Source organism: Parasteatoda tepidariorum, chromosome 5 (genome assembly GCF_982258835.1).
Source record: "Parasteatoda tepidariorum strain Cologne lab strain chromosome 5, Ptep-v5.0, whole genome shotgun sequence".
NCBI classification, from domain to species: Eukaryota; Metazoa; Arthropoda; class Arachnida; order Araneae; family Theridiidae; genus Parasteatoda; species Parasteatoda tepidariorum.
Genome location: NC_141759.1, coordinates 17,480,556 through 17,552,644, shown reverse-complemented (window position 1 = coordinate 17,552,644; position 72,089 = coordinate 17,480,556). Strand labels below are relative to the sequence as shown.

Genomic DNA, 72,089 nt, shown 5'->3' with positions numbered 1-72,089 from the left:
CAAATTTTCAAAAATATTTACGATTATCTTTGTTTCGCTCATCTGAACAATTTTAAACGAATCGAAACTAATTTCCTTTTTTCATTACTTTCAACTCACCAATAAAACGACATTGGTGAACTTCATATGACAATTACAATAAATGTCAATTGATCAAAATCATATGTAAAAGATCATAATAAATTTTAAATAATCAATAACACTAGCCAAATGTAATGATAAATGTCAAATGATCAATAACTTTTGTCAAATGACATGATGAATGTCAAATGATTTAAAACATTAGTCAAATAGCATGATAAATGTCAAATGATCAATAACACCAATCAACTGTCAAGATGAATATCGGAGGATCAATAACATTAGTCAAGAGATTATCAAAATCTATTGTCAAATGGCAGGATAAGTGTCAAACGATAGACATCATTTGTCAACTAATAAGAAACAGATTATATGATCATTGCTTTAGTTGGTCATCATTAATGTCAAATAATAAACATCAATAATGAAATCAAATGACATACGCCAACTCATCAATAACATTGGTGAGTAACAGTAACATTCATCAATACCTTTAATTAAAAGTCAGGAAAAAAGTTAAATGATTGATATCAGATCATGACAAATGTAAACTTTTACCTATCCTCCGTTAAAAATCTGACAAAAACTAATTCCTTTTTAGTAGGGGAGAGTGGTGTCAATTGTAACATTTTTTACTTAACTATTTTTAACTAACAAAAAATCCAATATATTATTAGTATTAATTGACAGACGAGTAAAGTAGACTATCCTCTACTAGAAAAAAAATTAAATACCTGATTTTAAATATTATTATATTAGTTATTAACAATTTTTGGCAGTCATGCACTTGTTACAATTGTCCCCACTTACGGGGTCAATTGTAACAGTTCATAAATTCAACTAAAACATAGTTATTTATACATATTATCATAGTTGTGATATATTTTTTTATTGATCAAAATAGTAGTGATATTTTAGGAGTAAAAATAATAATGAGCAGAGACCTAAAGGGTTAAACTTTTAACTTTAAGGGGTTAAAAATTTTAATTTATGCTGTGAAAGGTGACAAATAAAATAATGCACATGCAACATAATATAAATGCTATAGGAAACTATTGGTGGTTCTTAAAGAGTTAAGTAATGGTTTGTAAACATAAGATTATTTATTTTCAGCTGTTACAATCGTCCCTTTACTTATTGTTACAATTGTCCCCAAGACGCCATTTCAGCTTCATTTGTTAAAAACAATGCTAGTTAATTAGCAAAACAAATCTTTTTTTTATTGAAATGTTAATTAAAGTGTCCACTTACATATTCGGTTACTAATTTTAATTTGTTTAAACAAAATTACTTTGTTACAATAAAATATTCTAATACCAAAAAAAGTACTTGTGTGACGTGAAAATATCTTTTGTGATGCAACTCTTTCAAAAGTACATAAAAATGGTTGCCATCAGGGGTGTACATGTAGATTTGTTAAATACACCTTGTGCACCACCTAGGAATCAAATCTAGAACCCGACACCCGAAATTTTTGCTCTGTTACAATCGTACCCTGTTACAATTGACCCCACTCTCCCCTATAGTTTATCAAATATATGTCATGTTAAATGTCAAAGGCATGTCAATATCAGTCATATCATGTATTATAGTCAATATCATATATAATAGTCAGTTATGTTAAAGTTATTTTGATATTTCTTTCTCCCTTTTCTACAAGACACTCGACCTCAGTCAAGCGACTGAAACTTCATTTCAGAAGATGTAGATCTCAAAAAATCGTGGAAGCACTCGAAAACATTCAATGTCTCTTTGAAAACCTTGCTTGCTATGGGAGGCTCGAATCTTTCGAAGTGGAGAATTTTTCCTTCCATCGTCACAGAGAGTCCTCCAATCGAATGATGGCCGCCTTCAAGTCATTCCTCGCCTCTCAACGGCAATTCTCCAATGTCAGATTCTTCAAGACATGCTTCGATGAGCAGAGAGGGCTGGACATCTTGGAGAGGATAGTCTATCAGAACAAGGACATTCGATTTCTCGGACTGTGGTACTTTTTCGAACAAGGTGTCGATGTCTACAGGTAACTTTCATGGGGAAACATCTTTACAACATCTTTGAATCTTTACAAAGTACGCCAATTGATGTCTTATCCTTGAGAGGCATGCAATTGGCATGACAATCTACCGTTGGGCTTAAACTTATGCTTTTAAACTTACTTTTAAACTAATATGTTTCTTAAACTGGTTTTAGCGTATTCCCTGGTTCTTCGTATAAAGCGTATATCTTCGTATAAAGCGTATATCTTCGTATAAAGAGAAAAAAAAAGAAATGAACCACCCTGAATAACTTTTGATCTAATCATCCGATTTTCACGTACTAAAACTCAAACTCAATGGTTAGAGGGGTGACCTTAAATATGCTAATTAATTAGTGCACACAATGTTTTAAGCTGCCAAATCAAACACAAAAACATACTTTCTCTGAATTAACATACCTTATTTTTTTTAACAGATTTTTATTCTTTACTCCCAAAATATGGGGGGAAAGCCGCAATATGGGAATTATGGTCTCAATAGTTTGGTCGGGAAAGCAATAGTAAGCCGAAAGTCAGTCCCTTAATTTTTATTTTGTTTTTTTTCCTTTTCGACCATATCTCTAGAACATTTTAAAAGATTTGAAAAATTCTTCCACCCCCTCCAAAAATTTAAATTGAGCCCCAGTATGTGAATATCTGAATTAGATAAAAAGTTATTCAAGTTTTTTTTTTCCCCTGTATGTAAGCAACGCTTGTTTCCTTTATGTTAGTGACCAAATGTTCCTGTATGATTGCTTAATAACATGTTCCTGACCTACTTGAAGATTTTGGAATAATAATTTTGAATTACCCTGCATAATACAATTTCCGTTCTCCTGTCCCCCATTTCAAAATCTCAAGCAAGAGCTATAACAAATCTCACTTGAGCAAAATATTGCTTAAAAAATGTCCACTGAACAAAAAACATAGTGTGGTCGGAAAATTGAGTCAACAAAATTTTATACCAACAAAATTTCATGTGAACAATATTTTTGGGTTGGACAAACTTAGTAGGAAAAAATTATTGCTGCATAAACTAATTGCTATTCCCTCAACTCTTGTAGACTTATTTTTTCTTAATCAATTTTCCCTTAAAACTATGATATTGCGCCAAATGTCTCTTAACTTAGACCATAAATGATAATAATGATTTCAATTTGATAATTCGAAAGTATTTACACGTGCTGCTTTTCCTATACACTGAGCAGTCAATGTATTACGACCAACGACTCAAAATCTTGTTTTTTTATTCTTTTTCATTTAATTCAACATTTAATTTCCGTGTTAAGGACGCTAACAAGTTGTTTCAGGCACATTTATAGTGTGAGAATGGATGATTGCGGATGTAAATGAGGAATAGCTTCTTCAACTACTTCCTTAAGAGCGCAATAGGATTGTGGAGGCAGGCGCAATATAGTAAAGTCACCATTATGTACCATCGTGTCATGCTGTAATACCAAAAGCGTGGGGGGATTCATCATCCTGCTGATTTAATCTTCTCCATTGGGGTAAAATGATCAGCACACCACAATTGGTCATCACTAGCCTTGCAATGGATGTGACACCCTGTGAAATTCACTCCCCGGGCATCCCACGGTTTCCCCTGTGTTTCACATCCATTAGCTTCCTTTGATCAAAGATGTCACTGTGTTGTCATCCATCGTTTCTAAGCCTTCCCTTCCATTTTTATCTTGTATTGAGTATTGTGTGACATTTAACCTTTTTACGCCAAATGTCGGAAATACGTGCCTGCATGAAACCGTATCAATCAGGGTAAAAAGATAAAACTGGTAACCAAAGTAGAGTTCATTAGCAGTTTATTTGTGGGCGGGGTTATAATTGCTTAATTTATTTAATTAACAATTACTTAGTTCAAAATAAAATTATTTAGTTATACTTTGAATTAACATTGATTATGTAACTAAAAATAATTAAAGTAAAGGCAAAGTAAGTCGGTCAAATTAGCTACCACTACATTTAAGTTACCGTTTTTTATTTATTTACATCCTGATTCTGATTTTATACGAATGTTTTTCTGAATCACCCGTCCCCAAGGGGTTAAGAGAACTCCAGACATCAGTTTCGCGTTGTCACTGGTACTATGGTAAAGAGATTATGTCACATTGGATAGGGATAAATAGACTGAAGAGTTTTGTCTTGATCTAGGCACATCAACCTGAGTAAACCAATCGACACCTTCATTCCTCAATTTCACCCCCATAATAAATGTGCTTGTTGATCACCATAGCAGCAAACAGCCCCAGACTTTTAATCTGGAGGAGTTCTCAAACAACATAATACTCATGTTAGATAGCTCATATCCTTTTGTTTATCTTTTCAGTTTTATTAATGACTTTTTACCACTCGTATTTTTGGTATAAAAATTACCCTTGCTTTTTTACATGATACTTGCTTACATACATGATACATGAAAATTTTAGATATTTTTAAAACTACCAGTTTATAAGAAAAATAATTTTGTAATAGATTTTACAAAATGATTAACTTCAGGATTACATATTGAACAATAACAAACATATTAACAGTCATTTATGATCATCTACCTCTCTTGATGTTATGAAAATTAATGGCTAAGTTTTGAAGATTAGAAAACGAGGGTCTACTACTTGTCAGAGCAAGTAGCATCGCAATTACAAATTTTAGATTAGCAAGTTAAACGGAAAGTAACGCCTACTTTTCCGTCACTCCCAAAACTCAAATCTTATGGTCTCATCTTTCATCGACTGTGTTTTGGAGATATTAATAAAAATAATTAAAGCTTGAAAACATACATTTCTTCAAAATATGGTAGTAAATTATCTACATATGTCCCAACGTAAAAACTTTCCTCGATTTAACTAATCGACTGTAGAACTTCCCTGAGTAAAACAATCGACACCTTCATTCATCCATTGCACCCCCATTATAATGTGCTCTCGTTTATTACCATAGCAGCAAACAGCCCCAGACTTATAGTCTGGAGGATTTCTTAAAAACGCACAGTACACATGTTATATATTCCTCATATCCTTCCGTTTACCTTTTCAGTTTTGTTAATAGCTTCTTACTCACGCGCTCATTCAGCATGAGAAATTCGCAACTTTTTAGCACGCATCTCAAAGTATATCCCGACTAAAAAAATCACAGAGAAAAAAAATGCACCCACCTTACATTGAAATTTTAGACTCCTGACTGGCTCCTCATCTCCTCTATCATCATTACCCTTTTCCACCTTCTTGGGTAGGCCCAATCCTTCGCGGAATTACTGCGGCTCATTCTGATTCAATTTACGAATACAACTACTAACAATGCTAATCACTCACTGCTTATTTGTCAATAATTATAAATTAATTATGAATAATAATTAATTTAGAGAACCTATGACTTTATCTGTTTGTTTACGTTTTTACCTGTCTGTGTTATCCCTGTTCTATCCTTTTTTACCGCAATATTACTTAGCACCTTAACATTAAGTTTACTAACCCAAATAATTTTAATATCAATGGCCTTTGATGCAGTTTGTAATCATATAATTTACGGAGGTGACCTTTCTGGCCAGGTACTCCGGTGCACCAAGTATTAGTTTCCGCACTTGATACCAAGGTATCCTTCTACCATTGCTAAATTAAATTTAATATTAATTGGTAAGTGTGCAGCTAACAAACTGAAATGAAAAAGACATTTTCAATAATTTATATTTACAGAATACTTACTCACATAGGGCAGGGGTGTGGCTTGAAGAAAAGGGCGCAATTCGAAGCAAGAATCTGTGCATTGCGGTCAATTGTCTAGTTTTCGTTCCTCCAATTTACCCCCATCAGAAATATACTCTCAGTTGTGATCATTGTAGTAGGCAGCCCCAGTGTCTGGAGAAGTTCTACTCAAAGATAAAAGAGTAGGCACTGATGCGTACTTAGCAATTTCTGTATTCCCCGGATGCCCTCGTCGGGGTGGGACAGGGTTCAGTTACCTAAAAGTGTCGAGAAGTTGAGAAAAAAACAGGCTTATTCCATCACCTTCTAGCTTATTCCCGGGAATATAAATATTGAGTTTTCTGTGGAAAAAATTTGGAAATTGCTGTTTTTCTTATAATTAAAAAATTTTAAATCATCATTCATATTGTTTAGTTCGCATTTCTTCAGCTGAATTACGCACATTCTTTTTTTGCAAGAAACATTGAGGTTAATAAGTTGATAAAACTTTTGTGGACTTTTAAACTGTTTGCTTAATCTTTAAAAGTAGAAAAAAAATTTGCAAAGTTTTAAAGAATGTAAGAATACAAAGAGTAGAGTTTTGAAGAACAAAATTCTGCATTAATTAATTTTTTTTCAATATCTTGCTTTAATATTATGTAAAAAAATAAGAAAAATTCTCGTTTTTATAAAATATGCTTTTGGCTGATGCCTTTCAAAAAAAATTTTCCTAATTTAAAAGTTAATATGATCAGTAGTGTTTTAATAAATTAATAAAGTTAAAAATACTAAATTTAAAGTTCCTTTTACTTAAATATTGCATGTTTATTTAAGTGTTTAAGTGAAAAATAAAGAAAAAAAATCCTTAAAAACTATTGTAATAAAATTGTAGTATGTCAAGATGCTAGAAGCAAATGCCACTTTATTTAATATATCAACTGTTATCAGCTTACACCTTTCAAATTATATTAGAAACAAGACCAGTTTTGTTCAGCTTCAAAGCTCCCACTATTTTCAAAAGCTTCAGGTTTAATTCCCAAAACTCCTGGTTTCTCTTCAAAGCTAACACTATTCTCAAAAGTTTCAAGTTTAATTCTCAAAACTCCCGGTTTATCTTCAAAGCTCCCACTATTCTCAAAAATTTCAGGCTTAATTCCCAAAACTCCTAGTTTTTCTTCAAAGCTCCCACTATTCTTAAAAGTTTCAAGTTTAATTCCCAAAACTCCCGGTTTATCTTCAAAGCTCCCACCATTCTAAAAAGTTTCAGGTTTAATTCCCAAAACTCCTGGTTTCTCTTAAAAGCTAACACTATTCTCAAAAGTTTCAAGTTTAATTCTCAAAACTCCCGGTTTCTCTTCAAAGCTCCCACTATTCTTAAAAGTTTCAAGTTTAATTCCCAAAACTCCCGATTTATCTTCATTACTCCCACTATACTCAAAAGTTTCGAGTTCAAAATCAGTAGCTTCTTTTCTTTCTTTCTTTTTTTTTGCATCATAAAGCCAAAGAATATATAAAGCCAAAGAATATATAAAGGAAAAGAAGGCTAGCTTCCGTACGCATTATGTGAATCAGTGAGATCCTACGTGAGGTCCCTGCATACAAAGAAAAAAGCAACATTTAGGGGCACAGAAGCAGAAATTCTTGAAACGGGTTTTCACCCTCCCCTCCTCTAAACCACTACTAGGGTTGGAGTGAAGAAGGTTTCTCTTTATGTATTATTGGTTTGTTCCACGCTTTTATACTATTGATAAACGGTGCTGTACAGAATAAAGATATTCCTTTGAGAACACATTTAGATCTTCCATGTTGATTAAGGGGGGACCCCACCCTGAGATGGTAAAATACTAACGTTTTTCTTGAATTTTTTTTAAGTAATAGAGACGATGTAGAGACTCCTTGTTTTTTTATGTTATTTAGCTACAATTTAAGTCTATTTTAAAAAATTTTCTTTTACAAAATAATAAAAAATAAGATGGTGGCAGCTCCGTGTGTGGCTGGTCATCAAAAAGTAGCACCTCACTGGCCTCATGCATTTAGAAGTCCTGAAACATAGGAAAACGATTTTGTTTAGATTTTCTGAAACATAAAGACATTATCTAAAAAGTAGCATAGCGGTTTTTTGATATTCGCAAAATTACCAAAATGGCGGAAACTTAAAAAAAAAGTTAAGTTTTTCATTAAAAAAATATTCATTAAAATACCAATATAAAATCGAAATATTAAGATATCAAAAAAATCCTAGGCTACTTTCTAAAGAATATATTTTTACATAATTTAAAATAAAGAACAGCTTATTTCGTTGTATAGATCATGAGAAAAACGTTAGGCCAGGTCAAAAAACAGCGTTTTAAGAAAAACGCGTTTAAAGTTTTGACTTATGTTCAATCTAGTAAATTATTAAATTAGTAATGACTAACCTTTATTCTGCAATTCCAGGTCAATATATCTTCTCCGACAACAGAATGGATGAGACACAAAAGGAATGTCGCCCCTCCTAATCCGGCCGAACTGGCCTTTCTACCTGCTTAGCGACGATTTTATCTATTTTCCGGTATAACTTCTCGGAACCAAACGAAGTTAGGTTCCGAGAAGTCGTTTTAGGCAGACATTAGAAAGGGTACAAAGATTCGAAAAATGCAATAATTTTTTTTCTTCGAATTTTTGAAATATTCAGGGTGGAATCCCGCTTTAAATCTGATAACACATTTTGTTTGACATAGAAGGAAATAATAAAATGCGAATGACAGAGTACCTAATCATACACGTAGATTTGACCAAAAACCAGTTCACAGATGACGTACCTCCTTACTGTTACTTTACTTCTTCTGCGCTTGCGCTGGATCTCAGTACAAACGATGCTCTGATAAATCTGAGTATGTTGCTCACCCTGTAGGTTTTTTTTTGGTACAGCAAACCACACCTACAGTTCCCCTCGATAGTAACGTATTCTAAGAGCTGGTCTTCTCCTTTTTGTATTCTTTGATAAAGCTAAATCCTATTTAAACTACCATGCTCGCGAAATGAAGCATATTCTGTGATGTATTTGACCTAATGCGACAATACTGAGATGCTGCAATTTTCATAAAACTGCTAAAATATTTGCACAGTGTGCATTTTTGCTGTCTTGCGCATTACTTTGTGCTCTTACTTTTATTACGTTTTCAGGCATGTGGAATATGAGCGATTACTGGGATTGGCCAATCTCGAAGTGGTAGAGCTGGATTACTGCTGTACATCGGAAACCGTACTAGATATTCTGGGAGCGAAGAAGAGGTTGAGAGTCTTGAGCATTCTTTGTGATCAGAATGAGGGATTTCATCACACCATACCGGAAAAAAGCTGGAGAGAATTCAAACGCCCCCACATCGACATCAAGTATGAAATAGGTATGCTCTTCAGTGCGACCTCCTTTACTATACGATTTTTCCATTACAACGACAGGTGCATGAAGTCCCATTTGATATTCTAGGGACGCAACGTTATTTTAAGGTTCATCAGAAATTTTAATGATAATGATACAAACCACAATTTTGATGTTGCCACCGATCAATAAATGTGAAACATCTTGAATTCTCTATGAATGAAGAAAGGGTGATAGGTCGATCTATTTTCATCCCAGGTAGTTCTTTCTATTTTTATCTAGCTGGTCAGGAGGGCCTCCCTGACCGAGCAGGCCTCCAGGGAAACAGCGAACCTCGCTGCTCCTGTAAACCAGTAAAGCCGGCCAGGTGGCAGAGCGGTTAGCGTGCCTGACTACTAAGCCAATGGTTGCGAGCTCGAATCCCGCTAAGGGCATGCGTATTTTTTCTGGGTTATCATCTGTTGTGTGATGTGTTAATATGGCCCACCCTATGAACAAGCATCTGTGCCAGTGCTGCCGTGGTTAATGTTAATCGCTTCCGAGGCTAAGTCTGACTGGTGCCCACCGGGTAGCGTTAGAAAGCGACAATCTGCTAAATTTAAGAGAGGGCAATTTGGCCTTTAATGTTACAAAATTATGAAGTTTATGTTATTCACTCATTATTACGTAAGGTGAGCAGGACAGAAAATTCACTAATGACATAAAAATCAAGCATAATATCTTTGAAAGCAGTTTATTTAAAATTTTGTTTCGTAAGAACTATTCGACCGATTTTGTCCAAGTTTTGTACTTTGCCATACAAAATGGCATTCTTTAAAATGGTGTAAATATTTGTGTATCATAACGATTCAAAATTTTCGGTCTGTTATTAAAAATTTAATAAAAATTAATAAATAATTACTAAAAATATTTTTCGTATGGAATTATTGTTAATAAAATATATAATTTTGTGTAAAAAAAATAGATTAGCTTAACAAGTTCTCGAGATATGTTAAAATAGGCAAAATGGGATATTTAGGGATTCAAATTTTCGATTGCCTTTCTGACCAAACTATTAGGACCCTATTTCCCGGATTGTGGTTATGCCTCATGTTTTGAGGGTCAAGAATGCGAATCAGTCGAGGAAAAAATAACTTTTTGATTCATGGAAATCATGGTTTATGAATCGGATTTCGTATTTTAAAATATTTTCTGTACTAATTAATTTCCTTATTTAAGATGAGGCTCTCGAAACATTTAAATTGAATACGTGAAAATCCTATCGTTAGATCAAAAGTTGCTTAGTTTTTTTTAAAATTTATTTTGAACATTGCTAAAGGATGGTGTGGTTTAAATTCTTGCAGTGGAGGTAGTGACGTTGCAACAGTTCATGGATGTTATGCCACAATCCACGTGTGCAAGTGAATTCACATACAAATGCGGACTCAGCTTAAGAAGTGACAACAATCTTCGAACACACGGAATATCCATTCTGCAGTACATCACCCATGCTTTTCAAGACTACTTTCGTGAGTCTTACCTTTTTGCATCCATTATCTGTAATATGTTCCACTATGAATATTTAGTTCACAATAAAATTGCTTATTAAGAGGAAACAAGCAGTTAATATGAATTTAGTAGTAATTAGAAAAAGAATTTATTCGAAAAAAATATCATTTCAAACTCATATGTCATTTTCAAAATTTTATTTCGGGGTGGGACATTTAAAAAAAAACGTATTCATACTGTGATTACTTTAAAAAAACAAACCAAAAAATTACTTTAATTTCTTTAAAGAAATTAGATTCTTCACATATTTTTATGAAATACAGTCGACCCTCTATTTAACGAAGTCTCTAAATCCCGATAAAAAGTTCGTTATATGAAAAATTCGTTAAATAGAAAATCACTTTTTGAAATACTTAAACAACACAAAACAGGTTTTAAATTTTTAAATTCTACACATAATTAAAATAGCAATTGATGTACCTTCATCTTGTTAACTAGTATCTACTATTTTATTTTTAGTTCTAACCATAAAAGAAATCTGCATGTAAAACAAGAATAAAGCAAAGCATTGTGTTGCACTATCGTGCAACATACATTTTCCGCTATAAAAAGCTAATATTCTGTATAAATTATAGCTGCATTTATTATGAAACTAATTAAAAACATACATTACCACATGTGTTCTTAATGTTAATTAATACTGATAAAATCCGTTAATTTTTTCTGAGTTTTTTGTTTGAAATGCAAGCGAAAAGGGATTTTACTGCTTTCCTTAAAATTTTGGCTTCGAAAATCGATTCAAAGTCATTTCCCCCATAAAATGCGTTAACAAGTCTGAAATGTTCTGAAATATGGGAAATAGGGAATGTTGATCTCAAAGAAAAGTTCGTTAAATAGAAAATTCACTTCGCTATTTGGAACTTATTTCACGATGAAATTTTCAAAATGCTCTTGGTTCCTAGGAAAAAAAATCGCAAAATGGAGAAATACGCAAAATAGAAGTTCGTTAAATAGAAGTCCGATTGTACATTCCTAGGGGGGAAAGCTATTGGAACTACATAAAAGATACATAATATGTTGAAAAACAAGAGGATTCCTCTCTTTGCTTGACCCCGAGAAAAACTTGAGCAGTTCATTTCAGATCGCATCGCGACAGCTTCTTTTATAACAGAGAAGGCCTCCGCACTGATCAATTTAGTAGCTCGAACATAAACTGCGCAGTGGCAGTCAATACGAAGGACATCTCAACGTCCGTACTACTAAATTGAGCAGTTAGGGAAGCAAATAAGACAGAGATATCTCAACGTTCGGACTACTAGTCGATCGGATTTCTCGTTTTATGGTAAGCCCATATAAAGGCTTTCTCTCCTCTATGAAAGTGCTGATCGGGATCACCTCGTTCACTTGTTCTTGCCTTAATTACGTTTGACAATCCGTATTTTATTCTTTATCCTTTTTCGAGTTATCCCAATTAAAAGAAGCTACACTCCTACTCCCCAAACCTTAATCTTTCTTGCTGCAGTACTATTCTTCACAAATTACTCTTTTACAATCTACGCTTTTCTTCATTTTTTTACATATTTAATTTCTTTTTTATTAAAAATAGACTAAATATATAAATGTGTGTACAGTGGGCAAAATATAATACGGACCACCCTGAATATTTTTCAACTAATGATCAGATCTTCAGGTTCTGGGAATCAATTTTAATGCTTAGAGGGAGTGATTTTAATTAATCTAATTAATTCATACAGACGATATTTTAAGTTACAAAAAAGTTAAGTTAAAAGTACGACTTTTTTTAAAATTTGATTTCTAAGGTTGACCAATTTTACTCGTAAATTTCTTGCTGTGCAAAATTATATTTTTTTTGAATTCTGTAAAAAATTATATATCTTACAGTTAAAAAAATTTTCGAAAATTAAATCAAATAATAAAAAAATAATAAATATTTACTAGACGTCATTTTCGTATGGAAGTAATTATCTTTGGATTTAATGAATTTTATAATTGTGTGTAAAAAAGAAATTCGATTCACTCAAAACTTTCTTGAGATATGGCGAAATACACAAAAAGTAAAATTAACATTAAGGGGCCCAAACTTTGGATCACTCTCCGGTGCAAAGTATTGGGATCATATTTCTGAGATTGCGGCAATATTTTAGGGGTCAGAAATCTAAATACGTTTTAAAAAAGGGCATGTTTATACAGATAAAGTGCGTTTTTGTGTCTAATTTCGTATCTTAAAATATTGTTTGCATTAATTAATTAGCATAGTTGTGGTAATCCCTTGGAACTATTAAGATTGAGTCTGAGATTATGAAACTCCGATCATTCGATCAAAAATTATTCTTTTTCTGCACACTGTACAAGTAACATCAAATCGAATACAAAGAAGAAAAGGAGAAATAATAATCTATTATGTTTATCATTACAATTAATATCTAATAATAATGCCCCGTTTTACATCCTCCCGGACAATTATGAACAACTACATTATACACTCTATAACAAAAAAATCGACGCACCAAGAAGCAATCATCCGCTTGCTTTGAAATTTCGTATGAATGAATGTTTTGAACAGATATGGCTGGAATGATGCCGACTGGGAACGAATAGTCTTTAGCGACGAACCCCGCCTCCAACTGTGTCCTGACGATCATCGAAGACGTGTTTGGAGACGCACAGGGCAGAGAGGGGGGATCCTGCCTTCACTATTGCAATCCACACCGGCCCTCAACAAGGCATTATGGTCTGGGGTGTCATTTTCTTTGACCTTTGATCGTCATTAGAGGTACACTTACTGCACAGCGGTACGTCGACAACATCCTAAGACCTGTTTTGCTACCGTTCCTTTTGCAGCGCCCTAGGCTGGTTTCTCAGCAAAACAATGCCAGACTACATACGGCACGTGTTGCTATGAACTGTCTGCAAGCTAGTCAAACTCTTCCTTGGCTTCCAGATCACCAGATCTCTCTCCCATCGAGCATGCCTGGGATATGATGGGAAGGAGATTGCATCTGGCACGGAATGTTGATGACCTCGTTCGACCATTGGATCGAATTTGGCAGGAAATACCGCAAGAGACCATCCGGGAGCTTTATCGGTCTATGCCACGCTGTGATGCAGCTTGTATCCAGGCTAGAGGTGGGTCAACACCTTATTGAACTTGTTACTGTAACTCTGCAATAAATTATTCAATTGTTCTGAACTTTTAATCATTTACTATTCTGTGCATTGTCTTCCTATCCACCAATTTTCGTTTCAATCGGACAATTCCTTCTTGGTGCGTCGATTTTTTTGCTATAGAGTGTATATTCGGTGAGAAGATGATATGTCGATACATGATACCAAATATTATCATCTTTTTTTCCTTCTTCTTTTTTTTTTATTTTTTTTTTTTTCGAATGTCAACAACAGAAGAATACTAACTATCTACGTACTTGCAACAAAAAATTCTACTAAGTTTAGATAAAAATATTTCAAAGAATTCGACGAAAAGTATTATCAAACTTCTTTCCGTTGCTAGGCAACTGAGAATTGTTTAATAAATTTCCTTAATTCTCCTTATCTATAGTAGATCCCCCCCCCTCGGGGCTGTTAAACCATAGAGAAAACTACCGTAGAATTTTCCAATGTAAGCTACTCAATCTTACTTTTCCTTTTGTTAAGATTGAAATTTCATGCCAATTGTGTTGTTTCAAATTAATATAACAATTATTACACAAATAGGTGAAATAAGTTTAGATTTCGGATTCGTCAACATCTCTCTGCTGGAGGATTCTATTCTGAATCTGATTATGACGTGTGCGCACCTCGAAGTGATTAATCTGTGTGGTGTCCTCTCCCCTACTCTCGCAAGAAGAATATGTGAAGGTTCACTTTCCAATACTCCTAAAAGTAAGAATCCATTCTTTTTAATTTTTAAAAGAAATGACTTCCTCATATTTGAGTTATCAAGGAGAGGCATCTTCTTCTCGAGTTGCAAGTACCCAATTCGAGGCAAAAAATAGTTTTAAATTGGCTTTCAAAATTGTTAACATACTCGACATCCCAACCTTAATGCATGGAATGAATTTTGGTATCAGAATCGATTTTGCCTCACAAGGTTTCTGATCTGATGCGTATTTCTGCCTCAAGATAATAGACGACTAGTTTTCTCCGTAAATATTTACCTCAACTTTTGTTGTTATTCAAAGCCAGGATTGAGGTTCAATGGGTTATTTATGTAACAAGCTCTGCTTGGAGCACGTTTCAAAACCAGTATTTGCTTAGATTTTGAACAGTAAATTGAGGCAAATATTTACTTTTTGGATGCAAGTTCATTAAACAGTTAACTTCGTTACGTCACAAAATAAATGGTTGACTTGTTGGCTATTTTTGGTCGACCATTTAGAACCTCTCACGATTCACGCACGTTCAGTCGCCATCGAGTGAATGATTGATGAGTTTTTAGCCTGAGAATATATCTCCCCAATCAGATTGTTCATCAAGGACAACCGGGTGTGCATGAATCGTATGCAGTGAGAATGGACTTTTGATATAATTTGTTGTATGAAAGAAATGCATTAGTTGAACGAATATTTATCATTTTAGGTCTGAAGCAAGTGGACTTGATGTTTTATTTCTGCAACTTTGAAACAGTTGATGAGATGAATCGAATGCAAGAATATAAACAAAGATTGAAGGCGATGGGTGTTGCATTCCACTTTAATTTACTCACATTTCAATCAGTAGATTGAGGACAGAATAATGCACAATAAATTGTAATGCATTTGGTTGAATACTGTTTATATTTTTTATCACAAGCAGGAAACATGGATTATGCATATTTTTTTAAAATTCTGCAGCAATAAGCCATGCATATTTTTAAATTAAAGTTTTTTTAGCCTTCGTTAAAAATTTGAGACCATTTCAAAACCAAAACTTTAAAGGGTTACATACATGTAAATAGAGTGTAAAAAATAGCATGAACTGAGTGTACGATTTTAAAACCGCAAGGAAGTTGTAGAAATTTTCGATGTATCCCTTTGCTTAAGAAGTGATATTTGAACAGGCTTAATATTCTAGGCATTTTTATTACTTAGAGTTCAATTTTTCCACTCATAAGATTTTTTTTATATCTTATAAATTCTAAAAGTTTGAGAGCCAGAATTCAATTTAGCGAAATTAATGTAATAGCATAAATTTATTGTAAAGGTTGCCATGTTTTGAATGTTATTTTCAGTTTTTTTGTGTCTTCAACTAAAGTTAAATTAATTCACCATTAAGATGATTTTTTAAAGTTTTTCCGCCGAGCAAAGTAAAAGAAAACGCTGTTTATATACTTGAAACAAAGCTATAATTTTAAATTATAATATGCTATCTTACAGTAATGAAATATCTGGGCTTTAAAACATACAAATAATTTAAATATTTTTAAAGCTATTAAACGTTTTTAAAAATGACTGATTTTGTGACATTTTTCATTTTAGATTAAAATTATCAAAAACTATGCTTTACTCTTATTTTTTTTAAAAAATTTCATAAACCCAATTAATGTAGCATTAGGATAAATTTTTAAATATTAAAAAATTGAATCACAAACTCTTTTCATTTTTTCAAAACCGTGGCTTTTATAAACATTGACATTTTGTGCCATTTTCAGGAAGACCGTTGAGGGCACTTACTAAACATCGGCATAACTTGATCTAAAAGTCATTAATAACTGTTGCAAACTCACAGTTACGAAAATCGCTTATTATTCATACAAAAAAACGACATATCGTGCGACAACAGAATCTTCAAAAAACAACTTTAAATAATAAATAGTGCAAGTCATTTTTACAAATAGTACAAGCTCAATTGGCGATCGCAACGCTCGAATATGACATCTGGTTTCATGGCTTTGGCCCTTCTCCCTTCCTTCTCCTCCTCTTTTCAGTTTTATAGGAATGTACTACGATATTTTCCCTTTTCTTCATATTTTTCCTTTTTATTTAATAAAAATATATATATTTTTTAAATTTCCATGATGCTTTTCTTTAAGACTATGTTTAATGTAGTTTTCAGTTCCATATAGTTTTTCAACTTAACAGATTTTAATCTATATGAAAATCAAGAGAGAAACTAACGTACTTCCTTCCTCTATGACTCTCCACAGGCTAATGGGGAAAGCATGAGAAGTGTTGCCATAGATAGAGAGTTCTGCTCTACGCCACCTGCAGCCCATTTCGATAGCCAATAACAATAGAGGATAGCGTGTTTTGTAGACTTAAGGAGTGAAATAATACAATAAATTAGCATCACAAATGTGATTTGATGTCAATAAATTAACGCCATCAAAACATCACAAAAGTGTCCACTATAACGATATCCACATTGCATGCTCTTTACTCCAGGCTAATCGCTGACAAAAGTGAGCTGCCGTGAACGGAACGCATCTGACTTGCCCCTACGAGGATATAGATCAATATTTCTCAAACGTCTGTACAGATTTAGTCTTGAAACTGAGGTACCCGTGACTGATAGATGAACTGGGTTTTTTTCCAGCCGGTATTTACTACCTAGAATCCTCATTGTTGGGTGAAATGATGATAGCTGAGGTTTAAATACGATATCGCGCTGATTATTCTTTTAATTTTTTTTGTCTATCACATAAGAGAAGATAACCAAATTCCCAAAAGATATACGCTCCCGATGAATTTTCAAGACGATAATTGAAAGAGAAATAACATAAAGATACTTTTAGAATTAACTAAGAAATTACAGCCAGTGAAATATAAATTATACTTTCAAGTCTCATTATATGATAATTATTACTATTTCTATGTTACGGTATATATACTCTGGTCATTTGATCAATACCTCTTTTTGAAATACCAATCATTCTTTTTTTTTAATAAAGAAAATCTCTATTGATGAACTTTTAATTCATCAGTATTTTCACTTTATTCCGAAAAAAAGCTTCTTTATACGATGCACAAATGGCAGCATGTTTAAAAGAATTTGTTACAGGAATGTATGAAAAAGAAAACAAACTATTTACAATAAAAGATGCAAATAAGAATAACGGTAAAAGTAATTAGAATAAAAAGGTTTCGAGAAATATTTTTGAAATAAATATTTATTTCTTCTTTTATTAATTTTAAAAAAGTTTATTCTCATTCTTTGATTAAAATATGTAATAAAAAAGCTGTGAAAGTAGTTCCTTGAACTACACTTTTTTAAACATTTTATACGTAAAATGATTTTACAAATAATGCAAATTCATGCGAACATATTCAGTTAACTATCAGTAGAAACAGTAAATTTAATTTTTTTCATTTTATATTATAACCGTTGTTAACAGCCTACTCAAATTTTCGAGTTCACGACTACTAGCCTTGTAATTTTGGACCCATTACAGATGACAAGGGAACTTCTGCATCAAGTATTGGGAGAAATTTTTAAATGAGGACTTTTTGATGGAACTAACCCGAATTTGCGTTACATGGGAGAGAAAAACAACACGAATCTCCCACGGTTAGCCTGCCGCAATAATGATGACCGAAATGAAATGCAGATAAATATATAAAAGGCACACATAAAAACTGAACTCACCAAAAACTATTTTAAAAAAATCTTTGGTTAAAACGTGAGATGTTAGCATTTAAGATTTTTATTAAAGTAAATTACATGACTAACCCTTTCTATGGCAATGGTAAGTATATTTACCTCCCATTTTGAAAGTCAATGATAATCTATTTTACCACTTTTAATTTGGGCTTTCATTTCATAATAACTCTGTTGAAGCACGTTTGAATAAAATTGATGACCATAAATTCCAAAAAAAAAAACAACAAAAAAAACGTATCAAATTTTATAATATGTATGATTTCTTTTGCAGTTTATAGCATTAATAAAAATTTTTTAATTAATTAAAAGATAAAATTAAGTAAGTTACTTACTTTTTATAACACCTAATGAGCGGCAGTCAACGTAATGTCCATCAGAAAAGGGAGTCGAAATTTAAATGAATTTTACCTAATAAGCTAAATGAGTTTTATTTATTCACATCAAGTTCAATTCAGAAAATATTTTAATTTACCTTTACTAGAAATAAATGGCCCATTGAAATGTTTGAATATTAATGAAATAAATTCCAATTGTATTTCGCACATTAGCATACGAATATCAATACTAATGATGTTTCCATTATAAAAGTGCTAGATAATACTGCATGTGTTTACTTTACATTTAAACTGAGGGAACATTAACTTCATTTTAAACTAACAAAGAGGAATGTGCTTGTGATTCCTTGTGTATATAAAAGTTTTTACGGTGAATACAAAAGATTTGATTGTCCAAGATAAATTTGAATGATGAAATCATGTTAAGGCCATGAATTTCCTTTTCAATAAAAACATTGTCTGTCCTGAAAGGATGACTGGGTAACAACGAGTCAGTAAAAATCTGAAAATAAAACGTTCTCTCATCAACATACACCTTTCAAAGCCTTTATATTTTTTATTGCAATGATATAAAAAATGACACATGAAAGGAATGATTGTAAATTAATGTGTATGTTTATTGATTCTCTCTTACCGTAGATTTAAATTCAAAACTTTATTCCCTAACACCATGAAAGAACAGTTAAATAAATCCTGTCCCATTTCCAAATGTTTAACACTGTTTATAACGTATGCGACTTCTAAGTACCCTTTAACAAAACGTTTCATAACTTTTAATGTTGGTTATGGATTTTTCTTGTAAAAAGTAGACCATTTTCAAAAAGTTTCATTCCAGAGAGCTTTTTTTTTTTACTCGGCTTAAAGCTCAGAGTCAACAGTATAAGAATATAATATTGATAAATCCCACTGAGAACCAGATAAGATATGGTTTATTAAAACATTTCTGAATAAATATAAATACGAATAAATATAAATGTGATTTCCTGAAAAAATAAAGCAAGCAACTTCTCAGCTTGAAAGAAACTTACTTGCTAAGAATTCTCTCAATATCATGGGATTAAAACGAATACATGATCTCTGTACCTGACACAATGGGCCGATTCATCTGTGTTAGTAAAGACGATGTTAACATGAAGTAAGAGAATCGATGTCAATTTGTCAATGGTAAAATAGAAGGGGGTAAGGTAGAAAATTGTTGTCAGTCTATAACAGTTCATGAGGAGAGACTGGAACATCTATTGATCTCTGGCGATTACAGGAGTTTTTAAAGTTCTATATTAAGATCTTAACAAGCCGTTGTTTTGGTGTTTCTGTGGCTGGCATTTGTTTCGTTGGTGTTGGTTGTTTTCTCCTAGGTCGGGTTTAGCACTGCGAGAAGTTGGCTGTATGCAACCTCTGCAAATGCAACACTTTGGCTTGATATGATCTCTAGAACATTTGTAGAAGCGATGATTGTCAATACCCATCACACACCTCGGTGAGTTTCTGCTGGTATATTGTACAAGACCAAACCCTTGTTATCGAAAACACTGTGTTTGAAATCTTCTTCCTCTGAATCTTTCAACTCTAATTGGATGGTCATTGAGGTGAAATGACGCAGTTCGAATACTGATTGGCTCGCAGCAGTGTTAAAAGGAAGAAGCTCATTTGCCCCGCCTTCTCAACGGTTGAAGTGGGCACTTTTTGCTGCTTCGGTTCTGAGCTTTACAAACTCCATCGCAATTACTTCCATCTTAATATCAACTGGTACAGCATTCCGGTAGCGCAGTCGTTAAAGGCGTCACTTATGCCAATGGTATAGAGCCGAGGGTAATGAGCTCGATGCTGGAAGCAGACTAAATAGCAGGCATGAATACGCAGAAAGGTGTGCTTGAATCCACTGCTGAAAATCTTCTCGTTAGTTGTGATTAGAAGTGTAGAGAGAAGGTTACCATCTCAGGCATTTCCCATGTCGTCAGTGTTAAACCAGGGTGGTGGTTCTGACGTAGCATTCCTACCATAGCTACTAAAATGTAGAGCCCTGAAAACGGAGCAAGGTGCTTGCTCATAGTTGAGTGGTGTGTATGTGTGTCAACTAAAGGTGTCTACACACCGAACGCAACAGCGATGCGAAACACGATTTTTCCCCTCTGTTGCAGTGTGTCTGTTGCAAGTGATTGCATGTACCTTCACACCGCATGCGACAACAAACCTGTTTCCTGGCTAGCGTATGCGCACTTTTCTTTTGTATATAGTTTTTGTTCCACAGCTCATTTTATCGTTATTTTTTGTATTTAAAAAATTATTTTACACATATGAATTATTTTTTATATTTATATTATTTCTTATATTTATATTACTTTATGATTTCATTACAAGATGCTTCATAAATTGTCGAAATAAACTTTGCGTCACATTTTTACAAATATTGTATCAATAATTTATACGAAATTATTTATTTTTTATAATTTTTGTCTTATAATTTTGTCTACTAATTTTTAATACGTTACTAATCTTTTTATGGGAAAAAAATTCATTTTTTCTGAATAAATTTTTCCGACTATAACACGTATTTTTATTTTGTTAAATAAACTAAATTGCTGGAATATTAAACAATTCAAATTAAAAAAGTTAGGGAAAATGAAAAACAGAAATTATTTTATTATCAAAAGGTGATGTTAGGAAAAAAAAAATTTTTTCCCAACATTGTTGTGAACAATATTTTGAATATTACAAATATATCAAGTTTGCAACTTAACATTTTATATAGACGTGATAAAAATGAATTTATTTTCATATGCAAATGCTTCAATATAGTTTTTTCTTACATTCGCAAGTTGATAGGAATTTATGACATTAAAATTTCCCTTTACGGAAGTTCCTTATGGAGCCATTTAAGCAACATTTTAAAATGGACACCTTTTATTATTTAGTGACCCTTTATAATATGATCATGAGATATTACTTTATGAGAAGTACAAGAATGTGCGGGTGTTTTTCTTTTTTCATTTATGTTTTACTTTTGCATAAAATTACATTTTCCAAAAATTGTATATAAAAAAAAAAGGATTACATTGCGTTTTGAATATGCTACATTTCTTTTTCCTGCTGAATGGTACTGTCGCATTAAGCCAGGCATAGTCAGTCTGAACAGGACAACTGGTAGCTATATTTTATAACACTCCAAATAAAAATTCCTGGAAGATTGGTTATGGTACCTCAGCTATCAACAATAGACCCATGAAGCCTATGGCGTAACAAAAAATTTATTAGTAATTTCTGTTCTTGAATCTGGTCCATTCACTTAATTGGCGATAAATTCCAAATATGTTCCTTAGCTTCCTTGATTTTCTAAACTCCCAAAAATTTCTCATAGCAGTAAAATCAAATTATTATTTTTGTTTCTATGAAAATATTAAAGTAGGAAAAAAGGCGTTTTTTCCCATCATTTCTAATATACCCAATTTTATCCGATAGTGATGAACAATACCTTCCATAGAATAACCAATTTACACTAAAAAAAAATACAGCGTTTTTTGTTCCATAAAAATGGTTTATTTTTTAAGCTAAAGATCGATCTGATTTCATGCAAATAAAAATTTAAGCGATTCTGTTTATGAAGTTGATTATAAAAAGAAAATTTAAGGACCCGGTTTTGAGCACCATTGCCGTATTTAAAAAATTTTATATTATCAGAATTTCGTACGAAATTTTTCAAAACTTTTCATTCAAAATTTTAGTTTTTGTAATAATTGCCCATTGATGGGTCCCTTCATCATTCGAGAGTAGAATTGAAATGAAAATAATTTTTGTAACAATTAATGACGGTTTCAACTAATTAAAAAAGTTTGCCTTTTTCTCTTTAGCGATTGCTTTGCATTTCTTTATGAACTTTGCTTCATAACTTTTCGAAAATCTTTTCTAATAAAACGAACGTTCTAATTTTTAATAATAACTACTTTTTAATAGCAAATAAAAAAAAATTGTTCTTCAAAAAAAAATATGCAGTTAAAAATTATTAAATAAAAAATAATTAATTAAAAAATACTGCTTTCTAATCTTTTAGCAACGCTAAAATGCCGCCACCTTTTCCTTATTTCGCTGAACATTTTATTTTTATTTTTTAATGATTCAAGAGTAACGCTTTAATTTTTTATTCATGGTTTAATAAAATCACTTTGAAGCTATCTTAACTAGTATAAAAAGAATTAATTTAAAAGGCTTGATATTTATTTGAATGTCAAGTTATGTTCTGGCAAAATTCATAAGTGATTCTCTGTCTAATTGACTATTAATAGTTATTTTACTGCCACTCGAGAATATCTGCAATAAAGAGCAAAAAAAAAGAAGCGCAAACAAATATGTATTTAAATATATATTCTGTTCACTTGTGCATGAACAATTAAAAATGTGAGAAATAAACTAATAGTAAAAAAGATTTATACTATTAATTTTTCGCAATTAATTCAAAATACTTTTAGAGAATTAATTAAAGAAAAGTATCTATTCAATGCATTTTTCATAATTAACAAAACGCACTAAAATAGCTTAAACCCAAGTGAGATTAGCAGATTGATCCCACTTTAGAATTTTAAAAATTTATCTCAGGAATTTATGAAATTATAAACACTGTTTCTAAATCAAGACCTTTCAATATATATTTTTAATCAATGTTCTTAAAAATTTATATTATTTTATATATATTTAATAAAAATTTCAACGAAGATTTATATAAATAAGAACATTTAAAATACATTTTTGTAATACGAGTAAAAATGTCTTTTAATGTAAAAATCTTTCAAATATATTCAAATATTTTATATAAACATAAGTCACTATGTTCTGAATGACGTTAACATTAAAATCATACGTGATTTCATCGTATTTTCCCTTTGAGATTAGAAATATATAGGAATCGGATTGACTCTCTGAGTCTGCAACAGCGACGAAAATTAAACTCCATCCAATTCTTGAAACCAGTGCGACGGCGATCGCTGGTTGTTGCAACAGAGGGAGGATGAAAGAAGTGCGCATGCGCGAAGTCATTGCAACATGCGATATGTTGCTGTTGCAGTCGGTATGGAGACTCCTTAAGAGACTTCCTATTAGGATTTTAAAAGTCTGTATGGAAGTAATACTGGGCTGCGTCTCGTCCTCTATCAGAGAAGTCTCAACGATTGGTGGTGGTGATGTCTCTGGGGTTACTGAGCTGCAGTCTGTAAGCGATCGCTGGGTCTGAATCGGACCATGAAATCTGTATGTCTGTTTCTATATTGGACTACTTCAGTTTCCTTTTCTTGTTCTTCCTTTCCTTGGATGTAGAGGAAGGTGTTGACAAATCCTCGGTCTGAGTAATCTTATTGACTCGTTCTAGAGTGACTGTTGTAGCTTCTGTAGTCCTGATGACACGTGTTGAGTTTTCAACAGTCTTCTTAATTCTAAAACTTTCAGAGAGTTCGAAGATGGAGACGAAGCAGTAATTGAGTTCTAGGCAGGCTCAGAAGTTTTGTCTGTCTTTGAAGTTTCAGCAGGCGTTGTTGTTTCTGACAGCATCAGTATTCATCTCTTCTCATCTTCATTGTTTCATTCAGATACACATACTTCATTTTGAACTGATTAGCATGGTTGAAATGTTAATATCGAGTAGACCTATTTGCAACTATCTTTCAGGATTCAGTTGTACTTCCTTCCTCGGTGATTATCTGGTCGAATTCTAGGTGATTGCCGGCTAATTTGTCTCATTGATTATAGCATTATTTCTTTGAAACCATCTGGCATTGGTGGTTTCTCCCCAGTATAATATTTTGTGGTGTAGCAATTATTGTGTAGTATTTTGAGTTTGTTATCTACGGCATTACACCAGGCAGCCAATGCTTACTTCATTATAGGTATATATAATCACTGGCTACAGTCAATGAAGGGATTGGTGAGCACTTTGTTTTGAATGAAAATTATTAATGATTTTTTTGTTTGAATATAAATGAGGCGATAAAATTTAGATGATCAGATAGTTTTAGCAATTTTTTGCTTTTCACTTGTATTTTCTGCAAACTAATCTTCATGAAAAAATCTTGATTGTCATGAATAAAGAATTAATTTGATTTTTAGAAGAAAGCATGTGTTTTTACAAAATTTTTATATTTTGCTGCATATAAAAACGGATGAGAGATTTTCGAGGAAACTCGACGACATTTGAAGCAATATGTCAGATTTAAGATAATTTTATGCTCTCAAAGAAATTGAGATTTTTTGAGGATAGCTATTGACGTTTGAGGATTCTGTTCCAGTTGGAGGACGTCTGCTCATTTTACCTATATACGCTATTTCCACAAGCAAGTTTAAACTTTTTTGGTAAACCTAAGATTTCTTAAACCGGTTTTTCAAGCGTTTAAGCTTTCTTAACTTGTTAGTAGAAACAGGACATCAGAGGACATGCATTATTAATAACAATATCCACGTGATGTACAAAATTAATCATCATACGCTTGAATTCCAGCCTGAGCCGGAGTTATATTTTCGCGACAATGCGTGACAGGAGAATCGAAGATGTAAAATAAAGCATTAGATCTCTTTTTACTCATCATGCGCCTGGTGTCAGGTCTTGGGTAAATAGGGCGTCACATTCTATTGAGCATGCTAGCCTGTATGTGTATGTTAATAAGTAAATATAATACATACTGCTAAATTTTTGAAAGATAAAGACTTTTTATTTTATAAAGAAAAATCGAACAAGCTGAATCGAAACTCTGCTGCACGCGCTTGCGCGTGTTATACCTGCGTAAAACACTCAAATAACGACTCACGTATCGCACTTGCTGCATAACCAGAACAGTACAATCCATACACAACTAGTCATTCACACAAGATCAACACAAAGATTGAAGCCACAACTCCTGTTCTTAATTAAAAGCTTAGTGTGTTTGATATAGAGGAACATTGCATTCTACTAATCTGACGCACATACCGCATCAGCCACTCAAAATCTCTATCATCAACTTTGAAATAAATCATGACAGTCGTCAGTGTGATCAAAATCTAAGTCATATTTGAAAGGTCAACAACACCACACGATTGTTAACCTTAACTGTGGATTTCAGGACCATCCAGAGATCTTGACTTGTTGTGTGAGTTTAAGATAGAAAGAAAAAAATGCAAGATTTTAATACCATATGGTTGTTAATCATATGAATCAATTTCCTGATAACGTTTTGTTTTATTGGAATACTAACACGAAGTTATAGATTTTTCTTTAGTTCTAAGTATTTGTTGTTTTTTACCATTGTTGGAGTATTATCTACCCAAGCAAGAAAATAAAGTCCAATCTCTCAGTATCTATCTTAAATTTTCTAATGGTAAATTTATTTACTCATATTATCCATAAAAGTTATAAATTTTGAAGTTTCTTCGAAAGTTTTTGTCTCATTATATCTATTCTCTGCTATAAATTACTGATTTCTTAATGTTGCTACCACTTTCAGAGGAAAATGTTTGGTTTGTTTATCTTAAAATTTTGACAAAATAGTTCACACAGCTATTTCAAAGTTCATGTTTATTGTAGTACTACAATCAAGTTATATTCTTCACGTTTTGACCTTAGTATTTGTAATTTGTGTTTACAAATTGATGTAGCTATTTGTGAACAAGTTTCTAAAAAGTTAAATATGTGTTCTGTAGTAAATTTTCTGAATGATTTCTTAAACATTCCACAAATTATTTACACTTTTTAATGTGAGTGATTAGTGTGCACATTTTTCATATTATATAGAACGTATAATATTGCATAAATAATATCATAATTGCAAATGAAATTGCTGACTAAGTTATGCAACATTTTAAAATTGAGTTATAATAGATCGCAAGAAATATTATGTAATTTAAACTTTTCCAAAATAGTATATTTTGAAGTTATTTTAATTAAAAAAATTACAATAAGCTTTTTTTAATTTTGTAGTACTAAAATATTATAATATTTATTGGATACTGATTTTTGGAATCTTAATTTTTTGTTAATAGCTTTTTCCTATTTGGTGGATGAAAATTAATATAGCATCCAATTTTAAAAAGACTATTTTCGAATCATAGTGAAAGTTCACATGAAAGTGCATTGAAGTTACCGTAAAATACCGATAAAGCGCCCCCCTTAATTTTGACGAAAATCGGCGTGATATAGAGGGGGGCCGATAAACGGTACTCAAGAAAATTCTAAGCACCGTCTTTCTTTTCTGCTCAATCTTTTACATTCAACTCTCCCACCACACCCTAAATTTTTCTCACATTCTTATCAGTGAGTGTACATTCCAATCAAGGTGACCTTGACTTCTAATCTTTTTCGTTTTTTCTTTTAAGAAATTTATATTGTTAAGACAAAAAAAATCAGCTATATTCTTTTTATTTTGAATTTTATTCTGTTGAAGTAACTTACTTTATTTTATCTTTTAAAAATAAAAACGAAGCCTGAAGAAAAAAATAATAATAAATCTGTATCAAAGGAAACATCTGTTTCTAAAGCAGTTTAAAATAAAGTGAGAAGTAAAAACACCCGCATTTCCAATGAACAAAATAAAGAAATGGAAGTTGGAAAAAACTGATCAATCAATCTTGACAGCTGTGCTTTACTGCCCCCGAATTTCCCTCCTCTGTTTGACCATAAATTGGCCACACCCAGTTGACATTGAAACTACCACATGGACAATAAAATGAATTTATCCCTTTTGCGATTTTTTATTCGATTCATTAATTTTTTTTATTTTGCCGCTTTTTATTTTTTCTTGTTAATTGTTGCTTGCTTGCTTTTTTTCTTTTTTTATCGTTATTAATTTTTAGCTTGTTTTTTGTTGCTATTCATTGTTAGTTTGTTAGCATTTAGTTTAAAAAGCTTTTTTTTTTTCTTGCGAGGTAAGCGTCTTTTGTTAAAACAAAATGTTATCTAAAAGAAAAAACGAGAACTATGATCTCGCTCCAAAGAAGAAACGATTATTTCTTCTTCATAGGATTCTGATTATTTCTTCTTCTCTTATGATGGGCCAGTTTTAAATTCACCCCATCATAATCTATGATCGAAACTTGACTAAATTTATTGGTTTTTCTGAAATTAACAGTGGAATTGAATTATAGTAATATTTGGGGGCCATATTGGAATTTCCGAAAGAGATCCGAAGTGCGGCATTTCGTCAGTCCCGTGAGTGTCGGATTTAGGGTCCTATTCTTCCTTTTCTGTTCACTTAAATTACAATTGCTAAGGCGCTAAATAGATTTCTAGCTTGCGATTTTTCTTCAAGCTGGGGGTGGATACAAGATGCATACCTTTTAAATTTTCTCCTTATGCGATGTTTTTTTAAAATTATTATTTCGTTTATTTATTTTCTTACAGGCTGCTGCCGAAAGTTAGCTAAGAATTGGCGATGTTCTGCAGCAGATCGCGATACGGGCGAATATTTCGTCGACTTCGTTATTAATTTTTTTTAATAGTCAGAAAATTATTTCTTAAATAACTTTCCTTGACAAATTTTTTTGCTACAAAAAAATATTTCGTCGGAAGCGCCGCTGCATGTAGGAGGGGGGGGCGTTTTTTGGGTACTGATTGGCAATCTGCATAGATGTGAAACTACAGGGGGGCGCTTTATCGAGTTGGGGCGCTTTATCGGTATTTTACGGTAGTGATTTTTTAATGTGTTATAGTTAACTGAAATACATATTTCTAGTGTTTAAGGCGAAACTAAATATACTAACTTCTTGCAGTTATTTTCTTTTAAAGAAATGTATTGTGTATATGACAAAATATTTAAAAGAATAAAATGTTATCGGTATTAATGGCATGATTATAAATCTCGATTGTAGTTGTAGTTTTAAAACTGTTTTTTGTCTTTTAATAAGACCATGTGTGTAAAGATGTAGATGTGACATAATTAAACGGGTGTAGTCAGGACCTGATGTAGAAATCTGGTTTATAAGCACATAATTGGTTGTAATTTTAAGCAAAATTTGCACCATTGCTAACAAGATGTTTTTCAGTTAATTGTACCATGTAAATTATGAGACTAGTATATTTGAGCTAATTTTTCTATTTATTATAACCTTTGACTCTATTAGATAATTCTTTAGGGAAAAAAGAATAATAAATAAATGTTTGTTACATGTAAAGGCCCTCAAATATGTAGAGGCCCTAGTGCTTGATTTTAAGGCTTTTTAGGTCTTGAAAAACTCTGCGTTTCGATTCGTGTTCTGTTCTAAGTGGACAGAAAATAATCATGCTAAGCTATTCACATACCCTTGCATGACTAATCATAGAACAATTTTTTACATTCGTATTGGTGCAACAATAGGTAAAAAAATTTGTGTTAACTTCATATATATTGTGTAGGATTGGTGAAAGTAATTTTTTTATAAGCCTAACCCACATGTGTGTTTTCAGAGAAATTCTGATTTCTTAACATGTTTCTTAGCTAAATTGGTGTTTAAAATATATTTTATTTTTCTTAGACATGTATAGAGATTTAAGGTTTTAATAATTTTTTATAATATTAATAGTTTCCTACTATTAGAATATCATTTATGGGGTTCACGCCAGTATGGCGACAATTGTCACCAAATGTTCTACGAATTTCACCAAAATCATGTGCATAGCTACTAGTTTGCTGTCTTGAAATATGTATGGGTTTTACAAAAGCTTTTTTTTTTTCTTCTTAACTTAAATCCTCAATCATTATGAGGCATTATGTTGAAACCTAAATTGTTTTTGTGTATAATGGTAATTAATAATTTTTGATCTTTACTGTAATTTGAATTATGTATTATAAAGTTGGATTTTTTTCTTCTCAAGTTTGTCTTATCATATAGAATTTTGGAAAGCTAAATAAATACCTAGGAAGTCCTATTGGACCACTACTCATACAAGTAGTAACACTTATGAGATGTTTAAGAAAGATGTGATATTCTATTTTCCTTATGTTTTTGAAAATAATATAATCTAGTAAAATGCTCTAGCAAAAAAGCGAAGTCGTCTATTTTTCGTTTTAGTATTTTTAGATTATTGTGTAGCATTTTGGCTACATTATTAATTGTGGTTAAAAATTATTACGGTACATTGTTACTGTTAATAAATAACCTGCCAATAAAAATAAATACAAGGAGTTTATAACCACCAAGAGAAAATTAAGACAAAGAAAGGATTAATGCTGTCAGACATTTTAACAAAACATTTATTCAAATCTCTGCTAGAGATACATATTAAGAATTAGTTATATGTTGCATCTTAGAGCACTCTTCAACCCACTCTAAGCTTCACATGACAGATCGGAAGAAGATAGAAGGCAAGTTCTTGTAAATATGCTATGTTTGTGCTTAGACAGTTCTCATGGCCTTGTGACCTTTGTTTAGGCTATACCATCATGAACATTTTGCTTAAAAACATTCACAGAAACCGTGCACATAATATACTGCATATTTATAAATGTTTTCTAAGTTAAAAAATGTGTGTCATATAATTCCTTCTCTTACATAAGCTAACATGTGGTGTTTGTTGCTTTCTAATTGTTTACTTTTTTTCTCTTTAAACGAAAAGATTTAGAGGAAATTTTTTTATATAATTTGTTCATTGCCTAACATTATAAAATTTTCCATTTTAGTTCTTCATAGAAAATATTCTAGAAATTGCAGATTCTAAAACTAAAAAGTCCAAGAAGTCTAAAAAAATGGAGAAGATTGAGAAGGTAAATATTTTTACTTTTATGCATTGAAAATATTTATCATAATGTGTAAGTGTAATATTTATTATTATTGTTGTTATCCTATTGGTTTTGGTATTCATCTGATTTTAGAATGTATCTTGATAATTATATAATGTACTCTTAAGACAAGGTTATTTATATCCGGGGTTGTAGAATACTCAAATATGTTTCGCATAAACTCTACCCATTGCTTATTTCAGGATTTTGTTTTTTTAAGTGATTAATTATTCTGTCTCTCAACTCCCAGAGTAAATCTTGCTAAATTAACTTGCTACAGTTTCTAAACAAAGTAATTTGTTAGAATTTATTAAATGCATAATAAAACAGAAGGGGCCTGCCTTTCCTTTTAATAGGTACTACAGATCTTTGAACTTTTGATTGATGTAATTCATTGGGTTACAGTTTTGCTGTATGATCTCTCTTAGAAATCTTTTTGTTTATACTAGAAAAATACTTATGCAAAGGTGTGCTTTTCACATCTTTCTATTTAACATTTTCGCAATTTATTCAACCTAAATCCATTTTGATGTACCATCTGTCCATAGCGCATGAAAGCGCCAATCATTTTACATGTTTAATGAAGTACTAGCGAGTCCGCATGTACGTCTACTGAACTGGGTTCGGTGAGATTATTGCACTCTCACTTACGAAATGCAACTCTGTTGCATTTTGTAAGTGAGAGTGCAATGATCTCAATTTAGAAATCAATAATCTCAAAGATATTCTCAATTTCAGGCTTCATTTTCCACCCTCTAATATCACACCAAAAAATCTCTTGATCATTTTATAATGGCTAATATAATCACAAAAAGAGTTTTTTGTCAGAAACTAGTTATTTTATCATGATCATGCAAAATCTTTTAAAATTATTTTGGCTTTTTGTTAATGTATATAGCGCTTAAAAATATTTTTTGAATGCTTGAAAAGTAAGTACTTTAAAGGTGCTTATTTTTTGTCAAAAGACTTGGCTACGCAACCTGAAATAAATACCTTTTCTGCTTGCATTGTAAAAAAAAAAATTATAAATAATGTAAAAAAACAATATGTGTTGATAAATTTGCTACAATTATGGTGATTTCAGCTCAGACTGCTGTCGCAAAAAAAAGTCTTTCAAAAAAGAATATAAATTACTGAATGTTTTTAAAAAAATAAGTACACTCTTTAGTTAAAAAAGAACTCAAAAGTTTGAATATCCTGGGTCTTTTAGACCTGCAGCTTTCAAAGTCTAGCACAATCACTGTCAGAGTAATGAATTGTTTTTAGAAAAAAAGTTTTTTCACAAAAATTTAAATTTATTTAAATTATTCACAGAAATACATAATGGAAAATTTTCAACAAAATAATTAATCAAGTTAGAAATTTCAATTTGATCATAGATTTTTAAAAGCTTAGAATGGAGAATAAATAAAAAATAGCTTCTTGGTAAAAATGGTGTTTATTGGGGAAAAATAAATCAAAATAACAAGTAGTGTTGGTAAAACTTCTAATAAAAATTTTTAATTTGTTTTTTGATACAGTGTCCATTATGTTGTGAAGAGTTGGACCCTGACGACTTGAATTTCTTGCCATGTCCTTGTGGTTATAAGGTAATACCAACGTTTATTCTCAATGCTTCTTTGTTTACTTCCTGTTCCTGTATTTTGTTTTCTTCTTGGTATTTCACATTATGTTTACTATATTTTGAAATTTTTTTTTTTTTTTTAGTTATGTTTAATACAAAGGAAAACTAGTTTAACAGATGTTTGTAATTTTAGATTGGATTAAGTTTTTTGCTAATTTGTAATGTACTTTTTTTATTTGTTGTGTCTTTACCTTTAATTTTATTTTTAGTAAGTATGGAATCAGAGTTTTGGCAAGTATTTATGGCCCAATACTGCTCTAAACTGTATAAATTACTTAACCATGCAAAACCTATTATAATTCTGAAAATAACTAAATTAATCTTGCTCCAACTTTAACCACTATTTAGGTTTTAATTAGATAAGATTTTTTTTTAAACATATACTATGTTCAAAGCAGGGTTGGCAAGGTTTAATACAGAATGGATTAATCCATGGTTTAAACCGTCCTGTCCAAAACTGCCTTAAACTGTCCAAAACCCTTTTACTCAAATTATGTCACAATTTCATCTGAACAATATTTAAAAGGTAAAATAAACATAGAACTAATAACATATTGATAATTAAATCTACTGGAGAATATTTGTTTTTAAAAGTATAATGTTTTATTAATATTGTTTCACTCTTCAATTTAAACATTAAACAAAGGAAGATTAATCAGTAATCAAGTTCAATTGGTCCTCTCATTCAATAGTACATAACTGAAGTTTGACCTTGCCATACAGGTTAAGCTATTAGGGACTAAGTGCTTGGTTAGTCATAAACAGGTTTATTTATCTATAGTACTATTCAAGAATACTTTCATGTTTGATTCTTTTAGCATAGTGGTGATATATCACCAGTGTCAGTAACTGAAACTGATGTTATGCCCTTCAAAACTGTTAATTCATTTTTCAGTCATTTTGTATTTCCAATTAACTAATCCAATAAACTAATATATTTAGATTTAAAAACATTTTTTTTTAATAGATGTCTTTTTTATCATCCTGTGATGCAGAAATTATAAAAAAATTTTAAAAAAATATTGTGAAAAATAAAAGGTTAATTTTTAAACAAATTTAGTATTTTTTTAAAAATTATTATTCAATATTACATTATTTATCCTTATGCAAAAACATTATTAGTATGAAAAACATATTTATTTAGATATTCACTTTTGTTGTTCAATGAATTGTGGAGCTTCAAAAAATATAAACCTTTTCCTATTATATTATATTATTTTCCTTTAATAAGTTAAAGTAAATTTCATAAAAAATATCAAATATTTATTGATACATGTAATTATTATGTGTACAATGGTTACACCTATAGAATTTTTACCTTTTACTAAAGTTCAAGGTTTTGGACACTTTAAGACAGTTTTATCCAGTTTAAGACAGTAAAACCCACATGTTCTGTCCAAAACCAGTTAGGACGTCCAAAACGCCAACCCTGGTTCAAAGTAACTGTATACATATTGATTTTAAGGAAATCTGAGTTTTGGACTGTAGATTTATGGTTCAAAACTGTAGATCAATTATCAAAACATCTAAAAAATTATTCTAATAGTAATTAACTTTTCTAGCTCCAAATGTAACCACTATTTGGTTATTACTTATGAAGAAAGCAATATCTATCTATGTTTTTTATCTTTATTTAGTTTTAAATATAATTTTTTGTTTTGCTTTAAACTTGAAATCCTAAAGCTGATTAAATTTTTTAGTGTTAAATATGAGTGGTTTACGTGATTAAAATTCAAAGCAAATAAAGTTAGTTGCAGGGTATCTGCGCACTTGGAAAGTCTTAAAAAATCATGGAAAGTCATGAATTTCGGTATTGAACAAAATTTGTTGTGAAATGTCATAATTTTTACTATTTTTTTAAAAAAATCATGGATTTAGGTCTCCGAAAAATCTAATTTTTAAAATGGAATCTCCCTCCCCCCCAATTTCATCCTGTTCCAAATATCTGAATTTCTAACAAAATCACCACTCAGTATATCATTTCTAGAGCGAATTATCCTTTAAACTCTCTTCTGTGATTTAAGAATTTTTATTATTTTTAATTTTTTTTAAATTTTATCAATTTAAAATTCTAGTTGAAGCAAATCAGTGATTGGCGAATATTTTTTATTTCGAAATGAACAGAAAAATCAGGAGTATTTCTTTCCTTTCTGATGAACAAGAAAAGTATCTTTAGAATATAATTCTGCATGAAAAAAAAAATTTTACTTTTGTATTTTTTTCAGCTATTTTATTGTTTCAACTCTTTCCTTACTCTGTTTTTTAAGTTTAAAATCTATAAATATGAAGATGAAGAGTATAATAGTTTTGGTTATGCATGCCTATTTTGAATAATGTTATTATAATGCTTTTTTAAATTTATTGTTGCGTTTTTGTTGGAGAAAACAGCAACTTTGTTAAGTCATGAAAAATTCTTAGAATTAGTCATGAATTTGAAAATCTAAAATGTAGCAGATACCCTGTAGTTGGTATGTCTCATGTATTCAGAAATTGTAATTTTGATGATGCAATTTTCAATATTTTTTAAAAATGTAGGTTTGTCTTTTCTGTTGGAATACTATAAGAACTAATGAAAATGATCCGAAATGTCCCCTGTGTAGAAGAGTAAGTTAACTCGTTTTTCATTATCTTTATAGTTCTCCTCTTGGTACTATATCAAATGAATCTATCTTTTCAGATATTTTTATTCAATAATATAACTATAGAAAATGCGTGCTTTGTTGACATTATTTTAATTTAATATTTAATTTTTGAGGGTTATTTGCATATTGAAATTTATCAGATGAGCAAAAAAAAGATGAAAAAATGGTTTTTGAAGCTTATTTGGAAGATAAAGTGTTAAAAATTATTATTTTTTTGAGGGAATCTGTATAAAAAATCTGTTTTTAAATATTTAATAGTATTGATTTTAAATTTAAACCAAGTCTTCTAAAATTAGTTTAGTATCAGTTTCCTATATATTATTGATAATGTTAATTTATACAGTACACTCTCGATTATCCGTGCTCATTCCGGAGTCACACAAAAAATATAAAGAGAAACATTTTCAAGATTAAAAAAAATTGATTCATGAAGTTATAACACTACCAAATTTTTGGAAGCAATATTCATTATTGGATTGCAGTATATGGAACATCAGCAGAATGGTCAAAGGTAAAATCCTCTACGTTATCACAATCTTGGAGAAAGATGATACCGCTTGATGAACAATCCTCTTCAGATGTTCAAGAGAAATATGATAACAGTATTCTCGAACAAGCAAAAGAAATCGAAGGTTTTGACATTCTTGATGAAGAAAATTTAGAAGATTGGTTTCAAAGTGATGCATGTGAGCCTGGCTTCCAGTATTTGACTGATGAAGACATCGTTATGTTGTTAAATCAAATAGTGGTGATAGTAACTGATGCAGAAGTTGTAGTAACTGAATGAAATATAATTTCTCATTCTGCTGCTCTGTTGAATCTTTATTAGATTTGATTACGGTGACATTACTGCGGTTCGTAAAATATGTGGATCGCTATATGGCGAAGATGCATTACGCATTTTTTAATAAGGAAAATTCCTAGTTTGATGTTATGCATGCAAATGTCAGTAATTTTTATATTTTTTGTACTGATATTGAATTTTTCTTTAATAAAAGGAGTTTTCGGATTATCCGTGTTTTTCGATTGTCCGTGCGACCTGTCCCGGTGATTAACCCCGATAATCAGGAGTGCACTGTATTTACATTAAGGGGAAAATTATATCTAAAATTAATTTTGGGCAGATATTTTAATAAAAGCAAGTCAGGTTTATTATAAACACTATGTCATTCATGTTGATGGGAAAACTTTGCTTAATGAGTTTTTTTTTTAATTGGAGTAATTTTATGCAGATTTAAAAAAATTTTGTTATCAGTTCCACTAAATGAAATATTTGTGTTTCCCCATATTTAATTTTCACCTTATTGCAGGAAACTGAATGTAAGAAATAATATTTTTATTTTCTTACAGACCTATTCAGAAAATCCTGCAAAATTTGAGCCACTTTCTGCTGAACAGTATGTATTTCATTAGTTTTAATTGCAGTTTATTTTATTGCTTACTGAGTTCCCAATAGTAAATTTATTATGTATAAGGAAATGTGCGTCTTTCAGGCCTACTAAACTAAATAGTGAAATTTCTCTGATTTTGACGTATGAGAATATCTTCCTATCACAGAATAACAGGTATTTAAGAATCTTCATAAGCAAAATATCTAGGTTTCATACATGTGCAAGGATCTGTTCAGGGAAAATTTACTACCGTTTAGCGTAACCTTCACAAATTCCACTTAGGAAAACACAAGATACTTTTAAAAAAAAAGCATGTTTTAAGATTCTCCGCCTCTTAAATTTTTTTTTGTATCCCTATAAAAATATATATATATAAATACCAATGTTTTTTTTAAATGAAACAATGAGGTTCTCTCTCTATAAACTATACAGGAAATCAAAATTTGAACATGATTCTAAACATTCAAACATTATCTTTAGCATTATTGTAAATTTTAACAGACCTTTATTTTTTTATGAAAAATTTTTTCCCCTATGAAACTTTTTTCTCTGTGACCTTATCGAAAATGTTCAAATAATGAAAATAACTTTGATATCTAGTACTGTTAATAGCAAGTTGAAATTTAACTATGGACAATAGATTTTTAAATTTGGATACAATTTTAAGCTCGAAATTTTACAATAGCAAAATTATTTTTCAATATATGGGGAAAAATATATAGAAATTTACCAGTCATAAATGATTTTTATTTGTAGGGGCAATTTTTGAAAATTTCTTATTTTACCATATTTTGGATTTCATTTTTTAATGTTACTTTTAATTTTCACAAATTATGTCTAAATTGTCACAAAGGTACCTCTAAAAAAAAAAACCTGGACAGACCTTAATGTGACCTAGATGTGATTCTTCTGCCAATTTACATAATTTTCCTATTTGTTTTTTAAAAAAAATTCTGCCATCCACTTTTCATCTAGGTTTTGTCAAAGTTCATTGCTGACATGGCAATATTTTCTTTAATTGTTCCTACACTTTCGTAGCACTTATATATTGATAGCATATCTATAGCTGCAAACTCTTCGTCATTTTCAGAAACTTTTTGCATTTGCACCCCATTTTCTGCCTTTCTGCAGTGAACCTCAAACCTGTACTGAAAATACTTTCAAATTTTGTAATTACTTAGATCTACTACTGTATACATGTGTGAAGATGGGTTCTAATTGTCTTGCTCAGACAATAACATCTTGAATTTTCACTCTTCTTCAGCCTGATCGATGTTATATATCATTATTAAATGATTAGATGCTATGCATGTGATTGTACAAATAAAAAGGATCATATTTTAACTCTATTTTAGACCAATTTGTGATGAAACACTATATTACACTTAAGGATCCATTATATTCTAATGATTATACTGTTGATTTTTTTAATGAGTTATAAAAATTGAAAAAAGGGTAAAATCTTGTGCATTTTAAGTAATATCTTCGCCATTTTTATAGTGAATATTTCACATCTGAAAAAAATGTCAGTTGCATGTATGTTATGCTCTTTAGGCAGTGTGAACACTTAGATTTTCTTGTTTGGATTCTTTTCTGTGATAAACTGCGTTCATTGTACACACTTTGCTTCAATCTTAGTGTCAGGCATCAGCCAATTCTATTCAGTATTACCTTGTCGTCACCCAATAAGAGACGCCATGCGTTTTATAACCACTGGTTACTTTCACATTTGATGCATGTGCTAGATCTGTTTTGATTTCATCAAAGAAAGGATGTTCTGAGGAAAAGATAATGCGTTTGTTACTTATTTAGAGTTGATTCTAGCATAACTTTACATTTAACAAATTAGCAACATAAAGAATACATATAAGTATTTCTGTATGAAAATTTTGTACAGTATTTAAATATTTTGTAAATACTAAAAGCATTTCAAACAGTGCATAATACAAATGATCTTATAAAGCAATAAAAACTAATATATCAAAATTATGTTGATATTGAAATATTTAAAAAAAATAACCATTAAAATTTTTCTGATTGTTTTAAAAAAAGATAAAATTCGAAATTTATATTCAAAATACTAGTTAATGTGTTAATTAATAAATGTTTTAAAATCTGCTCTGTCTTACGTCTTTTATTTTTAAGTCAACTTACTCTTTCAAAGTATTTGAGGAACTTTATTTCTTCAAATTATAAGTTTTCAGTCAATTTATTGTTAGAGTAATCACATATTTTAACAATGTGGTGCTTGTTTAATTTGCTTCGTAATTAACATACTTGAAAAATATTTATAAAAAAATTTCAATGTATAGATATGTTTTTATTTATTGTATTTCATTTATGCAGGATCATTAAGGTAAAGAATTATTTTTCAATTCATTATTATAGAAATATATGCATTCATATTACTCCTTTATCCTGCTCTACAGCAATAAAAGTACAATGCTGTGCAGCAGCAGCTGTACTGAGTACTTTTGATGCAAATTCATGACTGCCAACTCTACTGATTTATATAAAATTCTCCTGGTTTTTGTACAATTTTAAAAAATTCCTTAAAATTGAATAAGTTTCCTTAAAAAATTTCTATTGAAATAGCATTTTTGCACTGATTATTGCTTGCTTGGATATTTATATATGTATTACAACTGCATAATGAAGCTAGTCTCACTTATAGAAATCAGCTTAAATCATTTTTTGTTCTAAAATGTTCATTTTTTTTTTCATTCAGAGCTCCCTTTATAAATTAATTAATCTCTGATGAATTAAATGTTTGTTAACTATTCAGTATTATGAGTAAACAATACATATTATTTCAAGTTCATTTATCATCAATCATTACTGTAAAATATTGCAGTTTTTTTATTTTGATGACCTTAAAAACCACTAAAATTTCCTCTGTGTAAAATATATAGTACATTATGCAGCAATTATCATGAAATTTATATTTCGCAAAATCTACTGGATTTTTTCCTACCCATGTTGGCAGCTATGCAATTTGTTTTGCAATAATAACTTAATTTATTATTCCTTTTAATCTCAGTTCTTTAAAGTTTTATGAAGTAGAAGTATTTTACCAGTACTTTACAATTGTCAAATTGTTAATTATTTTTTTTTCATTTGTAGATTACAAAAATTAAAAAATAAAAAAAAGCTAGAAGATGTAAAAAAGAAACAAAAATTAGCTGAAGACAGAAAGCTGCTTGCTGATGTCAGGTAAGTTCTTTAACAAATAATTTATGTGCTTATCTTATTCTAAAAGGATACTATTTTTTCTCCTGGGAATGTATTTTATTTGAGATTTTCCTTTCAATTTGTTTTATCCATGGGAACAGCTAGAATAAAATAATTTGTTTATTCTTCATAATATCATCAATAAATGCACAGATTAAGCATATTCTTAATACAAAAAAAAAAAATATGTCTTCTGTCTGTCGTGTTTCTGCATGTATTATAACATTTCTATTAATTAAGGAACATATTCACAAACAGTTCTTAAGTTTAAGCTCTTGCATATATTTAGATTAGTATGAATGCTTGCTAAATTATTGCCATACATATTCAGGTGTAATACTTTGCTAATTCAAGTAAAAGGTGTTTGGATGAATATCGTCTGCATTCATATATTAAATACAATCATTCTAAAAACTGTATGAAATTATTACTTATTTTTATGCAAAGGATAAATGAAGCAATAAAATTATCGTTTTTGCAGTATCATAAGATAGTTTTTTTTTTAGTCAAAAATCATTACAGACAGAAAAAAGTGTATTATAATTAATAGTAATTTTTTTTAGCTATTTTCTAAAAAAAAAAAGATAAAATAAACATACAGCCAAAAACAATTTGAAAGGAACATTTAAAGTATAAGTCCATAATATTACAACAAATTTATATTGACTAATACAAGCCATTTTTTTGAAATTTAAAAAATAGGTTCGAAAGTTTATATTAATAAATAGATTTTTTGTAAGGTTACAAAATATAAATTAATTTAAAATTTCCTTAACCAACAGAAACATTGGATTCATTCAAATATAAAATAAGTTTTTATGCAGGAAAGGGGTTTGTTAAATGCTTATATTTCAGAAAAGAGAGAGGATTATGAGCTATGTTTGCATGAGAGGCATAAAAATACCCTTATTTTCGGAATATTTTTAAAATTTACTTTAAAAAATTGGAATGAAATTACGCTAGGAAAATTTAAAATAAAATTATTGCAAAGTTGGGGCAAGAAAAGTAGAGAAAAATTTTTTTTAAAGAATTCCGGAAATCCAGTAAAACATGCTTACGAAATATTTGAATGACCCTTTTATAGAATACAAATTTTTTTAATGAAGCACATTCAAAATGTTGCAGGTAAAGCAGGCATTTTCATTTAACTCAAATGATACAAAGGCAGTGGTCAGGGTGTAGGTAGGTTAAAGCTTATGATTAGTATCATACAAAATTTGCCCTATATTTTTTTGTATTTAAATAAAATACCACAGTTCAATGCACATAGTTAAATTTTTAAAAGACAATAGCTAATTCTATTTCCTTACTATAAACAAGAGCTGTTTGCTTCAGCTTTTATTCAGGATGAATTATCTAAATTTCATAGCTTGATTCTAAAGCATTAAATGCATTTTAAACACCATATGCTTAGTAACAAAATAAGTAATAAAATAGGCTGTTTTTATTTATTTATTTATATTGTGATTTATATTATAGACATAATAAACAAAATGTTCCAAATTTATGCCATTTTAGAAATACTTTTGTTTGTTTTAATTTATTAACGCAGCCTCTTGCAAACATTTCTTATAAGTTGATTAAGAAGTAAAACACTTATTGTTAGTTAATAGTGTGTAAAAAATTAATTCTTCAAAAAAATATTCTTTGAAATATAAATGTTCAAAATTTTAAAATAAAATATTAAAAATAAATTCTAAATAAAATATTTTCTAAGAATACAAAATATAGATTTTTTGAAAAATAGCTTTGGATAATCACAGAGTATGGATCTAATATCTTTACGCTTATTTTTTTATATTAAACAAAGTCAGCAACAAATTATGTAGGATGGACTTAAGGTTGTGTTCAGGTTTACTTTTGGAGGTCCAACCTCCCTCGAGATCAAAGAATTTTAATTCTTCATTCTAATTTATATAATTTCTGTTAAAATGAATTTTTACTGACAAAAAGTAGGATATACTAGAGGGCTCAACCCCCTGCTTGCTATCACTAGCCAACCCCAACTCCTAAGCAGTGCTCATTTTACTGACATTTATGATGCAATAAATATTACTTTTTTACTACCTGACTTCACCCTCCGCGTACGGCTCCCACGATTTGAACGGGGTATCTGCTTCGTTCCCCACTGCAGGTCACATGAAAACTGCGGTCGAAGAAATTTTTTCCCCGATTTCAATACGGATCCCGCCATTTCCCCGTCTACAACCATCATCTGATGCTTATTTTCGCTACTAGGTGGCACTAGAGGGTTCGGGAATTTCGTAAATTATATAGGAAAATTCATTGAAGGAAGATAGTAACACCTACATTTTAATATAGTAACCAGTAGATTGATGCTTTAACGTTGCATTTCATGTCATACTTATAATTTTTGATATTTAGTGGTGAAAAAATTACTTAAAATGAAAAATACTAAACTAAAAGTAACTTAAAAATCGCCCCGTATTTCAGGACCAGAAAGTATAAAAACTGAACCAAACGGAGAGTTAATAGAATTTCTCACTGACTTTTGAACGTGATAAATCTGCCACACTAACTCTATTTGCATTTCCCTCACATTGACCCATCAGGGAGTGCAATCAAATGCCTGGTATAGTATTGGCCGTCACTTCAAGATGATTAAAACAAAAATCAATATCTTAAGCTAAATAAAATTCTTTTGACAATTAGTGTTAGCCTCACAAAGCAAAAGCACTGGACAGAAGAAGCAGAGTAGCAGATCTCTGTAATTGTTTATGCTTCATAAATTAATCATTTTTCCCCCTAATAACTGAACCCCCCCCCCCCCCGAATTTGAGTGAGAACCTTGTTTAAATGCATTAAACTCATTGATGGTTCTGCTGGTAAAAAGTTTTATTTTAAACTGCAGTGTTCTCCGCTTAGCAAAACCGGTTTTGGGAAATAAAAAGTCAAGGATAAACATTCTCCTAATTTCGCCCGTTTGTTAAACCGCTAGTAGGTTAAATAGAGCAAATTATTAAATACTTCTTTCTAGTTTGCCTTTTTTAAAAGTTGTCTAATCTATGCAGACTGTTTCAAAAATGCCCTGATAATTTTGAAAAATGTTTTGATTTTTCTTTGACATAGTCTGAAGCCAGAATTGAAGTCAAATCTTAATATTTTATTTATACTTTACTGCACGTTGCAATTTTACGAATTTTTAACATATACTCACTTATGATTTCGATGATAAACAAGAATTATTTTTTTCTCTTCTTACAATTTATGTCTAATTTTAGTCTTTTATTGCTCTCCTCCAATTGAACAGTTTTTCAAGCTTATACTTTTCTCTTTCATTTTAGAGTTGTAAGAAAGAACCTTATATTTGTAAATGAATTACCTCTGAATTTTAGTAAAGATCCCAAATCATACCAAAGGTTTTTAAGTATATTCAAGCAAGCTGGTCATGTAAAGAAAGTATCTGTATTAAACTCATCAAAAAACTATGCAGGTCAAAAAGTAAGTGATCTTTCTTCTGTTGTTTAATGTGTACTATTAAGAGTATTTAAAATTATTCTGTATTGATAAAGTTTGGAAAATAAAAAAGTCCAGATTCTTTTAAGTTTTTTTCCCTACTTCTAAGGATGAGAAAATTGTTCTGCAACTGTTTTTCAATTATACTTATTAGCCAGATTTATAATTGTTTAAGTCCCGCAGTGGACTGATCGCTAAGACACGGTTCCCAGCAGATCACCGAAGTCAAGCATCACTGGCTGCGGTCAGTGTGCAGGTGGGTGACCACTTGGATCAGTCTGCGTAGGGACCGAGGGTGTGCGGTATTGGTCCTCGTTAAACTGTGCTACCGTAAAGTGCTCGGCTTCGCGCGCAGGTTGTCGGGCTACCGAAGCGGGGGTGCCATCCACTCTGCAGAGGATCAAAATTGTGATGGCATGTCTTCGGATCATCCTCAGGGATGTTTCCCAGACCGTCACCAATAGCCCATTGTGCAGCTCTAGTGCGACGTAAATTAACAACAACAACATTATAATTGTTTAAATATGAATTTTTATTGCTGAAGATATCTAAGTTTCAGATTTTTATGATTTTTCCCCACTTATCGTCTTATGAATTAAAACTGTAACATAATAGCTTTTAAGAAGTGTAATAAGTTTTACATTTTTATTATAATTCCATTTGTCTCATTTTTAAGTAAAATGTATCACTTATAAAATAGTAAATGGAAGGAATCTTATAAGAACCTTAATAAATTTGTTTTCACTGGTAACTTTTAAAATGCTCTACTTTCTCTTTACTACTTAATTGTTAGTGTCTTTGTTATTTGATAATGAAACATGTTTTATGATATTGTTACAAGAGAGTTGAATTCTAATTCTTTTCAGCAGAAATAAATTATTTTGAGTTGTTCCAAAAATTTTATATATATATTATGTAAAGCTATATGTATTAGTTAACTTTCATGTTTTTTAAAGTGTACAGATGCAGGATCATTAATGAGCTGTATATTTGTTAATGATACTGTAATGTTTATTTTTAAGCATCATTATGCAATATTGTCTTGTGCCACAATGCATGTTAAAGAACAAACTCTATGTGCAGTGCATCCATATTCTCTGGAAAGAAGAAAACCATGCAATTCTCTAGGAATTTGAAAATACCACTGGGAGACCTAGAATTTTATATTCTATAGTTTGTCTAAAGTAGGAACTCCCCGTGCCATTCGTCCGGACTCATGGTGGTGACAATGGTAATGAGGTATAACTATTCTAAGTAGGGGCATGGGGTCACAGGCTCGGATAGGCGAGAGAAAGGGAATCTTTTTCTTTTGTCTATTGTGTTAGCCCTGAGTGAAGAGAAACTACTCTCCCTGAAATCTGCTATTCTTGTTTCCATAGTACCAGGCGGCCTCAGAATTTGTGGCGGGGGAGTTCTTGCAGTAGACAAACTATAGAAATTCTTGGAGTGAAAAAAAAATTATTTTAATTTTTTTTAAATGCATTGAATTTTTGAGAAAAATAAGATTTTTATTTTAAAAGCTATTAATAGTTATACTTAATTACAGTCATTAGTTGACTGTTGTCATGATTTTAATATATTTTTGTAGATTAATTCCTTTAAGATATTTCGGTCTATTGTATTGCTATTATGAAGTTAAAATTCATTTGTTGTTATGAATAAATAGTTTTACTCCATTCTCTGATTTTAGTTTATCAATTTATTGTAATTTAGCTTTATTTCAGCTTTTAACCTTTTCACTACTGGCATTTCAGGAGTACTGACCCAAAAGAGTGACCCTATTCAATTTGTAAAATGAAGTGAGAATTAATTTGGCTTCTCAACTCAGGAGTAATGTGACCCACCTTGACCTTATGAGAATTATTTTTAATTCGCAACTCAGAAGTTATGTGACGAACCTCGTACTAAATGAGAATTATTTTTGGTTCCCAATGTAGAAGCCAAAAGATCCACCTCATTCCACCCACTTGGTAATATTCTGAAAGGAACCTGACCATAACAAGCTAAAGGAAGAATTTTGATAATATGCAAAATAAAAATCCTATGATATACTATTTTGTAGTTATTAGAATTAAAGAATATTTTTAGAGACATGGATTTTGCCAAGGTGTCAGGGAGCATTATTTTTCCACTCTGAAAATTTTTGTTAGGACCATATTGTAAAACTTTTACAATATGTTGGGGGGGGGGAATGTTTCTTTCTTCTTTAGTGTGTTTATGGTTGTGGTTTCCTTCCAGTGATAATTCAAAATTGGTTTGATTTCTTTTATTTTATTTTTTAAAATTGTTCATTTTTCAAAAATGTATACCAGCATCTGGGAATTGTAAATGTCAAAGTGTTATATTGTAAATAAAATTTGCAAATGTATAATCAAGAGTTTTTATTGTTGCAGTTAATTATTGATTTGTAGACTTGAAAAGACTAAATAGTTAAAGTATCCTTATTCCCCCCCCTAAAAATTTGTTTCTTTAAGTGAATGATCAAAAGTTTTTAACAGTATATAACCTCATTAAGTTTTTTTTATTTGAAAATTATTAATTAATGTTATTCATATAATTTTGTTTCTTCTTAGTTAAGTTTTTAGCAAACTAATTCTAAGTTTTTAAGGAAATAGAAAACAGCATACTGTTTTAAATTGTTTCTGCTATCTTAATTAATACTTAATTATAGGGATGGTAGTCGTCCTCATATTCCTGATCCTATATTTTTCTTTCTTTCGATACTTGATAAAAGGTTTTGCACTGCATAAAAATTGGCACATTTTCATCATTCTACAAGTTGAATATTTAGTTACTAAGTAGGATTGATTTATTTCAGTTATTTAGTATTATGGAAAATTAGTTTATTATTAAAATTAATAGCAATATTATTGAAGTAATTTGTTTCGGAATTAATCTTTATAATTAAGTTTCATTTGAGCTGAAACATGTCTGTTTCATTAAAAAAAAATGACCTCTTTAATTTGAGTTATCAAGTACCACATTCAATTTAGATCCAGGAAATATTCCCATGTTGCAACACTGCTCCAAGTAATTAGTATTAAATAGTTTTTATTTATTTATTTGGAAAAAAATCTGGATTTTAATTTTATTTTGCTTTCTTACTAATTGGCTTGTCACAAAATTACTGAACTTTTTTATATTTAATTAAAAAGAAATAAAATCTGAATTAATTTAACGTTATAAAATGTTTATAATATTTTTTTTAAGAGAAAATCATTCTTAGAACTAAAAATAAAAAAGAAATCAAGGAATGTAAAATTTAATTTTCATTAATCACTTTTAGCAACCTTTTATTTATTCTCATCATTTTTTTATTTTATTTTTGATTGTGTTCTGGGGTCTGTCTAGGTTTTTCTGAAAGGTACCTATATTGTGAAAATTTAGGCATAATTTGTGAAAAATTAAAAATTATATTAAAAAATCACCACAAAAACATGGTAAAAATATAGACTTATCATTTCTTAAGGGATACAAAAATAAAATTTTAAGCAAAAGTATTTTGTGAAACTACCGTTTTTGCTAAAGTTGAATTTGTGAAATTACCGTTTACGCTAAAGTTGAATTTGTGAAAATACCATTTTACCTAAAATTGAATTTGTGAAGGTACCGCTAAACGGTAGTAAATTCGGCCTGGACAGATCCCTGGTGTTTATTTTGTGTGTACTTCAAGGGGAAAGTTGTTCCTAATAAGTAAAAAAAGGTCTTTGTATAATGTTTACCGAATCCTCGTACGTATGAACTTTAATGAAGAGTTTTAGGACATATGTTTATTTACGTTCAACGTTAAGTGAACATCATTGTAAAATAATTTTGTTCCAGAAGTTGTCTTCATTGTTTCAACAGTTATTCCTCTCAATTGCACAAGGAAGACCAAGAAGTTCTTCCTTTTGATGATGGATAATGTTTAATTATAAAAGAGAATAGATCTTGGTAAGTAGGTCAATATCTAAACAACTTCAGAATTTGAATCAGAAACCAAAATAAATTTATTTATGGTGGATTGCTGGTCACAAAAAAAGCTGCCGTAAATAATTTTTTCAAAAAATTATGAATGTGTTTCTGAACAATTATTTCAAAAGAACAAAAAAGAATTCATGAAGACGAAAAATTTGAATAATTCAGTTGTTGAATTTTTCTTAGATTTGCATTATATTTCATTTCAATTTCATAAGTTTAATAAGTACATACAACAATAATTATTTGTTAAATACATTTCAAGATACTGGAGATCAATTTTTTGTTGAAATTTGCCAAAAGAAAAGACAATGCTGCTGGATTATCATGATGCATTTTATGTGTGAATAGCAACAATGAAATAAAACTGTAATGTATATACAAGTTGTTTGAAGCATTAGAACCTATAAAATGGTATTGATTATTCATTTATGAAAAAAAATAGCATTTAAGTTGAAGATGTTGCAGGAAGAATTATGAAATCAAAATAAACTTTGAAATATATCATGCCATTTTGAATTTTCTATTCATATGAAGTAGAAGAGTGGTGCTTAGAAAATCCTGAACCATAGTTTTCTACTGTTATGGGAAAAAAAGAAATTTTAGTGTAAATGACTGTGTTTGCCACAATTGTTTTTAACCCTAGATAGCTAAACATTTATCAAATAAATGCATACTTTTTGATAATTTTGTTGGAATGTTACTATTGCACTAGAACATCTTAGAAGTTTACAAAAATTAAATTTAAAATGTTTTTGAGTCTTTCAAGCTTGGCTAACATTCTTAAATTTTTAAATTATAAAACTTCTTTCATTTGTATTTATAGTCATTTATGCAAATTGTTTATTCATAATCTTCCAGTCAAATAATTTAATTACAGAGTAACACTGATTTGGCTTTAGTTATCTAGGGTTAATTATATGAAGGACAATGTAACTTGTACTCTTAATTTTGTTAAAGTTTTGGTAAGTCATGAATTAGTCAGTGATACTAATTTTTAGTATAAGTAATTAGATTTTCTCATGGTTGATTAATTGAAATTGTTGTAATTGTCATAAGTAGAGACTTAAAGATTGAGAGTGTTAATAGTTATAATTTTTGTCATAGCTTTTCTGTTTATAAATTACCAGTTGTGAGCAAGTTAACGAGTGAATACTATAACTCATAATTTTAAAATGTGGGGTGGGGATTTACTGGTATTAGGTCTAGGTAATGCATTGGAAAATATCGTTTTGCAATCATCCCCAATCCGATGTTTGAAATGACATATTTTTCGAAGCATCATAAATTATGATGTACCTGTTATGTGTAGTGTGTTTCCTGATGCATTGTAGGCATCGATGTCTGCATGTATGATGAAGAGTATTGTTCCACTGGTTTTAGACACATGTGAAAAGCGAGTCTTTCTTTTTATAGATGTTGTCTCAATGTGCATTTTAATTTTGATATAATTACTTAATTAGAGACATAGTCTGTGGAAGGCTAATTTCTGCCGCATGTCATTTACCTGCTCTAGTTGTTCTGCCTTATTTTATTTTTAAAATGTTATGTCACTGATGTGATTTATTAATTTTTTTAAGGAATGAAAACAAATTGTTGATAACTAGACAAATTTATAGCATTTTGTTAGGTAATTGAAAATTAAGTTTATTACAAAAATCAGACAAAAAGTGCATTAATTTTAAATTTATTCAATTCCCAAATTTATATCATTGATATAACAAAATATCACAATGCCAAATTAATTAAAAAAGCCTATTTTTAACATCTCCCAGTTCTAGTGGGCTACTAGGTATATTTTCAAAATTCTATCTTGTAAACCAAAATATTTCTTGATCAACTAATAAATAACAATTTAAGTTGTTATTAAAGTTTATTCTGTTTTTGACAGTTTAAATTATTATTATGTGAGAAAAATATCTTGCAAAATTGCAATGTTCTGAAATTAATTATTTTGCTTTCCCTTTTTATTGCTCTGTTAGAAAGTTGTATAAATAACCTTCTAGATCATCATACAGTATACTATTTATGATTAATTCAATATTTCCTTTTAATAACTTTGTAAAAATTTTAAGTAAATACTAAGTTTTATTAATTATATTTCATTGGATTTTTATATTGAAGGATTTATATGTGTTTCATTATTTAAAGTACATTTGCAAGGTCATTTGTTGTTTTTTAAAATAATTTTTTTTTTGAAAGTTTATTTCATTTGTAAGTAGTAAGATGATGAAAAATTATCCTTTGATTAGTGTTGAGAATTTATTATCATTTAAATTAAAACTCAGCAAATTTTTGGTTGAAAACTCTTCATGACGTTTGGTACCATTTGAATAAGTTGATTTATATTGAAATAAAAGTTGCAATTCGTTGATATTGACTTCATTTAATTATTGTTTTAAAGGAAATCCTGTCATCAAAAATATTATTGTCCCATACAATGATAACAAGATTAATCCATTTTATGGAGGATATTATAAAAAGCATAAACTCCCTTTTGGTATGAACAGATGAGATAAAACGAACAGTAATTTTACAGTATATTTTTACAGTAATTTTTTTTTTTTTGCCTGTTTGTTCATTTTCTATTTTTTACTTTCTATTCTTGCTAAGTGAGAAAACTTGTTTTCCATTGCATCTATCATGAAAAGGAATAACCTGTTTCCATAGCAATCAATATTAACTTGTATGGTGGCAGGATTTTTCTTCTTGATACAAAATGTTAACAGATTTTTTCCCCTTTTAAATATATATGTTTTTCTATTTTTTAGGCACCCTTTGCAAGGGCATATATTACTTATCAAAAAAATGAAGAAGCTCTGAGAGCTTTAAAATTATTTGAAGGTGTAGAATTTGAAGGGAGAGAGCTCAAATTATCCCTTGGTACTACTAAATATTGTAGCAGTTATATCAAAAATGTAACCTGTGTAATGAAAGTAAGTGTTCCTTTCTATCTATCTATATTATTTCTCTCTCTTTATATATATATATATATATATATATATATATATATATATATATATATATATATATATATATATATATATATATATATATATATATATATATATATATATATATATATATATATATATATATATCTCTACACACACATTGAAGAAAACAAATCCAACACCTAGGAAAAATTATTGTAAAATAATGAAATTTCGGCAATGGGTTTGTCTAAATAACATATTTATTTGATTAAATTTACACAAGTTAATGTAATTAAGAGAAAAACCATTTCACATGTGAAATAACATTAATAACCGGCGTAAGCACCAGAATTTTGGTTGCAAGTATGTAAACGGGCATGCAATGTGTCATTTTGTGGGATGAAGTTCCTTGCCTATTACACTTGGTGAATCAATATGTGGATAGTTAAGTCCTGTATGTCTAGGCCGGAGATGGTCGATAGCAGGCACTCACCTGGCCTCCTGACCAATATATGGCTGCAGCTGGCATTAAGACAAAACCGACTTTCATCCGAAAGTACAATGGATTTCCACTCTGTCAGCCAGTGAGCTCTAACTAGACACCACTCATGTCGTAAACGGCAACTGTCTGGAATGAGTGGAATGCAAGGTACTGGGCGTCTAACTCGCAGCTGTACTTAGCCGATTTGTAACAGTTCATTTTGTCACTGTAGTGCCAACTACAACTTGAATTTCTGATGCAGGCCTGGTATAGTGCACCACTGCCATATGTCTTAGGTGGCAGTCTTCCCTCTGAGTAGTGCCGCAGGACTGCCCAGTACCTGGTTTTCTTGAAGCAATACCTTCCCTTGCTGTCAACAATCATGTGGACACATTTCTCCCCAGTCTTTCTGAAATATCGAGGAAAGAAAATCCACCTTATAAATCCCCATCCTAGCTTCTTTTTTTTTTGCTACAAAATATTTTTTTAATCAAATAAGTATCAAAAATGTGGGTGGTAACACCAGATTATGTTAAACATTATCACACCACTACCATGTTAGATTTGTGATGCATTAGGTAGATTTCAGTTGGATTAAACAGTTTCTATAAGCATCTGTAATTCTCTTGAATCTAATTCAAGTTTTAACTTAATAACAAAGCTTTAACTTTCTTCTGTAGTTTGATTCGGCACTTAATAAGTGTTGTAGATGTAAATTTAATTAATTTTCCTTCGAGTTAAATTTTCAGCAAACTAATTCTAGGTTTTTAAGGAATCTGAAAACTGCGTACTGCTTTAAATTGAAGCTAAAAAGGGGTATGTAACACTTTTACTAAAATAAGTTTTTTAAATAAGTTTTACTAAAATAAGTTACATTGACCTCTTCAATTGTTTTTTTTTTTTTTTTTTTTCAATTGATGCTCAATTGCAGGGATAATACTTATCCTCATATTCCTGATTTTTCTGATAATTTTTTTTTTAAAATCCTGATAAGAGAAGCATCTATTTTTGATGCAGCATCATATAGTATTTTATGTATGTATACACACACTCATAATTGTGAGAATTGCAACACCATGAAGGAATTGTGTAAAGTGAAATAAGACCTGCGAATGACGAGAATTACAAAGCAATTGCACATGGGTGGAATGAGAACAGTCTCTTTATCATCCGCTTGTTCTATGTATATGAACTGTAAGGATTAGTTGAAATCAGTTTATCATCTTCTATCTGCGGTAAACATGTAATTAGTGGTTGATATGCCTCATCAAAAGCGTAGCTTATTTTTATTTATTTTTGGCAAAATAGGAACTGCAGTTTCTTTTTACAGCTCTGTTACTTATTTTTTGTAATATTCTTTTACATATATTTTAAAAATTATTTTAGGAATGTGTATATCTACATGAACAAGCTGATGCCGAGGCATCATTTACCAAAGAACAAATACAAGCAGGGTAAGTTTTTCATTTTGATTATGCGAATTAAAAATTATTTGGTCAAAAAAAATTTTTTTTTCTTCATCTGATTTTATTATATAATGAAGAATGCCATTTGAAATGCATCTAGTTAACCATTTCTGGCTGTTAACTGATCATTTGTTGATTCATTTCCTTCATTATAATAATAATTTATTGTTATATAATTAAATTACTCTTTAGTTTTTTTAAATTTAATCTTTGAGCTTTTTTTCCAAAAAAAAGCTGTTAAATGTTTGAAAAGATACTTTAAAATACTGAACAATTGTCAATAAACGCTTAGTTGTCGATGTTAATAATCGCCTCCTTTAATTTCACTAAAAAATAAACGTTTAAATACAAAAGAACCCTGCCAGCTTCCGCTTATCGCTGAAGCAAAACTGCTTGAGTTGAAATACATAGTTGAGTCTATAAAGGTTTGTAAAGATCGTGAAATTTTCTTCTCAAGTAAGATTAGGGTAGCATGGTTGAAAATAAGATTTAAAAAAATGAAAAAGGAAGAAATTTTATTATTTTTTACGAATAACGTTTCTGTGAATTAAATACCATTGATATGTTATAGAAAAATAAAATAGGAACAATAAACATTAAATTGATTTGGATTAAATGCAGATAATTTTTCTGTTTCTTGCTATTTCTTCCAAGGTGCAATATAATTTTTATAGGCTTTTGTTTATATAATGGTGTGGTGTATTTTAAGAGCATTTGTATTAGAATTTTTTTTTTTTTTTAAATCATTGCCACTACTTTTGAAAATGCAGCAATTTAAAAAAAACTAATTTTCGATGTTAACAGACTTTTTTTATAAATTATTTTATTATCACGTTTACTATTATGTGATATTTTTTCAAAATGTTTCTGCTGGGCTTATTTTCTTTTTATTTCTCTTATCATCACATAAAAATAGGGTCATATAATTTCAACATCTTAAATGCAAACCTGACTACTGAATTTGTCTGTACTGTTCTGTTTAAGAAAAAAAACAATTTTTTTAAAAAAATAAATCTAAAAGCAGTTTCTTTTTTCCTTTTTTTTCTTACCTATTTTGGTTTTTATTAAAAGTGTTTGTTTTTATCAATAATTTTATTATGATGCTGCATTTTTTAAGAGCATTTCTGATATTTATTTTTATTTTAGCTTCACTTTTTATTTTTTAAATTAGTGTTTATATTCTATTTTTTAAGAATATTTGATATATGTTTCTTTTTTTGCCGTTATTAGAAATATTCTTCCTGCATATCTTTAAAAAAAAAAAAAATGAGGGTTTATTATGTTTAGCCGCATGTTTTAAATGTGTTTTTTTAAAATTTTTTTTCATCACTTTGTCCTTAACATATGATAATATGGTGATATTAATGATCTATTTTTTTTCCCATTTCTCTTTTTTTTTATGTTCCTCCCTCATATTTTTTTCCAAATATTAATTTTTATGAACTATTATAGTTTTTTTTTCTCTTTTATTGCTGTTAATTTTTTTATTAAGGCATAGCATTTTGCCTATTCCCATGCGCACGTTCCAAATACTCAAGATTTCACTTTATTTTATTTATTAAAGTTACTTCCTATTTATATATTTGATATATACACAAATTTTAGTTTTATTTATTTTTTATTTACATTATGTATTTTTATCTTTTTTTTAGGAAGCACATAGAATATGGACAAAGGTTATATGAACAATATGTTCAATATGTAAATAATATGCACTCAAAGTAAGTTGCATGTAAAATATATAATTTTTTTTTGTAACTTTGATTTTTTTTTTTTGCCTCTAACTTGACATTTTCTTTTTTCCTTAAACTTTTTCTCAATTTTGTGAAAAATATTATAAAATTTATATACTTTTTATTTTTAAATGACATAAATCAACATTTTGTTTTCTCCTATACCTATTACATTATACCTTTATGTATACATTCCTTTATATAGAGCTTCATATACCTTTTATTTAAATTTAAAACTGAGTATAACAAGTGAATTCGAAATATGCAAAGATTTTAAGCTTGAAGCAAAAATGCAGTTCTCTAATGCAGTGTTTCCAAAACTTAACACTTTTGGGTACCCTTTCTAAATTTTTCGTAACGCTGTGAACCACTAATAAAAAAAATGGTTGCCTTTTTTACTATAAAAATAAATTGCACAAAAGTTAAAAATCAGAACTGGCTGTTGATATTACAAATTATTAACTGTTAACTCTGCAAAAAATAGCCAATAGAAAAATACGTAATCGTGAATTTTCATGGCTAGATTTATTTTTGAATAAAAATTATTGAAATTTCCGTTTGTTGCAAGATTTCACATATGAGCGCGTACCCCCCGCTAAACTGTTCCCGTACCTCAAGGGTATGTGCACCACACTTTGGGAAACACTGCTCTAATGAAATACTCTTATTGCAAAAACGTTTCTCACAATTTTTAAAATTTTCTCCTTTTTTAAATTTGTCAAATAAAAGAAGGGGATTTAAAAGTGTTAATTGTATGAAAGAATTATCAGATTGCATTCCTGATTTAAATATCATTTCATAGATGTCTTGTTAAAAAGTTGTCATTATGAAGTTATTGTAATTGTGGCTAATTTCTATCCATAGATCAATATCAAACTCAGTAATTGAAGAAAGGAAATCTGATCCCCAACAGCAACATACTGAAGAGCTAGAAAAAGAAAATAGCCCTGAAAATTCTATTTCTGCACCAACAACACAACAAAGTAGTCAATTAACACACAATGATAGGTATTGTTACTTTTTTATTCGTTTGTTTTATCCTCGTAATTTGTACTTGCATCTTTAGTTTTCCTAATTATTCAGCCTGTGAAAAGTGTTTTTTGTTTAAAACTAAAAACCTGTTTTTACTTGATGACTTAATAATTACTTAAATAATATTTATGAACTAAAGTAATCAAAAATTTATTTATTATTCCTTTTTCAAAGTAATGGAATTTTTTCAGTCCGAAAATAAAAATTACTTTATATTCTTTCTTCCATTCCGATCCTTGACTCTTCTTATTTGGCCGATTTTCCGTTTTAAAAAGCTTTCTATTGGAGGCTTGTGTCAATACCCTCATGTTAATCAGTTGAGTTTGATCTGGTTCTCAGGCGGTCTTAGAAGGTCCATGCTGCATTTTACACATACTTTCATTCTTAAAAATCTGCGAATGTTCTAGATTGGTTTCAATTTCATCAAAGAATTGGTGAGACATCTTTTATTTCAAAGACTTGCTGCTGTTTGGAAACCTGCGTGAAAATTTTAAACCATGCTTTTTCCCTGAATAACCTGGTTTGAAAATTTTCCGGCAATTTATTATTAGGGTAATCACTTCTATGCTATGGTGAGTGTATGTTAAGAGTTATTGGATGCTTATACTTTATATTAAGCATTTCTCTTATTGAAATTGATTTAAAAAAGTTTCAAAATAACTAATGTTATAGTTTTATTCAAGCCTGTTCACCATTGGACAAAATTAGAAAATTTTGCTATTGGCCAATAGCCAGTTGAATTTTTTACAGTTGCCATTTTTTTGAAATTTGAAAAAAAAGAAGAAAAAAGAAACTTAATGTTATTTATGTTAGACATTTTTCAAATTATGGCATATAATACATGTTATAAGAAAAAATTTCTGAAGGAAGTGTGATATTAAGTAATTTTCAAAGTTTTATAAATTAATCATTAATTTCATAATAATTTTTTAAAAAAATACATATTAGGGTGCTTTTTTGAATGTAGCGACTAACAGACAGCTTTCTAATGGCTAATAAATAGCTTTATTATATATATTTAGAGCTCTTTTGGACAATGGTGGCTGTTAATTTAGCCCTATACTATACACATTTCAGTGTCAACTGAAATAATTATTGATTGTAAATAATTATTAATTGTTACACCTTTATCAATAGTTTTCACACTATGAAGGTGTACCTATGTGACTGCAAAACATGCATAAATGTTTATAAAAATTTCATTAGTAGAGAGAGATACTTATTTTTAATCAATTTCAATTTTATCACAGAGGATTACTCATTTTATAATTTCTCTTATATTGTTTCCTTGTGTGTGCTTTTCTTCCATGATTTTTGTTTTAACTTTTCGTTTATCATTGTTTTGTTACAGAAGTTTATCCCCCTCTGAAAATGATAGTAATACTACAGTTTTTAAACAACTGCAAGACATCATGATGGTAGCTAATATTTCAGACTCTACTCTAAGTACCAATTCCTCCTCACACAACAATCATTGTGATTCTGTGCTAAAGAACTTATCTCGTGAACAGTGTGTACCACAAACATTAATACCCATGAACTCTCCTGTAAATAATTCAAGTAGCAGTTCCATGGACTTGGGAGGTGTAAATAAGAGTGCCGAAGTGGAATTTGGAGAAAATGTATTTGAAGAAAAGTTTGTCGTCAAGAGAGAGACGCCGCCTGTAATACCCAATGGCAATCTCTTTCACGAAGAAAGATATTCCGCTAAAGAATCTTTACTTACTCGCTTAATGAACTCACATAAAGATAACAATATTAGATGTTCAGAAACATTTAGTCCTTTCAATCAAGATCTAGATGTCCTCACGCTCAGGAATCACTTAATTAATAATGGTGAGTTCAAGTAATCTTTATTTTTCTTAGCTGAATGCATGTTGTATGTGGAGAGGGTAAAGTTAAGTATTATATAAAAGAGATAAATACAGGGTATCCGCGCACCCGGAAAGTCATGAAATGTCATGATATTAATTATTTTTTAAGAAAAAAAATCATGGAAAGTCATGGATTTAGGTCGCCAAATTGGTCTAATTTCTAAAATAGAATCCCCACACGCCCAATGTCATAGTGTTCCAAATATCTGAAATTCTAACTAAGTCCCCACTCACAGTCATATTTTATTAATATATAAAATTTTTTTATCATGTTTTTTTAGAAAAATGAAAGAAGAAACATCATTTCTAGAATGAATTATCTTTTAAACTTCTGTGATTTCAGTATTTTTGTTAATTTTTTTTTTTTAATCATTTTAACTGAAGCAAACCAGTCATTGGCGAGTTTTTTTATTCCGAATTGAGAATAGAAAAATCTGGAGTATTTCTTTCCTTTCCGATGAACGAGGAAAGTATCTTTGGAATATAATTCTGCAGGAAAATAAATATTTGCTTTTTTTTTTTCGAGCTATTTTACTGCTTCAGCTATTTTACTGGTTATACCTATCATTTCAATGAATGTTATTATAATGCTTTTCAAATTTATTGTTCTGTTTTTGTCGGGAGAAAATAGTAATATTAAGTCATGAAAAGTCATGAATTTGAAAATCTAGAATGTAGCAGATACTCTGTAAATAAAAAAATGTACATGTGAAATATTAGTTCTTAACAATTTCATAATTTTTGTATTACTGAAAGTGTTGATGTATGTTGGTTAAAAAGATTCTCTGAAGTAAAAGATAAATAAAAACTAAAATAAAAGATCAAGTAAATATCATTATTGATTTTATGTTGAGGTTTTCAGATCTTTTTTTTTTTTGTTTTCAGCTCAATAAGGATGCTAGAAACAATAAAAAACGATTTTAGAGCATTATCTTTTTACCAAACATACAAGGAGTGATCAAATGAAAAGGTACGAAGCAACGTAAAAACGTAACAGTTAAATATTTGCTTATTCCGCCATGGAAGAACGTAGCGAGTCATCTTGGGATGCGATTGGAGTCTCTGACTGGGATCGGAGCATGCGCGGGCACCCGCATACGCAGGAGAGCGCAGAGGCTCTTATCAAAAGCGGCGTCCAAATGATGCGGCGGTCCGTATGAGGACAGGATGGCGTTCGCGATGCAAAATTCGACGATTGAGGAGCAGCGAGGTGTTATCCGATTTCTGACAGCGGACGGTGAGAAACTGGCAGCTATTCATCGCCGGATGGTGACAGACCGGGGCTGCTCACAAAGGATGTGGTTCTGCTCCATGATAATGCGCATCCACACGTTTCCAGAGTCACACACATGGAACTGGCCAAGTTCAAGTGGGATATGTTAAACCATCCGCCCTACAGTTCGGACATGTCGCCCTGCGATTTCCATGCGTTTGGTCCACTGGAGACATACCTGAAAGGGAAGCGCTTCAACTCGGACGACATACTCAAGGACGCTGTGAAGGACTGGGTCTCGTCACGGCCACAGGAATTCTGGGAAAAAGGAATCCTGCGGCTTGCTCATCAGTGGGATCGTTGTGCTCGGGCCTATGGTGTATATTTTGAATAAAGTGTACATTTGTACCCACCGTGTCATTTCGTACCTTTTCATTTGATCACTCCTTGTAGAAATGTTCTTATAAAGTTTTTTTTTTGGAATTTTTCTATTATTGTTATTATTCAGTCTCTTCCGTGAGACCTTAATGCTTTACCGTATATTTTAGAGGAATTACTGCTCTAGATAATCGATGATTTTTTTTTCACGAGAAAGCAAATTTATTTATATATGAACCCTGAGCATGCATTTTTTGTATAATTATTATTAAAAATCCTAATCTTAAAATAAGCAATTCAGTGGTCTCTGTCTGCCTGTCAGCTCCATTTACAAAAATGCATTGAATGTTATTTAATTATATTTTACAATAAATATGGAATCATTATGGATATTTTATAATCTTCTAAAAATTTATTTATTTTGTGCTTGTTTCTGAATTTTTTTATTTTAGAAATAAACTATGTAATGTTTACTATATTTTGAGAAGTGCTCACTGTGTTATTATTTTTTAATCATTGTAGTTTTCAAATTTTTTAAAAGTTGCCTCTGGTAAAAGTACTGCAAGTGCGCCTTGTCCTAGAGCAAAATTTCCTAATTTTGCCGTATAAGCTCTATAAGATGCCATGTATATATAAATTTTTTTTTATTCTTTTTGTATTTGTGATTTCATATTGCATCTGGTTTTTTAAAGTACCCTGTACGTATAAAAGAAAATTTCTTCGATAAAGCGTGTGACTTAAACTCTTAAATTTTTGATCAATTTAAAGATCAAGATATCACAAAGTATATACAAAATAATGCGACTGTAATGCTATATATGAAAATAGTTAAGATAATTTGTTGATGCAATGTATTTCAGATGGGGATCGGTCAGCTTATTCATTTGAGCCAAAAGATGACTGTGGTTTAGGTAAGATATTTTATTATTAGAAATGCTTATAAACTGTTATGTTCTGGTTATCACTGGTTTTTATTTATGTTATCATAAATAAAATCCAGTGTTTCCTGCTGCTCATTATGTGGTCCTGTGGTTATTACTAGGTAGTAGTTTTAGATTTTAAAACATCTCTTCAGGAATTAGAGGTAAGTTTTTCCACTTTTTGGCAGAATTTCCCCTTTTTTTCCGAAGAGCCAAAAAGAGGAAAATACCAAAAAGAACTAAATTTGTTAATACAGGGACCTTCAAAAAAATGTTAATGATATGTTATTAATAATCGAAATTAAAATTCTTGTTTTAATTCTCTTTATTAAATGTGCTCCAAATCTTTGTTTTGCTGCTCCAAAATTGCTTTTTTGTTGCTCCAAAGATGCTCCAAAACCACGTTTTGCCACTTACACCACTGGAATAGTTTAATCAAAATGGCTAAAAGTATGAACCTTCAATTTCACTTTTTCTGTAATTTGTTGTAGCTTGGTAAATAGGATGAAGCAAAAAAAATTTTGCTCATAATTATATTTCATGCTAAAAAAAATATTTCTTGCTTATTTTATAAATGTACATGGGTTTTTTTTCCCGCATTATAGTTGTCAGTAGTGAAATTTAATATTTATTTCAAGTATATTAAGAAGAGAGAAAAAATCTTAGTCCATACAAGTATGAACTTGTTAATTTTTATATTAAGTTGAAATCATGTTTAATAATTGATATACTATTTGTAAGAAACAGCGTAAGAATGAAAAAAATTTTTTTTCCCTGTTTTGTTTCAGACTTTGATCCAGTTCAGACGGCTCTTGGTGGTTTGGGAGAGCTTGTTGTCTCTGAGAAACAAAAAGCTAGAATAGAAGTTAATTCTTTAAATACCACTCCAATCAATGCATTCAAGAAACATAATGCTCCACAACAAAGAGTGCAACAGCCTGTCTTTTCCCCCAATAATTATCTTCCTGTATATCAAAATCGTAAGTATCTCATTCACTATAATTTATTATGAATTTCGCATATCATGCTTTCGACAACTTTTAACTTGCCTACCATAGAGAATATAAAATTTTGGTCGCAAAAGTTTTAAAAATCATTATTCCTTTAGTTACATGAAACAAATGTCGTTATCACTCATTCAGAATAGGAAATATGTTAGATATATTAATACTTAAAGGGTTTTTACTTTGATCGATTGTAATAAATTTTATATCATTTTCAGCTTTGTGAAACCAGTTTTTGGTGACATAGCGTTCTCGTGCATTCAACTTACGTTGGTGACATCATGCTAGTGTTCGGCCTGTCTTTTTTCTTTAGTAGGTTGATCACGCCTACCCTTTGACTTCATTTGTTAACTTTAATACGCAAATGCTTAAGCTTCCGTTGAAGACGGAATATTATTTTATTATTCTGTTTGTCAGAGTGTACAGAGTGCAAAGTGTGTGTGTTCCAAGTTAATTATGTTTTTTTACAAACAGTTTACCATGAAAACTTTTATTTCTGTTTTGATGAAAGTTAATATTTGATTACAGTGACATTCTTGTGACTATTTCAGCTGTCAAAAAAGATCTGTTTTTCCAGACGCACACATGCTTAGAGTATGCATACTAAAGAGTATCAAACCAAAGTAAGGTACATGTACTAATTCAAGAGTACCAAATTTTGATCATAGACCACTTGAGTGAAAAGGGCTGGTCTTGTATGACATAGTGGTCCATGAAAGAAAAATCACGGTCCTGAACGGATTAAGGTTACTTCTTCTACTAGTACACAATCGTTAACTTCGAACGTGTAACAGACTTGACATTTAAATAGTTTTGTATTTTCAAAATTTTCTTCTTTTTTTTCTTTCAGGAAGCCAAAATTCTCCCATAGTGGACTTTTACAATCAAACCTCTTTTCGACCTTCAGTTCAAAGTCCTGTTGGAAGATCTTCTCTTCATTCACAAACAGTAACTCCCACTCAGCAAAGAAGTCAGCCTGTTCCCCCACCCTTTGCCAACACACTAACCATTCAAACTCCAAGATTCTCACCAGGAATGTCTGTGGGCAACAACTCAATGGTTAATGGTTATTCTCCCCAACACTACATGAGTGCTGCACAAGTGTCTGTAAGTATAAGACGTCTTATAAGTGAGTACAGTCACCACAGGGTGACTAATTACTAAAAAAAATAGGAATTAAAAATTACTTTGATAATTGCCAATTTTTTCTCGAAAAATGCGCACCTTTAATTTTATCCTGAATTTTCAGGTTATTTTTCTAGTAAAGAGTTTGTTTTATATTACTTTCTTTAAATAAAATAAAAAAATTGTGATCAGCAATATTGAAATTAATGGTTGTAAGTAGAGTGCTACAAGTAGCAAAAAATTGTGTAATATTTTTGTGCAATATAATTGTAATAGGAACCTTAGTAAAGAAACAATGTTTGGTTGCAATTAGTTTTTAAAATCTAATTGGTGCAAATCTTCATGGGTTCGTGAGCACAATGAGAGTGGCATGGCCAAACGTTAATGTGAAATATTTCTGATTCTTCCGAGCACCAAGCTCTTTTTTAAAAGTGTTGGCAACAGTTGTTTGTTACATTGTTTTCTTGAAATTGTGTTATCAAATTCACATGCAGAAAATTCTCAGTTTCTACATAATTACTTTTCCTTTTATAAATGTTGAAATTGGCTGATACTTTTAAAGATTCTGAACAGCCCTAGCCAGGGGCGGATTAAGTGTAAACGAGGCCCTAGGCCATTCAAATTTTTGGGGCCCTTAAATTAAATTTTTTTTATTGGGGGGCCCAGGCCATGGCCTAGTATTGCCTAATGGTTAATCCGGCCCTGGCTCTAGCAAAGTTCATTGAAGATAGTGAAGTAGTGACTGCATTTCAAAATTTGTAGTTAATATCAAAAAGTGTAGTTAGAATGACCACTGACTATTCTATTTCATAACTTTGATTACAAATATTTCAGATTTATTTTGTGACTAATGAATTTTATGCTTGTTAATGTGCATAAATTTTATGCTTTGTTATTGGTTTGAAAAATCAAGTCCTAAATTTTAATCAATGAAAGTGTTATATACTATACTTAAATTTTACATAAACCTTATAGTGCTTACCATATTTTAAAAACTGCTTTACATTAATAATATCACTTTTTTTTAGTTTAGAATTTTAAATTTTTGATAAAGTCAAGTTTTCAAAAGTAGCCTCTAATAAAAGTTCTATTGCGGGTAGCGATGTAATGAATATTCAGCCGGTATTCGACCTGTTCAGCTTTCTTGCCAAATATTATTGTGTGTTTTTAAAAAGTGCTTAATTTTTCCTTTTTCAAAAATAAGATTTTTTAACAATGTCGATTTTCGCCACGTATTATGTAAAAGCGTGTTTTTTCCCATTGTTCTATTCAACGTTTTCACAATTCATTTCAGCGTACCGTCAGTCCGTAGCATATGAAAGCGCCAATCATTTTACATCCTGTTTGATTAAATACTTGCAAGTCCGCATGTGCGTCTACTGAGCTGGGTTCAGTGAGATTATTGCACTCTCGTGTGCAACTCTGCTGCATATTCTCTATTTCAGACTTTATTTTCACCCTCTGATATCGAACCAAAAAATCTCTCTATCATTTTATAAGGGCTAATATAATCAAGAAAAGAGTTCTTTGTCAGAAACTAGTTATTTTCTCATGATCATCTAAAGTCTTTGAAAATTATTTTGCATTTTATTAATGTATTTCGTGTTTAAAAATATTTTTTGAGTGCTTAAAAAGTGCTTATTTTGTTGAGAGATTTGGCTACGCACCCTGTAATAGGTTTAATAAAGAATAATCTAGAATAGTATTATTTACTATAAATTGGAGATAGTTTTTGCATATATTTGTTAAATTCTGAAACTTGTTAATTCATGTTCTGAAACACATTCAGAAGAGCAAAATTTATAGAATTGAAACTGAATTACTTTGTAATGAACCATGAGTTTCATAATAATTTTTTTTTCTTTTTTTAATTATATTCAGGCAAGTCAATTTCATTGTTTTTTTTTTTTTTTTCAGCCCTTTATGTCTTAAAAATTTAGTATATTTTTTTTTTTTTTTTTGTTCGTTTCATATATGCTTATTTTTCTGTTGCAACTAAAGCAAAACATGTTAGCGGAGCGTTTCTGATTTGACTCTTTTATTGTCACTTTTTTTCTTGTACGTTAAGACAGATAACTAGTAGCATAGAAAACTGATTCTCAACATTAAAGTTATACTTTAGAACTAAGAACAATTTTTTTTTTCTCTTTCTCTTTTGATTTCTTTTTAAAATTATTATATATTTTAAAATTTAATAAATTTGTTGTGCACAAAATAGTCTTTTTATTGGTTTTCAAACACAGCTTTATTTTTTTATCTGACATACTTTTCATTTTTTCAACCAATTTTTTTTTTTTTTTTGCCGAATAATTTTCTTGACTGATATCTTTCTAACAGAATTACCAGAATTATTCAATGTCTTAAAGTGTGGAAAAATAAAAACTTCATTGTAAACTGAAATTTGTCCAAAAATTGGAGCTGCAGTATGGGTATTTCTCATATTTAGTAATCCCTGTGCAAATAATAAATTGCAAGTTTATTGTTACTCCAAATTAAGTTTAAAATATAAATTGTTAATTTTGTGCTACATAATTGAATATTTTCATCCAGCCTCCAGATGCTTTCATGATGTCACAACAACAACAGCAGCAGCAGCAACAACCACCACAACAAAACCATAGTTTTGAAAATTTCCCTCAACATCAATTTTCTTTTGAACAACAAGTTCCCTCATGTATGTATAGTGATCCTTTTTAATGTTCATAATTTTCTCTCTACATTTTTAGCAGATACTTAGGTATTACTTTTTAAAACTTATTGTTGCATTATGATAATTGTGCTCTAGGACCCAGGGTTTCTTACATTTTAGCATTTTCAGGCAAATGATAAAAGCCTATCTGAATTGATAAAAGTATGTCATCTGCGCACCTGAGAGGGAAGTAATGAATTTCGGCACTAAGCAAAATTTGTCATGAAATGTCTCGATTTTAACTTTTTTTTTTTTTTTTTTAATCATGGAAAGTCATAGGTTTAGTCGTCGAAAAATCTAATTTTTGAAATGGAAACGAATTCCCCCGCCCCCATTTCATGGTGTTCCGAATATCTGAAAATATAAAATGTTTTTTATCTTGTTCTTTAAAAATTATGGTGTTCTTTCAAAAAATGAAAAAAAAATTTTTTTTTATAGAGTGAATTATCTTTTAAACTTCTGTGTTTCAGAATTTTTATTGTTTTTTTTTTTTTTTTTTTTTTTTTTTTTTCCGGAAAGGAAAATAGAACAATCAGCATATTTCTTTCATCTCTGATGAACAAAAAAAGTATCTTTAGAATATAATTCTGCTGAAAAGAAAGAAAAACATTTGCTGAGCTATTTTATTGTTTCAACTCTTTCTTTACTCTTGCTTTTTAAATTTAAAATCTATAATTATGAAGATGCAGAGTATAACAGTTTTGGTTGTACCTATCATTTCAATTAATGTTATTATAATGGTTTTTTAAATTTATTGTGTTTTTGTCAGAGAAAATAGTAACTTTGTTAAGTCATGAAAAATTCCTGGAATTGGTCATGAAAAGTTATGGATTGGAAAATCTAAAATGTAGCAGATACCCTGTAAAAAGAAACATGACATTTGTACTAAGCATTTTGTATAACACCATTAGGAGAAGGATTTAAATCATGACTAAGTTCATTAGATTACTACAAATTTTAATTATATTTCTATTAAATGTCCTATGTTTGTCCAAGGAACGTACTGTATTTAGCTTATACTGTGATAGAATCAAGTTTCTATTTCAAACTTCAATAAAAATAAAATTTTTGCCTCTTGTGTTCTAATAACTTTCTGAAGCTATCATTAAATTTAAAAAAAAATTTTACATATAAAAATAGAACACATTTAAGCAATAATACCATAACTAAATTTTTTCATAAGCCTTATGACATCGTAGTATTTTCCTTAATTTTTTTTTCCTTTCTAATGTAACTTTTTTTTCTAAAGAAGACATTTTGAACTTGCAAGTTCTGATATAACTTTGTTTACAAAACCTCTTTAAGCATTGCAAAATGTCTAATCTAAACCAAAGGTTTGAATTGAAGCATGCCTTTGAAAAAATCTCTCTTAGCTTTCAACATAAAGTATAAAATGTAATTCCCCTTCCTCATACTGGAACTTGAATAGTGATTGAATACCTTCTTCCCCTGAAATAAAGTAGTCCCAAATGTGGGTACTTACTGCTCAAGAACACCATTCTAAAAAACCAACCAGAGTAAAAACCCTGGTTTTTACCATCCAAAACTTTTTTGTCCATTGCTAGAATTTTGTTGAAGTTTGGTTATGATATCAAAAGATGGAGAGTCTATGTTAAATAAATATTCAATATCAGAGAGGAAGGAAAAAATCGTTGAAAGCAGACAGCTGTCTCAATGTTCTGAACAAGTAACGCCACTTGTTCTAAAGCACCATTTCTGGTTCTTAGCTTTTATGGTGTTCCTGTAATTCAATTATTTATATTCCATTGTCAGGAAACAGGACTGTAGAGACTATTATATAAAATAAAATAAAAAGTTGAACCAGAATCTACCATAAAAATTGTGCGTCAGAATAATTACTTTAAAATTAAGGGATAGAACTAACTGTTCTATTTGTATGGTTTTAGATAGGTTTTTCCTAAAACAATTATTTAGAGCAATGTGGTTGGAAAGCAAAGTGTTTTATTTTGCTTTTTTGAATAATGAAATTAAAATTAGAAAATTAGGTTTGAAGTCATTCTCTTTTTTGTATAAATTTCCTGGCAATGTCCTAGATTTATGATTTTTACTTATGTTCTATTTCATATATTGATTGATGTTAGTTTATGCATTTGACTCAACTCAAAAATTTTCTGTTGCAGTTGGTAGCAACATGAGTTTGGGTCAAAGGATTAGAAATGAGACTCTCAGTCGCCAACAATCGTATCAACAACAGCAACAATATCAACAGTTACAAAGACTTAATAGTTACTGCAACTCTACACCTCTTGGAGGTAATTTAACTTATGTATGTTTATACCACTTATTCCTAAAAGGAAATCTTTGCAAATATTTTTATAATCATGCATGCTTTCAATCTATCAATGTATGTAGTTTAAAGAGGAATGTATTTAAGGGATATTTACAATTTTTGATAAATCAATCATAATGTCTTAATTTGTTATGTTTCACGTAAAATAGTATTGTACTGTCTAAATTGTATTATGACCCACTGAACAATTCATGGATGGGGTAACTCCATCATGTCGCTTTCACGGTTTATTGATATCTGGATCTTTTCGGATAGTAAAAGTGCTATCTAGCACCTGGCCGATTGGCATAATGTCAGGGACAGTGTTGGTGCTGACATTCTCAGGAAACGAAAACATCTTTCCCTTTCTCATCGGATTCACTTTCAATGGATTCCGTCACATGTTGCTATTGTGATTGAGAATGAGATTGCTGACAGTTTGGCCAAAGCAGGTGCTATAGAGGCTATTACGACTGTCACTCCTCTTACTTACTTGGAGCATTTTTCTAAATGTAAGGCAAAGAATATGGCCATTTAGAAGGTCACGCCGGTACACTCATGGTATCAGAGTAGGTGTCCAGGGGGCTACTTGGCTCGGGGGAGCAATAGACTAGAACAAACTGCCATCACTTGTTTCTTCAGTGGACATCTGACATCAATGACTTATAACGATAGTAATAAACACTTCAAAACTAAGTGTTCTGCTGCCCAGCCACCCCTGTCCACATTTTATCTTATCTGGGACTTACCAGACGGGACCTGGTTCAAGCTCCTCTGCTGGTGCTAGACTTTCTTAAAGTGAACGAGCTCATGGTCCTGATCTAGCTCTGCTGGTCATGGGGATGAAAAAAACAACAACATGACCAACTGATATTTACTGAGTACCTTTAGATTTATAAATTCATAAATATATCTTCTTTTTTTTAACATTCTCTTTTTTTTTTTTTTTTTTTTTTTTTTTTTTAAGTTTGAACTTTTAAAAGTTGATGATATCTTTTCCAAAAGTATAGAGTAGCTGTTCCCGAATTGTGTTCCAATGGAACCCTAAAGTTTCACAATTAGAGAATTAAAGGTGTTCCTTGAATTTGAAAATAATAGGTTAATATTAAGGTTAATAGGCTCATATGTATAAAGTATATAAGCAGCAATTTCTCCATTTTAACTCTTTATTTTTTTTACACTTAGCGCTTTAATGCTAGCAGTTAGAAATATATGCATGCATATCACATAGTATGCCACATTGTGGGCCTTTTAATATATGTATAATTATTTCCTTTGCTATAGTTATTTAGTATGCTATAATACAATACCTGACAGAGTTTAATATTAAGGGGCGATACGTGGCCATTTTTGTCATGCCCCTTTATTTTATAACTATTTCCCTGCCTCCCTAATTTGTTTATAATAATTTGTGTACTGTTTATTGAATTTCAGTTTGATTCAATTAATAATTAATTACTTATTTCTAGGACTGGGCGATATTAGAAATTATATATCGTGATATATCGTCAGTTTTGCATCGCGATATAGCGATGTATCGCGATATAGTATTTTTGAATTTCATTTACTTTAAGGCACAGAAAGTCAGATTTCTATCAAGACTTCGTACGCATATTGATTTAAATCAATTTATAAATTTGAAAATATATATGTTTTGCTAAAGAAAGATATTAAATAAATTGACTAAGATGTACAAATCTTACTTAAAATATTTATTGAAAAAATGTGTGTAGATACAGAATGAAATATTTGCACTTCTTTATCGTTTATAAGGTATAAGCAGTCTTAATTTAAGTTCACCCCTAAAACACCCTTAATGAAAAAAAAAATTGTTATTAAACAAAAGCTGATTTCAAAATTTCAAAATATATTTTAATTAAAATAAAAGTTAGATTGACTAAAAGCCGAAGTTTAAAATTAAAAATGTTCGAATTTTAAACTAAAAAGTAAACATAAGATTTGTAATAATTTCTTAAAATTTTCGTTCTCTGAAAGATTTCTCAGTTTAAAAGTAAAAAGGGAATTTTATAAAGATATCTAGCTGAAATTATTGAAAGAAAATTTAAAAAATTAAAAAAAAAGTTTGTTAAGAAATTCATTATACACTTAAAACAAAGTGTTAAAAATAATTTTTTTTTTTTTAAAAAAAGAAACTTTTTTTAACAAATCAATATTTGCTTGTACTATTATGCGTAAATAATTACAGAATTATTAAGTTCGATCGTAATGTTCAAATTCTTAATGAAGAAGTAAACACAAGTTTTGTTATATTTTCTAAAGATGATCACGCAAATAACAAAAGATTTCTTAGTTTAAAAATAAAAAAATAAATAAAAGTGAAATTTATCAATATATTTACCTAACAGCATAGGAACAAAATTTAAAAAATAAGTTCGTTAAAAAATTTTTTGTATGCTTAAAACAAAGAGCTAAATAAATTTTAGAAAAAAAATGCTTCTTAAACACTATTTTTATTATTATTTCATATAAATAATTAAATTAAATTAAATAATGACCGAATTATAAACGAAAAACAAAATAAGGCAAAGTTTCTTAATTAAATTCTTAAAAATAAAAACAAAAGAATTGTGATATTCGGTAATATATTTAGCTAATTAACTAATAATATAAAACGAAAATTAAAAAAAAATAATGATTTTACTCTCTAATAAAACGAAGTAGTAATTGATAAAAAAAAAAAAAAAAGAAATGAATAAAATTCGCAAACTTTTCAAATTCTTTTGAACAAATAAAGTTTATTGACTTATGTCCAAAAAATAAGTTTTGTTTTAACTTTATTTCTAAAAATAAAAACAACGCAAGATTTATAAATTTAAAATCAGTAATAGAAGCCCATTAAATAATTAGAAGTTTTATCCGAAAAGTTTTTAATAAATTTAAAAAAAGTAAAAAAATAACCTAACAAATTTATTTACTTTGTAATTTAATTCTTTATGGGTGCCTTAAATTAGATTTCCGATAATTTTCACATTTAAAAATATAAAAAAAGTTTTGTCAGAAAATAAATAAAAAACTTACCTAATTAATGAAGAAACTTTTCTTTATAAATTCTTTTCAATAATAGATTGCGTTCAGAACAAGGTTACGACGGCGATCACGAAGTTAATCCCATTGAAAATAATCTACAAGAAACGATTTCAAATCGCGAAGGTGCGAAAACGAACATGTGATATAACGATATAAGGTCTCAAAAGTGATTCTGATTCTACCGCTCATCAGTCAAGGCCGTCTCAACATAACGAAACAATATCGTCTTCCACAGCGCGAGTTGGCATCGGAACGTAAGAGAAAGTCCTTGCGTGTATCGCTATATCGTTATATCGTCTTCTTCACTCGACGGCTTAAATCACATTTCTGATGTATCGCTTGGAATGAAAGTTGCTGTATCGGTTTGCCGATATAGGCGTTAAATCGATATGTCGCGATATATCGATTTATAGCCCAGTCCTACTTATTTCATATTTCAGTTACCTTTATGAACTTATTTGACTTAAAATGCTGATGAAAAAGAAATGGATAATTTTTTTTCATAAATTTCATTTTTCTAATAACAATATATTGAATATTTTATTAAAGGATCGTGCATTTAATAAAACTTTCCTTATAATTTTGATGGCCAAATATTTGATTACCAAATATTTTAATAGAGAAATATGTTTTCTTAGCAATGATTTACTACAGTTCTTTTTTAGTTTTCATTGGGAAAGAAAAACAACATAATTCTGATAATTTTGTTAATTTTCAGCTACAAACAGACATTACACCAAAAAACTAATAGAGAAGTCACAGTTCTATGACTTCAAATTGAACTGTCGCACATAAAAACTAATTTAAGTTTATTCCACATCTCATTTATTTAATCTTTCTTAAATAATGTCTTTTTATTCATAAATACGTTTTTAATTGTCTTTGTTTACTTTATCTATAAAGTTCTGCAGAGGGAAGGAATAATTTAAAATTCAAACAAAAAGGGGAACTGCTGGCAAAGTTATCTATAAGAATTCATTATTTTTGCATTGTGTCAAATTATAATTATTTTTGAATTGTGGTGAATCACTTTGTTGAATCATTTTTGCATTGTATTGAATCATTTTGCTCAGTGTTATAGCATAATTATTTCTTTGCACTGTGCTGAATCATAATTATTTTTATCTTTATAGGATCACTAAATAGGCCAAATGGAAACAATACATTCCCGTAGGACTTTTTATGTATTATTTGTGTGTGTGTTCCTGCAACACTTTTAATGTGATATTCTCGGTGATAATTCCAACTTTCTTACCCTGTTATATATATTTCTAGATTTCTCATGCCAACAAATTGTTGTTTGTGGTAGGAAATTAGTTGTAATTTTTTCTAAATAAAAGAAAACCTTTTGTGTTTTGTATTGTTTCAACACTTAAAATTGTAGTTTATTTGAAAATCTAAATCACAATTACTTTGTCTTGGAAATTAAAAATACTGAGAACTGAGATTTAGACCCAAATCGGGCAACGAGGAGGCTCTACTATCGGAGATACTTTTCTTGACAAATTCTGTTTCACCTTCATTGGTATTTTAAAGTTTTGAGAAATTGAGATGTAAACCATTAATTAAAAGAATACAAAATATTAAATCTAAATTAAACTATCTTGAAAGAAATGTGCTTGAAAGCAGCAAAATTTTCAAAAGAAAGAATAATTGAAACAATGGAAATAAAATTATGACCGCCGACGTCTTCAGGGGGTACCGACCTCGGAAGCCATAAAACAAAACATTTTCTATTGAGAGAGAGAGAGAACAAATGCCAAAATTAACTGTCTCAGTATCCTGAAGGTTTTATAGAAGTCCAGGAAGAGATACATAAAACCAAATCAGAAAAGAAATTTCAACAAAATCTTGAGAAAATAAAAACTCACATTATCCCGGTCAAACAGCGATTTCTCAAACAAACTAAATGCAAAGGAAACTCAAACAAAAGAAGACAACGCCCTCTATTAAAATGTGCAGAATGAAAAAACGCCTTTACCACAGTACTGACGTAAAATATCCTCGGTGGTAGATGGATCATGGGTAAGAGTCCCCTTGCTATCAGGCTAACCATGGGAAATCTTCCTCGCCATGTAACGCAAATGCGGGGTAATTGCACCATTGCCACAAGGGCAAATTTTTCCAAATACTTCATGCAGGAACTCCCTTGTCTTCTGGATTGGGTTCAAAATTACAAGACTACGGAGTTGAACATTAGTGTAGTTGTAAACCCAAAATTAGGTCAGCTGTTCAATGAAGCTTATAATAATAATTATAATATTACAATACAAACAAATTTAAGTATGATTATCCTCACTGTGTAATTTGTTACGATTTTGAGGAGGAAAAAAAATTCATTTGAAACTTTATGGTTTATTCTAGCATTACTTGAACTGTTTTTTCTCTAAACTTTGAATTACTTATTTAGTTGAAAAAGAAATTGCCATGAAGGATTTCTCTTCTAATGGTCATGTTTCTTACATGATATAGAGTAGTTTTCAACTTTTTGTGTCTTTTAACCTATGGAGTATTATATTAACACAATTTCCCTATTCATTTACTTACTAATTAATGCATTTTGATACAGTAGGCTGAATAGCTAGGTTGGATTAGGATTTATTTTGTGTGCCGTCTGACCAGTGGTCAGAAGTGGCTGCTTTTTTCATAGTTTGTAGTGTACTACTTTTTAAAAAAAAATTTAGTGAGTAGTACGATGCATAAAAACAGTAGTTAGTAGCGAATCCTGGCAGCTATTTTTAACCTTAGTTCAAAAAAGAACCACTATTCTAAAGCCACTAATTTTTTGAATTAGATAGGGACAAATCTTCGCATATCTGTCAATAGAAATGATTCTGTAGCTGAGCGGTAACAGAAATTACATATTTAGAATTATGTGTAACTAATATTTAAACTAGCAATTACGAAAAATAGATAATTTAATCACCTTGGTCACACTTTCTCAAGTGAATGCACACTTATGAAATGTTATTTAAAAGGAAGGGAACATATTTTCTATGTACTTAATTTGTTAGAGGATATAAACGAGCATTAAACAATTTTTTAAAAAATTTCAGTATTTGATAATTTCACATTTCTTAAATCAAATATTCACTGTTGAAAAAGATTGAAAGTTAAAAGAACAAATTTGAAAAAAATATTTTGGAATAACTCGTGTAAACATGAAAAATATTTCTTAATTATTCCCTTACGTTTAATGTAATCCTATTTCTTATTCAAAACCATTCTGAACATAGGTGCAAATTAAGTTCGTCTCCTTAAATAGTTGCTACAATTCCAAAGTAGTTTGTAGTCACTATATTTAAATAA

General features: G+C 30.1%; 2 protein-coding genes across 3 annotated transcripts in view; both read left to right on the top strand.

The window, feature by feature from the left end:
• LOC139426515 (uncharacterized) overlaps positions 1-15,378 on the top strand; it is a 17,641-nt gene extending 2,263 nt beyond the window's left edge. The window contains exons 2-6 of the mRNA XM_087162641.1: positions 1,904-2,101; positions 8,953-9,173; positions 10,492-10,656; positions 14,369-14,536; positions 15,233-15,378. Of these exons, the coding sequence (XP_087018767.1) occupies positions 1,904-2,101; positions 8,953-9,173; positions 10,492-10,656; positions 14,369-14,536; positions 15,233-15,378 (898 nt within the window). The remainder of the gene's footprint in view (positions 1-1,903; positions 2,102-8,952; positions 9,174-10,491; positions 10,657-14,368; positions 14,537-15,232) is intronic.
• A 10,018-nt stretch (positions 15,379-25,396) lies between these two features.
• Positions 25,397-70,158, top strand: LOC147808615 (uncharacterized). Of its 2 annotated transcripts, none has more exons than XM_087163472.1 (18): positions 25,397-25,898; positions 30,171-30,254; positions 31,790-31,858; positions 34,429-34,497; positions 35,886-35,932; positions 39,050-39,139; positions 42,463-42,619; positions 49,363-49,527; positions 51,395-51,462; positions 53,127-53,195; positions 54,072-54,215; positions 55,591-56,075; positions 58,565-58,615; positions 59,413-59,604; positions 60,479-60,735; positions 63,304-63,427; positions 65,584-65,729; positions 69,914-70,158. In XM_087163472.1, the coding sequence occupies exons 1-18, from the start codon at positions 25,896-25,898 to the stop codon at positions 69,920-69,922; spliced, it is 2,229 nt and encodes a 742-aa protein (XP_087019598.1). In that variant the 5' UTR covers positions 25,397-25,895; the 3' UTR covers positions 69,923-70,158. The 2 variants fall into 2 exon arrangements, with proteins under 2 accessions (XP_087019598.1, XP_087019597.1); XM_087163471.1 differs by having other exon boundaries at positions 25,612-25,898; positions 65,584-65,715.
• Positions 70,159-72,089: the final 1,931 nt, after the last annotated feature.

Excerpts from the sequence above, each read along its gene's own strand:
- LOC147808615 (XM_087163471.1), top strand. Across the intron at positions 39,140-42,462 it reads AAGCTGCTTGCTGATGTCAG|AGTTGTAAGAAAGAACCTTA; the intron begins GTAAGTTCTTTA and ends CTTTCATTTTAG. Across the intron at positions 58,616-59,412 it reads AAAAGATGACTGTGGTTTAG|ACTTTGATCCAGTTCAGACG; the intron begins GTAAGATATTTT and ends GTTTTGTTTCAG.